Consider the following 59,564-nt stretch of genomic DNA (forward strand, 5'->3'; position numbering starts at 1 on the left):
CACGATATGGGGCTACTATTTAACTGTTCGATTGACAGGATCCTGAATTCCTAGCAGTTGATGGTGAGCTGGCTAAATTTCCTGTTTACCCATAAAGGCCAGTACAGGCTTGCATGAAAAGGATTTGAGTATGTTTAGCGCGGTGCCTCCAAAAATGTTATTGAGATAAACCTTATAATGAGAAAAGGTTCGGAACAACAAGGTAAACGGAATAACAAAAAAATTTAATAACAAATATAATTAGCAGATATAAACAAGTAAAGAATCCCAACTGAAGATTTTCCAAATAACAGTTTCAAGCTGAGAAATGATTAGAATATCACCAAGCACTTTGAATTTTAAACGTTGGGGCCCATCCGTTGGTGCACATCGGAAGGAAACCACATTCTGTTACCGTTCCTGTCTGATAGTACTCACTTAACCCCGAGACACACACAGTCCAGACGGGTCTATGAGAGGGAAGATGATGGAGCAAGCACACGAGGCAGAGGTGCCGCGAGCCATCTGTGTAGTAACACAGATCCCGTGCGCTGAAGGCTGTCCTCCTCGGCAGTCATGAAAAACCAAGCAGTTCTACCTGAGAAAGGTTCACTTCGAACTGAGTTTTTACTGCCTCCGAAAAGCTTCTCTCCAAAAACTTCTGCACACTCCCTCCTCAGCTCTGCAGCTGCTTCACTTCCTGGCGCCTTTTTTTCCTCCCGCCCCCAGAGCAATCCCATTGGCCCAGCCCACATCACTCAACCAACAGCATCCTGTTCACAGCACCCGCCCGGCAAACAGGACACTGAAACCCACAAGGGACAAAGAACACTGGTAAATGTCTTCCCCACAAATTGTCCTCAGTCCCTTACATTATTGTCATATGTATTAGTATACAGTGAAAAGTATTGTTTCTTGCACACTGTACAGACAAAGCATACTGTTCATAGAGAAGGAAATGAGAGAGTGCAGGATGTAGTGTTACAGTCATAGCTTGGGTGTAGAGAAAGATCAATTTAGTGCAAGGTAGGCCCATTCACGAGTCTGGCTAGTTCTCCATGGATCCCATGTGGTCTAACCTTAACTGGCCAGTCTACCATAGGTACCTTGTCGAAGGCCTTGCTGAAGTCCATGTAGACAACATCTACTGCACCGTCCTCATCTATTTTTTTTTGGTCACCCTTTCAAAAAGCTCTGTTAAATTTTTAAGACACAATTTCCCACGCACAAAGCGATGCTGACAATCCGTAATCAGCCTTTGCCTTTCCAAATACATGTAGATCCTGTCTCTCAGACTACAGTCCAACAACTTACCCACCCTGACATTAGGATCACCAGTCTGTAGTTCCCTGGCTTTTCCCTGCTGCCTTTCTCAAATAACAGTGTAACATTTGCCTCTCTCCAGTCTTCTGGCACCTCACCCGTGGTTGTTGATGATACAAATATATACGCTAGGGGGCACCACAATTGTTTCCCTCGCTTCCCATAATGTCCTGGGATGCACTTGATCAGGTCCTTGAGATTTATCTACCTTTATGTGTTTTAAAACATCCAGCACCTTGTCTTCTGTAATGTGGGCGCCATTGAAGACATCACTATTTACATCCTGAATTCCCCAGCTTTCATGTCTTTCTCCAGGTAAATACTGATGAGAAATATTCCATTAGGATCTCACCCATCTCCTGTGGCTTCACACATAAATGACCTTGTTGATCTTTAAGGGGCCTATTCTCTCCCTAATTACTCTTTTGCCCTTAATATACTTGTAGAATCTCTTTGGATTTTCTTTGACCTTATCTGCCAAAGCTATCTCCTGTTCCCTTTTTGCCCTCCTGATTTCCATTTTAAGTGTACTTCTGCACTCCCTATACTCCTCAAGGGATTCACTTGACCCCAGCTGCCTGAACCTGACATATGCTTCCTTCTTTTTATTGACCAGAATCTCGGTATCTCTCGTCATCGAGTGTTTCCTTCTCCTGGCGGCTTTGTCCTTTACAGTAACAGGAAGGTGCTGGCCCTGAGCTCTCGCTATCTCGTTTCTGAAAGCATCCCACATTCCAGATGTTCCTTGACCTGTGAACAGCCTTCCCCAATCAGCTTGTGAAAGTTCCTGTACAATACCATCAAAATTGGCCAAGCCCCAATTTAGAACTTTAACTTGTGGACCAGACCTATCCTTTTCCATAACTATGTTAAAACTAATCGAATTATGGTCATTGATCCCAAAGTGCTCCCCAGTAACACTTCAGTCACATGCTGCTTTACATCCTGGTTACTTGTTTGTATGTATATTTCCTCAACTTCATATCACAACAAGGACATCAATTTGTCTCTTATCTTGGGGAAATCAACAATAAATAAACTTTGAAACTTTAAACTTTTACCCAACACACATTGTCAAAATGCTGTTAGACTTAACACTATAAGAAAATATTAAACTCCAGTGCAGTCACAGGAATTATTAACATCATGAAAAGAATGAGCCCTGTCAGAATGAACATAGTCCAATCCCGGATGTGATTAACAGGAGCAATAATAGCAGATTCCAACCCTGCAATCACTCGTGAACTCGCTGGTGTCTCAGTAGGTGATAGGACTGAGTAAATCCCTTCCCACACTGGGAGCAGATGAATGGCCTCTCTCCAGTGTGAATTCGCTGGTGTCTCAGCAGTTGGAATGACTGAATGAATCCTATCCCACACTCAGAGCAGATGAAAGGCTTCTCTGTAGAGTGAACACGCTGGTGTCTCAGGAGGAGAGCTGACTGAGTGAATCCCTTACCACAGATGAAACAGATGAATGGGTTCTCCGCAGAGTGAATTTGTTGATGTCTCTGCAAGCTCCACGACCGACTGAATCGCTTTCCACATTTAGTGCAAGAGAACGGCCTCGCCCCAGTGTGAACTCGCTGGTGTCGCAGGAGACTGAATGACCGAGTGAATCCCTTACCGCACACAGAACAGGAGAATGGGCTCTGACTAGAGTGAATGTATTGGTGTCTCTGTAGATTCCTTGTACTTTTGAAGCTCTTACCACAGTCCGAACATTTAAAAAGTCTCTCATCAGTGTGAACAAGCTGATGAGAAGTGAGATTAGTTAAACTGCTGAATCCCTTCCCACACACAGAGCAGCTAAATGGTCTCTCCCCAGTGTGAACTTGCTGATGTACAGTGAGGTGAGATGACTGAGTGAATCCCATGCCACATTGGGAGCAGATGAACGGCCTCACCCCAGTGTGAACTCGCTGGTGTCTCAGCAGGGTGGATGTCTGAGCAAATCCTTTCCCACACTTGAAGCAGGTGAATGGTCTCTCCCCAGTGTGACTGCGTCGATGAGTTTCCAGATCTGATGGGGATCTGATCACTTTACCACAGTCCCCATATTTCAGTGGCCTGTGTGTGATGTTGGCTCCCGTGTGAGTGCATCGATGATATTCCAGCCGGGATGGATAATTAAATCCCTTCCCACAGTCCCCACATTTCCACGGTTTCTCCATGGTGCTGGTGTCCTTGTGTCTCTCCAGGTTGCACGATCAGCTGAAGCTTCATCCACACACAGAACACATGTACAGTTTCTCCTCGCTGTGGATGGTGTGATGTTTTATCAGGCTGTGTAACTGGTTGAAGCTCTTTCCACAGTCAGTTCACTGGAACACTCTCATTCGGGTGTGTGTGTCTCGGTGCTTTTCCAGTCACAGTGATGTTTGAAATCTTTTCCCACAGACAGAACAGACATTCTCCTCCTTCCACAGTGAAAGGTTGATGATATTCAAATCCTGACGAATCGGGTGATTCTGTTAAATATTGATGTGATGTTTGCTTTTGTACTTTTTATCTGCAAATTCTCCCCTTCTAACACCCTGCAAAAGAAATTTAGGAAAATTATAACTAAGTCTGGATTAGAAGTTCTGAAAAGATAATTCTAGTTTTTCTGGAACATTTTTTCCTCTTTTGTTCCCCCAAATCTGTAAATCCCCGTCCCACACACTCTCCCTCCTCCCTGGGCTGAAATCCAAACCCATCTCACCATCTCCACCATTTCTTTCCTCCACTCCCAGTTTTCTCCCTCCCTCTCCTCTGTCTGGGTGCAGATATCCACTCCATCTGACAAAGGAGCAGCGCTCCAAAAGCTAATCGCATTTGCTGCCAAATAAACCTGTTGGACTTTAACCTGGTGTTGTTAAAACTCTTACTGTGTTTACCCCAGTCCAATGCTGGCATCTCCACATCATGGGTTCAGTTCTCCAGCTCCTGTCTGCAGACTGACAATAAAACCAATGGGTCTTATTGGGGGTGTTGGGGCCTCCAGCGGGTGTTTGTGAATCCTCCCCGCCCACCTCCCAGGGTTTCCTTCCTTCCCAGAGATCAGAGTCCTCATTGATCTGAGGCCAAAGTGTAACCTCTTATTTATTGTCCCCCTCCCCCATCCTCTGATGTGAACCATCCTCCAGTGGCTGAGCCAGGATGGGGCCGTTAACCTGGGCCTGTTCCCGGGAGGGAGGGAGGGAGAAGCCCCGCAGCTGCAAACAAGGGAGCTGACAATGATTCTGAAGGGTTTGCGGATCCACAAAGTGTTTCCAAATCCTCCCAGCCACCGCCTAACGCTGACTCCGCTTCTCCGGGACAAACAAGCGCCAAGGACAGCAATGACACTGCGCATGCTCCACATCACAATGCTCGGGGGTTGATTGACGGCAACTCCGGACCAATAGGAAGAGGGGGCGGGGCTGGGGGACCGAGCGGGAGCGGCTGGTCCTCCAACCAATCAGAATGAATGAGGGGCGGGACCTGAAGCATGCGCAGTGCGGGTAATGGCGATGGACGGACGGTTTTAAGTCGGAACCAAGATCAATACCAGGTAGAGGGCGGCGCGCGGGGAGCGATGAACATGGCGGGTGGGTGAAGAGCTTCCTAAACATGTTCAAAGGCAAACCCCGGAAATGAACTTCCCGGTTCCCCCCGTTTGTGGCAAATGGAGCCGCAACTTGTCGTGTTGGGCCTGGGCTGACTGCCGCCATTGAGGCTGAGTGTGGAAGACCGGCAGGGAGTGAAGTCCTGACGTCACAATAGAATTCATGACAGTAACGCGTCACAATGGAGAGTGAGTGTGACGTCACAATGGAGAGTGAGTGTGACGTCACAATAGAATGGATGAGGGTTCCAGATGAGCTGAGACTGGGGTGGAGTCGGGCGATGGCACTGAGGTGGAAGTAGACGGTCTTGATGATGATGTGGATATTGTGGCTGGAACCTCATCTTGGGGTGAAATATTTCACCAGGATTGTGAACAGCCTGGTTCAGCCTCAGACAGTTCCCAGGAAGAGGGATAGAGTTGCTGGTGAGGGAGTGGAGTTTGTAGTGGGGACTGAAGACAATGGGTTCAGAATTCCCAGTATTGATTTGGAAAAAAATTCTCTTAGTCCTTGACGTCAGACAAGTCAGGATGGTGTGTGAGTTGGAGGGGAACTTGGAGGTGATGGTGTTCACGTCTACCTGCTATCTTAGTCCTTCTTAATGATGGAGGTTGAGGGTTTGGGAGATTCTGTCAAAGTTCTCATTGAGTTGTTGATGTATAAAATCCCTCTCCTTCACCCCTGGCCTCTCCTACTTCTCTCTGTCTCCTCCCACAGTGCCCAGAGTCTTGTGTAGACCCAGCCTGGATGACAAGTTTCTTTTCGTGAAGGACATTAGTGAATCAGTTGGAACAAAAACAGAAAATGCTGGAGAAATTCAGCAGGTCTGACAGTGTCTGTGGAGAGAGAATAGAGCCAATGTTTTGAGTCTGGATGACACTTGTCGACAATGGGTCTTCCAGACTCAGAACGTTGGCCCCATTCTCTCTCTACAGATGCTGTCAGACCTGCTGAGTTTCTCCAGCATTTTCTGTTTTTGTTTCAGATTCCAGCATCCACAGTATTTTGCTTTGATCTTAGTGAATCAGTTGGCAATCCAAAAGCTTTCATAGTCACTTTTTCCTAGTGCTGGCCCCAGATTCATTCAGCTCAATTTCACAACCATTGTTTTTTTGTGGGTTCCCTTACTCTCTTCTTTCTGTTTTAATCAATTTCACAGGGTTTTAGAAGATGAGGATTCAAACAATGTATCAGAACCTGATGGAATCGTCCGATTTATTGTAACCTGAATATCATTGTATTTTGAACATGGAAGAAAATAGCACCGTTCACAGTGAAGAGAAACTGTACATATGTTCTCTGTGTGGACAAGACTTCAACCAATCATCTGGCCTTTCGGAGCACAATTGCAGTCACAACAGGGAGGTGGCATGGAAATGTAGAGACTGTGGGAAGGAATTCGATTACCCATCCCTGCTGGAAACTCATCGGCGCAGTCACACTGGGGAGAGGCCATTCACCTGCTCCCAGTGTGGAAAGGGTTTTGCTCACCCATCCACCCTAGTAAAACACCAGCGAATTCACACTGGGGAGAGACCATTCACCTGCTCCCAGTGTGGGAAGCGATTTGCTCACTCATCCAATCTGCTGAAACATCAGCGAATGCACACTGGAGAGAGACCGTTCACCTGCTCTGTTTGTGGGAAGGGATTCACTCAGTCATCCAACCTTGCATTACACAAGCAAATTCACACTGAGGAGAAGCCGTTCACCTGCTCCCAATGTGGGAAGGGATTCAGTCGGTCATCAAATTTGCTGACACACCAGACTGTTCACACTGGGGAGAGGCCGTTCACCTGCTCCCAGTGTGGGAAGGGATTTGCTCACTCACACACACTGCGGACGCACCAGCGAATTCACACTGGGGAAAGACCATACACCTGCTCTGTATGTGGGAAGGGATTCAATCAGTCATCCAACCTAGCAATACACAAGGAAGGGCACACCGGGGAGAGACCGTTCACCTGCTCCCAATTTGGGAAGGGATTTGCTCATTCAGCCAACCTGCTGAAACACCAGAGAGTTCACACTGGGGAGAGGCCATTCATTTGCTCCGTTTGTGGGAAAGGTTTTGCTCGCTCATCCAACCTGCGGTTACACCAGCGAGTTCACACTGGGGAGAGACCTTTCATCTGCTCCACATGTGGGAAGGGATTCACTCAGTCATCCACTCTGCAGACACACCAGCGAGTTCACAAGTAACTATTGTGATGGGATTTTTCTGTTAATCATATTCGTTGAATGATTCAACCTCTGCTGAGACATCGCAGCAGTCACTCCGATTAGATTTATTATCTGCTCCGACTCTTGGGGATAACCAAATCATTTGAGATTAAGTACATACAAATTGAGGGCATTGATTGGATGATTATGAATGCAAATAAAGAGACATGTACTGACATAGTGTGAAGTTCAGAGAGAAATACCTGTGAAGTTTCACTCTAAATAAATCTGTACCAAATAAAGATTGGCTCCAACTTCTTCCTTCACCATAAGCTGTCAGGATTGTAACATGGTCAGAGGGAATATTTTCTAATGGTGGAGATTGGAAGCTAAAGGGAAATATTTTTCAGACAGAAGTTTTGCAATCCCAACAGCTTTTGTGAGAACTGGCTGAAAGTGAGTGGGAATTGTCAGGGTCTGATTACCCGCTGCTGCTCTCAGAGTCTGAACCATATGAAAGTGGAAATGTGGATACTGGTTACATCCCTACCAAGGGGGAAACAAGGTCTGGCCTTGGCATTGTCACTTCCCAGCAAAAGGAAAATCAGAAGCAAAGTATTTTGTGAGCTGGATGTCCATCAGTTGGACACTGATAAAGGTTTGGATCTACTGTTTGGGTTCAATGATGAGATTGACAAGATAGATGATCGACTGGATGGTTATGAAACATGGTTAGACTTTGACAGGTTTTGTAGGGGGTGAAAGCAGCCATAGCAGATCTGGATATCACAACAAAAGACAGATTGGAACAGCATTAATAAACAAATGAACCCCAGGAATGACTGGGGAACAATTAACAAGTGCTTCAGGTCTGACTCAAAATATCATCATGTGATGAACTTCCCAAAGTGGAAAATTAGGGATTTTGCAGTGAGACACAACACAGAGAATTCTGAGAAATTAGAGATAGCATTAGATCCAAGATAGAGATATACAATTTGGCCAAGGAAAACAACAGACTTGATGATTGGGAGCAGTTTAGAATTCAGCAACAGAGGACCAAGGGATTGATAAAAAGAGGAAAATGGAATATGAGAGTAAGCTTGCAGGGAACATAAAAACTGACTGTAAAAGTTTCTATCGGTATGTCACAAGAAAAAGATTGATGAAGACAAATTACCTTACAGTCAGAAACAGGGGAATTTATAATGGAGAACAAAGAAATGGCTGACCAACTGACCACATACTTTGGTTCTGTCTTCACAAAGGAGGACTCAAAAATGTTGGGGAACATAGGGTTTAGTGAGAGGGAGGAACTGATGGAGATCAGTATTAGTAGAGAAATAGTGTTGGGGAAACTGATGGGATTGAAGGCCTCTAAATCCCCAGGACCTGATAATGTGTACGCCAGATTCCTCAAGGAAGGAGCCTGAGAAATAGTGGATGCATTGGTGGTCATCTTCCAAGATTCTATAAATGCTGGAACAGTTTCTACAGGTTGGAGTGTAGCTAATGTAACCCCACTATTTAAAAAAGGAGGTAGAGAGAAAACAAGGAGTTATAGACCAGTAAGCCTGACACCGTCAGCGGGGATTATTCAAGAATCCATTTTCAAAGATTCTGTTGCAAAACACTTGAAAAACAGTGGCAGGATCGGACAGAGTCAGCATGGATTTAAGAAAGGGAAATGGTGCTTGACAAAAACTATTGGAATTCTTTGAGGATATAACTAGTAGAATTGATGAGGGGGAGCCAGTTGATGTGGTTTATTTCAGTTTTCAGAAGGATTTCGACAAAGTCCCACATAAAAGATTAACGTGTAAAATTAAAGCACATGGGATTGAGGTACTGTGTTGAGATGGATAGAAACTAGTTGGCAGACAGGAAACAAAGAGTAGGAATAAACGGGTCTTTTTCCAAATGGTGGCACGGTAGCACAGTGCTTAGCACTGCTGCTTCACAGCGCCAGGGACGCAGGTTCGATTCCTGGCTTGGGTCACTGTCTGTGTGGAGTTTGCGTGTTCCCCCCGTATCTGCGTGGGTTTCCTCCCACATTCTGAAAGATGTGCTGGTTAGGTACATTGACCCAAACAGGCGCTGGACTATGGCAACTTGGGGAATTTCACAGTAACTTCATTGTAGTGTTAATGTAAGCCTTACTTGTGACTAATAAATAAACTTTAAAAAAACTTTTTAAAAATGGCAGGATGTGACTAATGGGGTAATGCAGGGGTCAGAGCTGGGACCTCAGCTCGTTACTACATATAAATGACTTAGACGAGGGAACTAAATGCAATATCTCCAAATTTGCTAATGACACAAAGCAAGGTGGGAGGGTGAGCTGTGAGGAGGATGCAGCAATCCTTCAGTGTAATTTGACAAGTTGAGTGAGTGGGCAAATGATTGGCAGATGCAGTATAATTTGGATAAATGTGAGGTTATCCACTTTGGGAGCAAAAACGTGAAGACAGATTACTATCTGAATAGCCATAAAGTAGGAGGAGGAAATATGCAACACAACCTGGGTGTTCTTGCAGAAATGTCACTGAAGGTAAGCATGCAGGTGTAAAAGGCAGTAAAAAAGGCAAATGGTATGTTGGAACAAAATTCAGCAGTTTAGGCAGCATCTGTGCAGAGAGAGAAACACAGTTAACATTTCAGGTCTGTGACCTTCAGAACTGGGAAAAGTTAGAACTGTAACAGGTTTGGAGAAAGGGGCGGGTGAGACAGGGACTAAAGGAAGGTCTGATAGGGTGGAAGCCAGGAGAGATTAAATGAGAGAAAAGTGAATTCCTCAGAGCCAAAGGGAATGAAGCGAGAAAAGAAACAAAGGAACAAAAGCTGTGCCTGGAGCAGGGGGCTGCCGACTGAAAGAAAGAAAAATGAAACAATCAAAGAAAAATAAACAAAATAGGCTCAGAGTTGTAGAGTCATAGAGGTTTACAGCACGGAAACAGGCCCTTCAGCCCAACTTGTCCATGCCACCTTTTTTTTTAAACCCCTAAACTAATCCCAATTGTCCGCATTTGGCCCATATCCTATGGCGGCACGGTAGCACAGTGGTTAGCACTGCTGCTTCACAGCTCCAGGGACCTAGGTTCGATTCCTGGCTTGGGTCACTGTCTGTGTGGAGTTTGCACATTCTCCTCGTGTCTGCGTGGGTTTCCTCCGGGTGCTCCGGTTTCCTCCCACAGTCCAAAGATATGCGGGTTAGGTTGATTGGCCATGCTAAAATTGCCCTTAGTGTCCTGGGATGCGTAGATTAGAGGGATTAGCAGGTAAAATATGTAAGGACATGGGGGTAGGGCCTGGGTGGGATTGTGGTCGGTGCAGACTCGATGGGCCAAATTGCCTCTTTCTGTACTGTAGGGTTTCTATGAATCTATCCCTCTATACCCATCGTATCCATGGAACTGTTAAATGCTTTTTAAAAGACAAAATTGTATCCGCCTCTACTACTACCTCTGGCAGCTTGTTCCAGACACTCACCACCCTCTGTGTGAAAAAATTGCCCCTCTGGACACTTTTGTATCTCTCCCCTCTCAACTTAAACCTATGCCCTCTAGTTTTAGCTTCCCCTACCTTTGGGAAAAGATATGGACTATCCAGCTGATCTGTGCCCCTCATTATTTTATAGACCTCTATAAGATCATCCCTCAGCCTTCTATGCTTTAGAGAAAAAAGTCCCAGTCTGTCCAGCCTCTCCTTATAACTCAATCCATCAAGTCCCGGTAGCATCCTAGTAAATCTCTTCTGCACTCTTTCTAGTTTAATAATATCCTTTCTACAATAGGATGACCAGAACTGTACATACTATCCCAAATGTGGTCTTACCAATGTCTTGTACAACTTCAGTAAGACATCCCAACTCGTGTATTCAATGTTCTGACCAATGAAACTAAGCATGCTGAATGCCTTCTTCACCACTCTGTCCACCTGTGACTTCACTTTCAAGGAGCTATGAACCTGTACCCCTCGATCTCTTGGTTCTGTAACTCTCCCCAACGCCCGTCCATTAACTGAGTAAGTCCTGCCCTGGTTCAATCTACCAAAATGCATCACCTCGCATTTGTCTAAATTAAACTCCATCTGCCATTCGTCAGCCCACTGGTCCAATTGAGAGTTTACTCTCAGAGTAAAGAGAGTTTACTCTCCGAAACTGTTGAACTAAATGATGAGTCCGAAAGGCTGTAAAATGTGGGTGTGGGTGGGTGAATGGGAGGATCTTCTGGATCTGCTCGAGACCTTGGTTAAACAGTAATCTGTAGATCCAGGATGGGTGGGGCTGAATGGGGAGGCGGGGGTCACTCTGGCTGCCGACTTATCTTCTGTGGTCTTGTCTGTGCCCAGGTGGCCCTGGAGAGGGAGATTCTATTGGGACTTTGTTGCTGATTTTGGTCTTTTAGTTTGATTGAACCACATGTTTGGGTGAAGGATTGGAATTGTCTGTTCTGAATTTGTATCCTGCACTGATAGTGACACTGACATAACTATCTTACTCACCATTTCTACCCCTCTTCAACTAAAGAACAGGCATTCGGACTCGAATGTTAACTCTGTTTCTCTCTCCACCAATGCTGCCAGACCTGCTGAGTTTTTCCAACATTTTCTGAGGTTTTTTTCAGATTATTGGCACCCACGGAATTTTGCTTTCATCTCAATAGCCTGATTTAAGATTCTAGGAATAAGTCCATCGGGACCCGGTCTCTCCCCAGTGTGAACTCACTGGGGTACAGTGAGTTGAGATGATCCCCTGAACCCAGGCTCACAGTAAAAGCATCTGAATGGTCTCTCATCAGTGTGAATACGCTGATGAGACATCAGTTCTCCACAACTTTTATAGCAGTTCCTGCAGTCTGGGCATTTGTAAGGTCTCTCCCCAGTGTGAAACCAGAGTGTTTGCAGTGTGGATGATTGAGTGAATCCTTTCTGTTCGGGTCCTGGACCAGAACCTCTAAATTACATTAGGAAATCAGAGTAGACCCCAACAATTCTTCTATTTTGGCATAAATGTGAGGATAGGATGCTTCACTCCGGGGGTAATTCCACTGACAAATTAGAGATCTTTTATGGTACAACAAACTTTATTTAATGAAAGTTTAAATATAATTCCAACAAATGAAGCAGCTTGACTATTAACATAGAATCATAGAATCCCTCCTGTGCAGAAGGAGGCCATTCAGCCCATCGAGTCTGCACCGACCACAATCCCACCCAGGCCCTATTCTCTCAACCCCTCATATTTACCCTGCTAATCCCCCGACACTAGGGTTAATTTAGCATAGCCAATCAACCTAACCTGCACATCTTTGGACTGTGGGAGAAAACCGGAGCATCCGGGGAAACCCATGCAGACACGGGGAGAATGTGCAAACTCCACACAGATAGTGACCTGAGACCGGAATTGAACCCAGGTCCCTGGCGCTGTGAGGTAGCAGTGCTAACAGTTGAATAATATTTAAAAGTGAATGGAAAGAACTTTAATTTAATTTCTAACTTATTTCAGTTCCAAATAAGCAACATTCCTCTGACCAATGTAAATGCCACTTTAAATAGTTAGCAACCATAAATATACTTGCTATAATGAGTATAGACTGCCTTGAAACTTCCAGAGAGAAGACAAGCCTCAGAGCAGCTTGTGGAAACCCTCTATCAACAAAAAGTCCTCGATGAGCTTCCAGCTCTGACAGGTAACTGAAACTCTCCTCACAGTCTCCACATTTTCACAGTTTCTCCCTAATTTTAAATCCAATCACAATAGTTACTTGTGAATTTCCTGGTGTGTCAGAAGATTCAATGAGGTAACATATCCCTTCCCACACTGCAAGCAGGTGAACGGCCCCTCCCCAGTGTGAACTCAATGATGTATTGGTAGTTTAGATGACTAATTGAATCCCTTCCCACACACAGAGCAGGTGAATGGCCTCTCCCTAATGTGAATTTGCTGGTGTGTGAACAAGGTGGCTGACTGAGCAAATCCCTTTCCACACTGGGAACAGGTGAATGGCCTCTCCCCAGTGTGAACTCGCTGGTGTTTCAACAAAGTAGATAAGTCAGCAAATCCCTTCCCACACTGGGAGCAAGTGAATGGCCTTTCCTGAGGCGCAGCACAGTGGTTAGCACTGCTGCCTCCCAGTTCCAGGGACCTGGGTTCGATTCCCGGCTTGGGTCACTGTCTGTGTGGAGTTTGCACATTCTCCCCGTGTCTGCGTGCGTTTCCTCCGGGTGCTCCGGTTTCCTCCCACAGTCCAAAGATGTGCGGGTTAGGGCATTGGCCATGCTAAATTGACCCTTAGTGCCCTGGGATGTGTAGGTTAGAGGTATTAGTGGGGTAAATGTGTGGGGTTGTGGGGATACTGCCTGGTGGGATTATTGCCGGTGCAGACTCTATGGGCCGAATGGCCGCCTTCTGTACTGTAGGGTTTCTATGATTCTATGAGTATGAGTTCGCTGGTGTATCAGCAGAGTGGATGAGTGAGCGAATCCCTTCCCACATTCAGAGCAGGTGAACGGTTTCTCCCCAGTGTGAACTCGCTGGTGTATTGCGAGGTTGGATGACTGATTGAATCCCTTCCCACACTGGGAGCAGGTGAACGGCCTCTCCTCAGCATGAGTCCTTTGATGTATATTTAAGCTGGATAACTGAGTGAATTCCTTCCCACATTGAGAGCAGGTAAACGGCCTCTCCCCAGTGTGGCTGCGTCGATGAGTTTCCAGCAGGGATGGGTAATTGAATTCCTTCCCACAATCCTCACACTTCCATGCCATCTCCCTGTTGTGACTGCAATTATGTTCCTAAAGGCTGGATGATTGGTTGAAGTCTTGTCCACAAACAGAACACGTGTACAGTTTCTCTCCACTGTGAATGGTGCTTTTTTCTTCCATGTACAAAATACAATGATATTCAGGTTACAATAAATTGGCCGATTCCATCAGATTCTGATGTCATGTTTTGTTTCAGTTTCTCAACTGCAAATCCCCCTCTTGTAAACCCTGTGAAATTGAAAAAAGTGAGTGAAAAAGAACCCACAAAAACACAAAGGCGGATTGTGAAATTGAGCTGAATGAATCTGGTCATTTGTGGGGCCGGCATGAGCGATTGGATTGTCATAAAATGTTTGCTGATGTCCTTGAGGGAAAGAAACCTGCCACCTGGTCTGGGTCTACACAAGACTCTGGGCACTGTGGGAGGAGTTAGAGAGAAATAGGAGAGGCCGAGGGTGAAGGCGAGGTTTAAAGATTATTTATACATCTACAACTTGACGATAACTTTGACAGAATCTCCCAAACCCTCAACCTCCACCACCGAGAAGGATCAGGATAGCAGATAGATGTGAACAGCATCACCTCCAAGTTCCTCCAACTCACACATCATCCTGACTTATCTCACTTCTAGTATTGAAAGAACAGACATTTATTTCATATCAATACTGGGAAGACTGAACCTATTGTCTTCAATCCCCACTACAAATTCCATTCCCTCGCCAGCAACTCTATCCCTCTTCTTGCCAAGTGTCTGAGACTGAACCAGGCTGTTCACAATCCTGGTGAAATATTTCACCCCGAGTTGAGCTTCCAGCCACATATCCAGATCATCATCAAGACCCGCCCATTTCCACCCCAACAACATCACCCGACTCCACCCCAGTCTTAGCTCATCTGGAACCCTCATCCATTCTATTAACAACCTGAAATTCAGGGTGTAAGAAGAATTTTCTCAGGTGTCCCCCTGGGGTGCTCTGCATTTTGCTGAACCTCTCTCAACCAATACACAGACTGCAAAAGACAGCATATAGTTAAAGAATGAAAAGGAATTTATTTGCAAATGCATGCATCAGGAGAGAGACACAGTCAATGTCCTCGCTGAGCTAATATTGCAAGGTTAAATTATTATATTATTCTCAACATTTCAAAATCCTACCCAGTCTTGTCAATCAGACTGGAGGCCCAATCACAATATTACCCATTATTATCTGAGCCAATTACGTTCCACCTGTCAACAGGAATAAGCGATTATTCGCTTATTGTCCATGTAGGTTCCTTCCCCTTTACCGAGGAAACCGAACCCATGTCATTCCAGTAACCAAGGCCATAACTAACACCTGCCAATTTTAATTGGTGAAAGGAGTCACTCTTTCACTGGAACCAGGGCCTCCTTTATCAGCTTGAGAGACTGCTCCAGCCTCACTGCCCATGAACGGATTTACTCCCTTAAATACCAAGCCATTAAACTTGCCTTTCGCATATCCAGAAGCTGTCTTTCTGTGCTCCATTGTATTAAAAGAATTCAGCCTGTCCACCACTATTTCCCATCATGCTGCATTCGGAACGAAGTTGGCCAAGGCACAATACATATATATTGAAAATACAGTTTAAGCTTATAATACTTGGTTAATTTGTGGTTATTCAGTTTATAATAGAACATAGAACAGTACAGCACAGAACAGGCCCTTCGGCCCACGATGTTGTGCCGAGCTTTATCTGAAACCAAGATCAAGCTATCCCACTCCCTATCATCCTGGTGCGCTCCATGTGCCTATCCAATAACCGCTTAAATGTTCCTAAAGTGTCTGACTCCACTATCACTGCAGGCAGTCCATTCCACACCACAACCACTCTCTGCATAAAGAACCTACCTCTGATATCCTTCCTATATCTCCCACCATGAACCCTATAGTTATGCCCCCTTGTAATAGCTCCATCCACCTGAGGAAATAGTCTTTGAACGTTCACTCTATCTATCCCCTTCATCATTTTATAAACCTCTATTAAGTCTCCCCTCAGCCTCCTCCGCTCCAGAGAGAACAGCCCTAGCTCCCTCAACCTTTCCTCATAAGACCTACCCTCCAAACCAGGCAGCATCCTGGTAAATCTCCTCTGCACTCTTTCCAGCGCTTCCACATCCTTCTTAAAGTGAGGTGACCAGAACTGCACACAATATTCCAAATGTGGTCTCACCAAGGTTCTGTACAGTTGCTGCATAACCCCACGGCTCTTAAACTCCAACCACTTGTTAATAAAAGCTAACACACTCTAGGCCTTCTTCACAGCTCTATCCACTTGAGTGGCAACCTTTAGAGATCTGTGGATATGGACCCCAAGATCTCTCTGTTCCTCCACAGTCTTCAGAACCCTACCTTTGACTCTGTAATCCACATGTAAATTAGTCCTACCAAAATGAATCACCTCACATTTATCAGGGTTAAACTCCATTTGCCATTTTTCAGCCCAGCTTTGCATCCTATCTATGTCTCTTTGCAGCCTACAACAGCCCTCCACCTCATCCACTACTCCACCAATCTTGGTGTCATCAGCAAATTTACTGATCCACCCTTCAGCCCCCTCCTCTAAGTCATTAATAAAAATCACAAAGAGCAGAGGACCAAGCACTGGTCCCTGTGGCACTCCGCTAGCAACCTGCCTCCAATCCAAAAATTTTCCATCCACCACCACCCTCTGTCTTCGATCAGACAGCCAGTTACTTATCCAATCGGCCAACTTTCCCTCTATCCCACACCTCCTCACTTTCATCATAAGCCGACCATGGGAGACTTTATCAAATGCCTTAGTAAAATCCATGTATATGACATCAACTGCCCTACCTTCATCAACACACTTAGTTACCTCTTCAAAAGATTCTATCAAATTTGTGAGGCACGACTTGCCCTTCACCAATCCGTGCTGACTATCCCGGATTAATCCGCATCTTTCTAAATGGTCGTAAATCCCATCCCTAAGGACCTCTTTCATCAATTTACCAACCACCGAAGTAAGACTAACCGGTCTATAATTACCAGGGTCATTTCTATTCCGTTTCTTAAACAGAGGAACAACATTCCCAACTCTCCAATTCTCTGGCACCATCCCCGTGGACAGTGAGGACCCAAAGATCAAAGCCAAAGTCTCTGCAATCTCATCCCTTGCCTCCCAAAGAATCCTAGGATATATTTCATCAGGCCCATGGGACTTATCGACCTTCAGTTTATTCAAAACTGCCAGGAAATCCTCCCTCCGAACATCTATTTCCTCCAGCCTATTAGCCTGTAACACCTTATCTTCCTCAAAAACATGGCCCCTCTCCTTGGTGAACACTGAAGAAAAGTATTCATCACCTCGCCTATCTCTACTGACTCCATACACAAGTTCCCACGACTGTCCTTGACTGGCCCTAACCTCACCCTGGTCATTCTTTTATTCCTCACATAAGAGTAAAAAGCCTTGGGGTTTTCCTTGATCCGACCCGCCAAGGACTTCTCATGTCCCCTCCTAGCTCTCCTAAGCCCCCTTTTCAGCTTGTTCCTTGCTAACTTGTAACCCTCAATCGAGCCCATAAAAGGCTGCTGAAGAAGATTAGGGCGCACGGAGTTGGGGGTAGTGTGTTAAAGTGGATTGGGGACTGGCTATCCGACAGGAAGCAAAGAGTCGGAATAAATGGGTGTTTTTCCGGTTGGAGGAAGGTAACTAGTGGCGTGCCGCAGGGATCGGTACTCGGGCCGCAACTATTTACCATTTATATAGATGATCTGGAGGAGGGGACGGAGTGTAGGGTAACGAAGTTTGCAGACGACACAAAGATAAGTGGAAAAGTGAATCGTGTGGAGGACGGAGAAGATCTGCAGAGAGATTTGGACAGGCTGAGTGAGTGGGCAAGGATATGGCAAATGGAGTATAACGTTGATAAATGCGAGGTTATACACTTTGGAGGAAATAATAACAAATGGGATTACTATCTCAATGGAAACAAATTAAAACATGCTACCGTGCAAAGGGACCTGGGGGTCCTTGTGCATGAGACGCAAAAGCCCAGTCTGCAGGTACAACAGGTGATCAAGGCGGCAAATGGGATGTTGGCCTATATTGCGAGGGGGATAGAATATAAAAGCAGGGATGACTTGATGCACCTGTACAGGGCATTGGTGAGGCCGCAGCTGTAATACTGTGTGCAGTATTGGTCCCCTTATATGAGGAAGGACATATTGGCATTGGAGGGAGTGCAGAGAAGGTTCACCAGGTTGATACCGGAGATGAGGGGTTTGGATTATGAGGAGAGGCTGAGGAGATTGGGTTTGTACTCGTTGGAGTTTAGAAGGATGAGGGGGGATCTTATGGAGACTTATAAGATAATGCGGGGGCTGGATAGGGTGGAGGCGGAGAGATTCTTTCCACTTAGTAAGGAAGTTAAAACGAGAGGACACAACCTCAAAATAAAGGGGGGTCGGTTTAAGACAGAGTTGAGGAGGAACTTCTTCTCCCAGAGGGTGGTGAATCTCTGGAATTCTCTGCCCACTGAGGTGGTGGAGGCTACCTCGCTGAATATGTTTAAAGCGCGGATGGATGGATTCCTGATCGGTAAGGGAATTAAGGGTTATGGGGATCAGGCGGGTAAGTGGTACTGATCCACGTCAGATCAGCCATGATCTTATTGAATGGCGGGGCAGGCTCGAGGGGCTAGATGGCCTACTCCTGCTCCTATTTCTTATGTTCTTATGAGCCATCTGAACCTTGTTTCCTCATCCCTACATAAGCTTCCCTCTTCCTTTTCATATTTTCATATTTCTTTTCACATTTCATACCTTTGCATATATTCCACGCACATTGTGAATTCTCAGTACATATACAGTAAGGCACTTTATAATTACCTTAACTTAGTCAATTTATTTTAGAAAAAATGAAATGAAGGGTCTCATACTAGGAATTCTATATCACCCCCCATCAGTCCGTGATTGCAGAAACTGAGCAGTCACAGGAATGTGGTCAAGATAGTCCAGTCCCACAATGCCTCACATTCAATCTGCAGTCCTTCAATTATAACAGAATATGTGGCTGTATGTAGCTGCCTCGGCCGTAGTCAACCCCAACACTGCCTTCTTGAACTGTTGCAATGCCTGAGGTGTAAGTACATCCACAGTGCTGTTAGGGAGGGATTTCCAGCTACACATCCCAGATTTTCATTGAACTGTAGGTGGATACCAGATTGATATATTCCATTCAACCACACCCAAGATGAATTGTTCAAATTCCTTTATTGTCCAGGACAATATATTCACAATCATAGAAATCATGGAAATCCTACAGTACAGAAAGAGGCCATTCAGCCCATCGAGTTTGCATCGACCACAATCCCACCCAGGCCCTACCCCCATATCCCTACATATTGTACCCACTAATCCCTCTAATCTACGCATCCCAGGACACTAAGGGGCAATTTTAGCATGGCCAATCAACCTAACCCGCACATCTTTGGACTGTGGGAGGAAACCGGAGCACCCGGAGGAAACCCACGCAGACACGGGGAGAATGTGCAAACTCCGCACAGACAGTGACCCAAGCCGGGAATTGAACCCAGGTCCCTGGAGCTGTGAAGCAGCAGTGCTAACCACTGTGCTACCGTGCCGCCAATCTCTTTCAAACAGAAATTAAACATTCCCATTTGATTTCAGGTATTAACATATTCTGTTCGTTTGTTCTTTATTGTCGATGTCAGGCTGGGGTTGTTCCTCTTGGAGCAAAGGAGGTTGAGGGGAGATTTGATAGAGGTGGACAAGATTCTGACAGGTTGAGATAAGGTGGACAAAGAAAAGCTGTTCTCATTAGCTGATGAGACAAGGACGAGGGGGACATAGGTTTAAGGTTTTGGGTCAGAGATGGGGGTGGGGGGGGGGGGATGTGAGGAAGAATATTTTGATGCAGCGAATGGTAATGATCTGGAACTCGCTGCCTACGAGAGTGGAGGAAGTGGAGACAATAAACAATTACAAAGGAAATTGGATGGGCATTGGGAGGTTTCAAACAAAAATGCTGACTAAATATCTCTGAACTTCCTCACACCCTGTCACTCTGTGATCCGTGTGAAATCTGAAACCAGGTATTTGCAACAAGACTCAAAGAGCATCAGCCCACTGGAGACAAAGTCATGAGACCGGCCAGTCCAGCAGAAAGAAACCCTCCGACCCTCCCCATTGACCAACTGTGAGAATGAACAAAATGCAGTCCTGGATGTAACTGAGAGCAGAAACAATAACAGCAGAATCCTACCCCTGGAATCACTCGTGAACTTGTTGGTGTCTCAGCAGGGCAGATGAAGCTCTGAAACCCTTACCACACTGAGAGCAGGTGAATGGCTTCTCCCCAGTGTGAACTCGCAGGTGGGATGACCGAGTGAATCCCTCCCCACATTGAGAGCAGGTGAACAGTTTCTCCCCAGTGTGAACTCGCTGGTGTGTCTGCAGGTTGGATAACTGACTGAATCCCTCCCCACACTGAGAGCAGGTGAATGGTCTCTCCCCAGTGTGAACTCGCTGGTGTATCTGCAGGCTGGATAACTGAGTAAACCCTTTCCCACAATCAGAGCAGGTGAATGGTCTCCCCCCAGTGTGGCTGCGCCGATGAGTTTCTAGCAGAGATGGGTAATTGAATCCCTTCCCACAGTCCCCACATTTCCACGGTTTCTCCATGGTGCGGGTGTCCTTGTGACTCTCCAGGTTAAACAATCAGTTCAATCTCACACAGAACACGGGTACAGTCTCTCCCCGCTGTGAATGCTGCGATGTATTTTCAGGCTGTGTAACTGGTTAAAGCTCTTTCCACAGTCAGTGCACGGGGACACTCTCACTTGGGGTATATGTGTGTCACGGCATTTTTCCAGTCACATTTATGCAAAAAAAAAGTCTGAAGCAGACAGAACAGAAAAGTATTTCTCCTTTTAGATTGAAAGGCCGATGGTATTCAGGTCCAGATGAACTAAATGACTGTCAGAATTTGACATGACATTTGTTCGAGATTTCTGTCTGTCAATCCTCACCTTCTCATATTCTGTGAAAGGAGGTTACAAAAGTCATCACTGTCAGCACAGATTAGAAATTCAGAACAGACAATTCTAGTTTCTATGGAACATTGTTTCCTCTCTCATTCCCCAAAAGCTGTGAATCTCCATCCCACACACTCTCCCTCCATTCTCACTCTGCTGAATCTAATATTCACCCTCCCAATTCAAATGTGTTTAATGGATAGAATTGTTTCAGTTGGCTAAGATACAGGGGGCTATAATTGATCATGATCTTGAACTACTTGTGAGGGTGTTCAAGCAGAGATGATCAATAACTTGGAAATGAAATTGGAGGTGCTGCAGAATGGGATCCACTCGACACTGACAGAAAGTCGGCATGGTCCCAAGTGGTCCAATGGACTCCTTCTGTGCTGTAATGACTCTATTACTGGAAATATATCACGTAGCTACAAGTTAGGGCTCAGGTTAGAAACTCCAAAATGTTTTATGGAGCCCGCCTGAATCATAAGTTTTACATCTTGAATTTGGCATGAAATGTTTCACTTCAGGTATGATTCAAATGACCCACCTTTTCACAAAGTTTACTTAAGAATATAGTTAACATGTTTAGTAAGAAAATTAGCAAGAACTTTTAGCAATTACAAACAAAACAAAACAACCAAGATAATGCATAACCCATCAACAGCAGAATATTTTCTTCAGGAAGGCAAGACCTTGCTTTCAGATAACCAACAGAATTTCCAAATAAAACAGGGGAGAGAAAGCGAGAGAGACGTCTCTTTTCAGCGTGATGCCCCTTCTAAAACTAAACTGCATCTCAGAACTGAAAATGAAAGAACTTCTGTCACCTGACCTGCAACCAGTTTTTTATCCACAAATCCCAAGTAAAACCAAACAACCTCTATATAAGCCACTTAAGGAGCAAATAAAGGACTCTTTGTAGACAAGCCGGTGCCATAATGTAAAAGAAACTGAAAGGTTTATTTACAACAGCAGGATCATGATTTTGAGATTTAAAAATTCGTAAAGAAACACTAATGTCACACGACCGTACGATATTACAGATTAGAAATAATAATAAATGTACATTACTGCAGAACCATACATGTCTAATCTTGCCATATGACAATACTGAACATATCTCTAATCTATATTAATTTACAGTCCCCTTAAATGTCAGATATTTCCTGGGGAAACCAGCCCTTTAATTGTGAACATTAGGAAAGGGACCTTTGAGCCAGACAAATCAATGTGTCAAGCTGAGGGAGCAAAGGATGTCAATGTTTTTAACAGAGAGAGACCTGGGCCAACCTTTCCACAATCTGCACCCTCCCTGGATTCACTTCCTTTCCCTTCAGTTGCTACAAGTCCCCAATTTCCCCCAGAATGAGAAAAGAAATGGAAAGGGGGAGAAAACAAAGTGTTTTACTCACAGATGTTGGAACAGGAGGAAGTTTCAGTCTGTCTGATGCCCTATCTTCATTCACGCAAAAAAGCCACGCTCTGATTGGCTGGGAAACCTGAGGCCTTCCGGTCCTCCAACTCTTCTCATTGGCCAGAGCTGGAGAGACAGTGAATCAAAAATGCGCATGTGCGAGTTTTTAGGGTAAATGCGCATGTGCGGGTGTGGGGCGGGGCCCGGACAAAGCCGGCGCACTGACCATTGTCTGTCCGGGTCTTCCAGCCTTTCCCCTTGGACAACAGCTCAGCGCGGCTGGAGGGCAAAGTCCCGCCCACCCCCACGTGGGGCTCCGCCCCTCATTGTCTGTCTGCGGGGGATTGACCAATGGGAACTCTGGAGGACCGGACGGACTCTGCTCCGGTCCTGCCTCTCACAGGCTCTGGCCAATGGGCATCCTGGAGGACCGGAAGGACTCCAGCCTCCAGCCAATCAACGCTCCTCCATTGTCTGAATGCGGAAGTGGACAATGAGTTTGTTCAGCTGCTCATTCCTGCCCAGCAAAACTAACTGCTGCTCTCTCTCTGAATGAAGATTGAGCTTCAGACAGACTCAAACTTCCTCCTGTCTCTCCAACATCTGTGAGTAAAACACTTTCTTTACTCCCCCCTTCCATTCCTTTTTTCATTCTGGGGGGAAACTGTTGACTTGCAGCAACTGATCACGAGAAATAGAAGCAGGAGTGGCCACCAGGCCCTTCATGGCTGATCTGTGCCGGCTTCAACTCCTTTTGTGTGCCTTTTCCCATAGCCCTCTCCTCAATCTATCAACTATTTATCCACCTCCACTTTAAATACTTATCGTGGTCTAGCCTCCACCTGTGGGGGAGAGAATTCCAGAGATTCACCACCCTCTGGGGGAAGAAATTTCTGTGCACCTCAGTTTTAAATGACCGACCATTTAGCTTGTTCGAGACTTTAGCACTTGTAAAATTATCTCACCATCTATCCTGTCAAGCCCCCTCAGGATCTTATGTTTCAATAAAGTCACCTCTTTGTCTTCAAAGCTTCAAGAATACAGACCTAGACAATTTATTCTCTCTTGATAGGACAACCCTCTCACCCAGGAATTTGCCTGGTGAATCTCCTTTGGACTACATCCAATGTTATGAAATCCTTGTTTAAGTAAGATCAAAACTACGCAGTATTCCAGGTGAGGCCTCACCAACACAACCCCCCCCCCCCTGTTTTTAAATTCCAACCCCTTTGCAATAAAGGTCAAAATTCCATTTTACTTCTTACCTATTGTGGGACCTGCCTGCTAGCTTTTTGTGATTCATGTGCAAGAACATCTAGATCCCTCTGTACTTCACTCACCTGCAGTGCTGCTCCATGTAGGTAATCTCCCTTTTGATTTCTCCTACTGAAATACATGACCTCCCACTTCCCCACATTAAACTTCATTTGCCAGGTTTTCGTCACTCAATCTATTTATATCCCACTGCAGAATCAAAATATCCTCATCACAACATGTCCTTCCACCTACCTTCATATCATTTGGAGACCTTACATTCTGTTCCTGCCTCCAGGTCATTAATTGAATAATGAACAATTGCGTGCCAAGAACTGATCTCTGTGGTACTCCACTAGTTACATCTTTCCACTCTGAAAATGACCCATTTATTCCAACTCTTTGTTTTCTATGTGACGGCCAGTTTTCAATCCATGCTAACACACTTCCATCAATTCCATGGACCTTTACTTTATGCACCAGCCTCTTATGTGGCACCTTGACAAATGCCTTTTGGAAATCATAGAACCCCTAGATTGCAGAAGGGGGTCATTTGGCCCATCGAGCCTGCACCAACTTTCCAACAGAGCATCTTTCCGAGGCCCTATCTCCATAACCCCAAATTCTTACCCCACTAATCCCCCGAATCTACACATTTTAGAACACAAAGGGTCAATTTAGCATAGCCAATCCACCTAACCTGCACATCTTTGGAATGTAGGAGGAAACAAGAGCACGCGAAGGAAACCTACTCAGACACGGGGAGAATGTGCAAATTCCACACAGACTGTCACCCAAGGCCGAAATTGAAGCTGCATCCCTCGCGCTGTGAAGCAACAGTGCTAACCACTGTGCCGCCGTACCACCCTATCTAAATACACTACATCTACAGATTGAACTCGATCTACTCTTCCTCTTGCATTCTCAAAGAAATCGAGCAAATTTGTTGAACATGATTTATCTTTCCGAGAACCATGTTGCCTTAGTTTGATTATATTCAGCTTTCCTAAATGATTAGTTATTTCCTCTTTGATTATTGACTCCAGCTTCTTGCCAATAATAGATGTTAAATTAACTGGCCTATAGTTCCCTGCCTTCTGCCTTTTTGACCAAGGGAATCACATTGGCTGATTTCCAATCTTCTGATACTCTCCCGGAATCTAGCAAGTTAAGAAAATTTTCAACAAAATTCTCCATTATCTCTCCAGCAACCACCATTAAAAGCCTAGCGTGCAGTTCATTGGATCCTGGCAACTGAAGGGAAAGGAAGTGAATCCAGTCTGTATGTTCCACACATTGTTAGTCCAGTCAGATAGACATATATCTGTCTGGCCGCCTGCATGGAGATTTCCAGCTCTCTGTGTCCAGGACAGGAAGCAGTGAGCATGGATCTGTCAATCCGCCTCAATCAGCACCTTCAGGAGAATTGGGAGGGTGAATATTAGATACAGCAGAGTGAGAATGGAGGGAGAGTGTGTGGGACGGAGATTCACAGCTTTTGGGGAATGAGAGAGGAAAGAATGTTCACGAGAATCAGAGAATTCCTCCATCTTATCAGCCATCCCTGAGCCATCATAATGAATCCCTCTTCTCAGTATACCCTTATCTCGGACTTGTCTGTACTGCTGGCAGTCTCACAAAGCAGCTGCCTGTGTGCTGATACGAGAAGCCCTGCTCGGCAAGTTTAATGCTCCATGACTGTGTCTTTAAAGAATGTTCCATAGAAACTAGAATTGACTGATTTGAATTTTGATCATGTACTGAATTGTGATGTTTTTCTTAAATTGAATTACAGGATATTAGATGAGGAGAAATCACAGACAGAAATCTAAAATGTCAGATCTGGATCTGACAGAGTGACTCGATTCCTTGGGACCTGAATATCATCAGGCTCTGAATCTAGAAGGAGAAATGTTTGCCCAGTCTATCAGCTTCAGAAGATTTTAAACATCAGTGTGACTGGAAATGCACTGAGACACACACACCCGAGTGAGAGTGTTCCAGTGCAATGAGTGTGGAAAGAACTTTAACCAGTTACACAGCCTGAAAGTACATCGCAGCATTCACAGCGGGAGAGACTGTACCCATGTTCTGTGTGAGATTTACCTGATTGTTTAACCTGGAGAGTCACAAGGACACCCGCACCATGGAGAAACCGTGGAAATGTGGGGACTGTGGGAGGAGATACAGATTCCCATCATATCTCGAAGCTCATCGGCGCATTCACACTGGAGAGAGGCCATTCACTTGCCCTTGGTGTGGGATGGGATTCAGTATTGTATCCACCCTGCAGAGACACCAACGAATTCACACTGGGGAGAGGCCGTTCACTTGCCCTTGGTGTGGGATGGGATTCAGTATTGTATCCACCCTGCAGACACACCAGCGAGTTCACACTGGGGAGAGACCGTTCACCTGCTCTCAGTGTGGGAAGGGGTTTGGTCATGCAGCCACCCTGCAGGCACACCAGCGAGTTCACACTGGGGAGAGGCCGTTCACCTGCTCTGTATGTGAGAAGGAGTTCACTCGGCTATCTAGCCTGCAGGTGCATCAGCGAGTTCACACCGGGGTGAGACCATTCACCTGCTCTCAGTGTGGGAAGGGATTCAATGATTTATATGCCCTGCAAACACATCAGCGAGTTCACACTGGAGAGAAGCCATTCACCTGCTCTCAGTGTGGGAAGGGATTCACTCAGTTATGCAACCTGCGGACACACCAGCGAGTTCACACTGGGGAGAGACCATTCTGCTGCACTCAATGTGGGAAGGTATACAGAGATTCATCCACCCTGCGGACACACCAGCGAGTTCACACCGGGGAGAGGCCATTCACCTGCTCTGTGTGTGAGAAGGGATTCAGAGTTTCATCCAGCCTGCTGAGACACCAGCGAGTTCACAAGTGATTCCAGGGGTTGGATTCTGCTGTTACAATTCAGCTCTCAAATACGTCCAGGACTGCGTTTTGTTCATTCTCACAGATGGTCAACCGGTCGCACGATTTTGCCTCCAGTGGGCTGATGCTCTTTGATTCTTGCTGCTAAAAGCCTATTTTCAGATTTCACTAGGATCACAGAGTGACAGGGTGTTGAGAAGTTCAGAGATGTTTAGTCAGCATTTCTGTTTGAAACCCCCCCAATGCCCATCCAATTTCCTTTGTAATTGTTTATTGTCTCCACTCCCTCCACCCTCGTAGGCAACGAGTTTCAGCTCATTACCATTCGCTGCATCAAAATATTCTTCCTCACGTCCCTGTCCCCCCTGCATCTCTGACCCAAAACCTTAAATCTGTGTCCCCCTCGTCCTTGTCCCATCAGCGAATGGGAACAGCTTTTCTTTGTCCACTTTATCTAAACCTGTCAGAATCTTGTCCACCTCTATCAAATGTCCCCACATCCAAGGGGAACAACCCCAGCCTGACATCGACAATAAAGAACAAACTAACAGAACATGTTAACACCTGAAATCAAATGGGAATGTTTATTTTCTGTGTTAAAGATTTGGACTGTAAGAGTGAATTAATGGATTTGGTAAACGGGGGGATAGATTTAACACCCCCCCCTCCCCCTCCTTCATTAGAGTAAAATCACAGGCTGGTCAATTGCTAATACCTCAAGGTGCTGACATCAGGAGGCTTGCCAGCAAGGTTGTTTACTTTCTAGAAAAACAGACCATTTTCTCACAAACTTTTGAGTGAAGGTTTAAGAACTAACCTACGTTGGCAAGATTGGAATTTTAAATGTTCTGTGTATTGAATAACTGTGTCAGCTGTCTGTATCTGTGACTTGGAGCTGCGAGTTGTATTAGAGTGCTATCTCTGTGATTACTCTGTTCGAGAGCTGTGTCAGAGCTGTGACTTTGAGCTGTGAGAGCTGTATCACAGGAGGGTGCTCCTCCAGAGCTTTCTCTGGGGTAGTTCCCTCTAGGCTTGAAGCATGAATACACTATTGTAACATGTCCCTGGGTCTCCTGTGGTTAGTTGTAAGAAATACATCACAACAGGACAATAAGGGAATTGGAATAACTCACCTTGGATGTGGTTGAATGGAATATATCAATCTGGTTTCCACCTACATTCTAGTGAAAGTCTGGAATGTGTCGATGGGATGAATAAGTTGATCACTTTCTCTTGGTGATATTTACATCTTTGTTCATGAACTTTGTTTTAAGGAAATCCACATTTGAAAGCCCGGCCACTACATGAAACATCCATCACAGGGGGAGATAAGAAAGACAGACACTCACTTTGGTCATTTCATGAGCACATCTGAGAGTTAAGAATGTGTGACATGATTTTGGGATACCGGAGTGAGTGTACAGATGTGATTTGTTACATGTGAAAAATAACAAGCCTAAATTCATGGTGAGATGGAGTGAAGAGCGGGTCCCAAACACACACAGCTACTTGAGACACAGCAGGAGATGACATGGTTCATGTGGCCAGGGGATTGAGACAACATTGTGACATCATCAAGGCACTGACACACACTCCAGAGAGAAACTGAGTTCAAAACAATCAGGATCCAATTAAACACAATGCACATGGACACAAAGTGAGTGAAATTACAGTAAAATGCGTAATATAATAGATTGGGACAATTAAGGGATTGGGAGAAATAATACAGAGTAAGAACTGTCCACAATTTGGACAGGGGTAAAGAGAGAGCTGGAGAATCTTTTACATCCATGCTTGATCTGTTGCTTGAAGCATCTGTCCTTATGTACGAGTAACCTAGAACTCATGGTGCTCCTTCAGGAGAAGAAAAGATCGAGTAGATGTTACCCCAGGCGGGACCAGAACAGAACTGGAAAATAACAGAGTGAAATTGAGTGAGGGGTCAGAGAGAGAGTTCTCCCCCCTCAAGGTGTGGACTATAAGAATCCTGGGGGACCCCCAACTTTGGGTTTTCTTGCTAATTAGTGAACATTAAATTCTATGACTGGCTGTGCATTGATTTTGAATTTGATTGTTACACTTCTCCTGTTTTTATTCCTGTTGTGATTACGCTCTGGGTAAGGATGGTTGACAGGTGACAGGATGGGAAATTGTGGTTTGGGTTTTTGACCAAATGTTTTATTGATCCGAAAGGTGTAAAAGGGGCAAAACATCAGCAGAAATCCAGCAGAGCTGAGAACAGATGACTTGCTCTGTGGGAACAGGGAGATAAACAGCTCCCGGAGGACAGAGAAAACAAGAGTGCCTTGAATCCTGGATGACACCTGTGTGTCAAGGCCACCATGTTTTCACTGCTTGGCATGGGAATGCTGACTCCCTGTACCAGGGACGGAGCGTGGGAAGACAATTGTTTGAGAGTTTGACATGGCATGGGCGGATACAGATGGTTCAATGACAGGTTTTGTAATTGGTCCGTTCAAATGTTAGCTGGGCAATGATTGGGTTAAATCAGTCTCCATAGTCTTTGTGATGTAACAAAGTATAAGAGGGGATTCCCCGAGCACAGAGATTAGTCGAGGTTTTACATATTGCATTGACTGGTGCCATGGCATCTGGGGCAGAGCAGGGAGCATTTCCGTGGAGATGCTGCTTCTACCCAGAGTGTAATGGTAATGCTGCTGCACTTTGATACGACTGCTCAGACATTAGACTGTGTCAGCTCTTATTGATACTGAATAAAATCTAACCACTGTCACCAATGAGGGTTATCATTGGGAATCATTTCAGAGTTTGGGAAAAGGGGAGAAAGGGTTAATTGACTCCCTGAACCCCATTTTCTAACATCGCTGAGTCAAAAATAAAATCTAATCTCCACCTCTGTCTCCTTTGACAATTACCTTCGAGAGACTCACTTTCTGTTAAAGAGCCTGCCAACCCCTCTCACCCACTTTCCCTAAAGTGCATCAATCTCATCAGGAAAAGTCCAGAAAGTCAAATATTTTTACTGATAGAAGTTTATTGATGAAACAGAACATGGTTAAAACAAACAGAAAATGACTTGAGGATCAAAGACAACCAGAGTAAAGGATGTTCACAATGTTCTGGACACAAATGGTTTCTCTTTGATTCATCGATAGCCTGTTCCCTGCCCTCTTTGTGGAACACCTCCGCTCAGTCCACAAGCATGACCCTGACCTTCCGCTTGCTTGCCATTAGAAATCATAGAAACCCTACAGTGCAGAAAGAGGCCATTTGGCCCATCGAGTCTGCACCAGCCACAATCCCACCCAGGCTCTACCCCCACATATTTACCTGCTAATCCCTCTAACCTTCACATCTCAGGACACTAAGGGGCAATTTCTTTTTTAGCATGGCCAATCAACCTAACCCAAGCATCTTTGGACTGTGGGAGGAAACCGGAGCACCCGGAGGAAACCCATGCAGACACGAGGAGAATGTGCAAACTCCACACAAACAGTGACCCAAGCCGGGAATCGAACCCAGGTCCCTGGAGCTGTGAAGAGCAGTGCTAACCACTGTGCTACCGTGCCGCCCTTCACCATCTTGCTCTCACGCTCACATTTCTGTCCTCGGCCTGCTGCAATGTTCCGGAGAAGCCCAACACAAGTTGGACGAACAGCCCCTCATCTTCCGATGAGGCACTTTACAACCTTCTGGACTCAACATTGAGTTCAACAACTTCACCCCCTGAACTCTCTCCTCCATTTTGGTTTGTTTTTTTGCCAAGTGCCAGTCTGTATCTTGTTTTCATGTTTTTTTGCTTCCAGACAGAGCTGTTCTTTATTCTGCCATTAACACTAAACTCTGGACCAATGCTTTGTTTCTTTACAACAACCATTACCTCTCCCTTTGCCTTTTGTTCCAGGACATTTTTGTCATTTAATCTCACCCGCCCTCTAACCAATCCCTGACTTTCCCTTTTGTTCTACCTGACCCTCCCCCCATCTCACCAGCATCAAACCCATCACATTTCTCCCTCGCTTTAGTTCTGAAGTAGAGTTACATTGGATGTGAAACATTAACTCTGTTTCTCTCTCCACAGATGCTGCCAGATCTGCTGAGTTTTTCCAGTTCTTTCTGTATTTATTTTTGATCTACCTGTAGTGGAGGGAATAGACTATTTACTATCCCAGAAAAATAAATGTCCTTCATCAGCTTTTGTGGATCATTTCAGTGGAAATGTGCTCTCCCAGACTCAAAGAGCATCAGCCCACTGGAAGCAAAGTCATGAGAGCGGCCAATCCAGCAGAAAGAAACCCTCTAACCCTCCCCAGTGACCAACTTTGAGGATGAATAAATTGCAGCCCGAGATATAATTGAGAGCGGAAACAATAACAGCAGAATCCAACTCCTGTAATCACTTGTGAACTCGCTGGTGTCTCTGCAGGGAGGATGAAACAGTGAATCTCTTTCCACAGACAGAGCAGATGAATGGTCTCTCCCCAGTGTGAACTCGCTGATGTCTTTGCAGGTTGGATGCTGTTCTAAATCTCTTTGTGCAGTGAGAGCAGCTGAACGGTCGCTCCTCAGTGTGAATGCGTTGGTGGATCATCAATTCCTGAGAGCTTTTGAAGTCGCTCCCACAGTCAGAGCATTTAAAGGGTCTCTCCTGGGTGTGAGTGACTGTGTGCGTCGACAGGGCAGATGACTGAGTGAATCCCTTCCCGCACACAGAGCAGGTAAATGGTTTCTTCCCAGTGTGAACTCGCTGGTGAACCTGCAAGTGTGATGACGTTCTAAACCTCTTTGTGCAGTGAGAGCAGCTGAACGGTCTCTCCCCGGTGTGAATGCGCTGGTGGACCCTCAGATCTGAAGCATGTTTGAAGGCACTCCCACACTCAGAGCATTTAAAGTGTCTCTCATTTGTGTGAGTGACTTTGTGACTTAGCAAGTGTGATAACTGAGTGAACACCATCCCACACACACAGCAGGTAAATGGCTTCTCTCCGGTGTGAACTCGCTGGTGGGTCCGCAGGTTGGATGACGTTCTAAATCTCTTTGTGCAGTGAGAGCAGCTGAACGGTCTCTCCTCAGTGTGAATGCGCTGGTGGGACACCAGTTCACCAGAGCTTTTGAAGCCACTCCCACAGTCAGAGCATTTAAAGGGTCTCTCATTGGTGTGAGTGAAATTGTGACTCAGCAGGTGGGATAACTGAGTGAATCCTTTCCCACAGTCAGAACAGATGAACAGTCTCTCCCCAGTGTGAACTCGCTGGTGTCTCTGCAGATTAGGTAAGTCAGTGAATCCTTTCCCACACACAAAGCAGGTGAACGGTCTCTCTCCAGTGTGACTGCGTTGATGAACTTCCAGCCGAGATGGGACCGTGAATCCCTTCCCACAGTCCCCACATTTCCACGGTTTCTCCATGGTGCGGGTGTCCTTGTGACTCTCCAGGTTAAACAATCAGTTAAATCTCACACAGAACACGGGTACAGTCTCCCCCCGCTGTGAATGCTGCGATGTATTTTCAGGCTGTGTAACTGGTTCAAGCTCTTTCCACACTCAGTGCACTGGAACACTCTCACTCTGGTGTGTGTGTGTCTTGGTGCTTTTTCAGTTGCACTGATGCTTAAAATCTCTTGAAACAGACAGCTGAGAGAAACATTTCTCCCTCTGGATTTAAAGGCCGATGATATTCAGGTCCCGATGAATTGAGTGACTCTGTCAGACGTTGATGGGACGTTTGGTTTGCGATTTCTGTCTGTAAATCCTCACCATCTGATATCCTGTAAAAAGTCATCAGTCAGTACAGGATAGAAATTCAGAACAGACAGTTCTAGTTTCTATGAAACATTCTTTCTCTCTCATTCCCCAAAAGCTGTGAATCTCCATCCCACACACTCTCCCTCCATTCTCACTCTGCTGTATCTAATATTCACCCTCCCAATTCTCCTGAAGGTGCTGATTGAGGCTGATTGACAGATCCATGCTCACTGCTTCCTGCCCTGGACACAGAGAGCTGGAAATCTCCATGCAGGCGGCCAGACAGATATATGTCTATCTGACTGGACTAACAATGTGTGGAATGTACAGACTGGACTCACTTCCTCCCCTTCAGCGGCTAAGGGCGGACAAGTCGCCAGGACCCAATGAACTGCACACTAGGCTGAAGAGATAGTGGACACTTTGGTTAAAATATTTTGTAACTCACTAAATTCCAGGAGGATATTAGAAGATTGGAAAACAGCCAATGTGACTCCTTTGTTCAAAAAGGGAGAAAGGCAGAAGGCAGTGAACTATAGACCTGTTTATAGAATCATAGAATCTACAGAACAGAAGGAGGCCATTTGGCCCATCGAGCCTGCACCGACAACAATCCCAGCCAGGTCCTATCCCCGTAACCCCATGTATTTACCCTCCTAATCTGCCGACACTAAGGGGGAATTCATCATGGCCAATCAACCTAACCCTCACTTCTTTGGAATGAGGTAGGAAATCGGAGCACGCAGAGGAAACCCACGCAAGCACGGGGAGAACGTGTAAACTCCACAAGTCCTTGGCACTATGGGGCAGCAGTGCCAACCACTGTGCCACCAAGCCGCCCCGTGCTGCCCCAGTGAATTTAACACCTAGTCAACGTGGTTTTATGAAAGATAAATCATGCTTGACAAATTTGTTCAAATTCTTTGAGGACGCAAGGGGTCGTATAGATCGAGAGTAATCTGTAGATGTAGTGTATTTAGATAGGGTGGCACAGTGGTTAGCACTGCTGCTGCATAGCGCCAGGGACAAGGGTTCAATTCCAGCCTTGGGTGACCGTCTGTGTGGAGTCTGCACATTCTCCCCATGTCTGTGTGGGTTTCCTCCGAGTGCTCCAGTTTCTTCCCATCGTCCAAAGATGTGCAGGTTAGGTTGATTGGCCATGCTGAATTATCCCGTTGTGTCCCAATAGATTTAGATTAGGGGGACTAGTGGGGAAAAAATGTGGGCTTATGGGATGGGGCCTGGGAAAGATGTTCCAGCTGCTCGATGGGCCAAATGACCCCCTTCTGCACTCTAGGGATTCTATGATTTCCAAAAAGCATTTGTCAAGGTGCCACATAAGAGGCTGGTGCATAAAGTAAAGGTCCATGGAATTGATGGAAGTGTGTTAGCATGGATTGAAAACTGGCCGTCACACAGAAAACAGAGAGTTGGAATAAATGGGTCATTTTCAGAGTGGAAAGATGTAACTAGTGGAGTACCACAGGGATCAGTTCTTGGCCCGCAATTCATGATTCAATTAATGACCTGGAGAAGGAACAGAATGTAAGGTTTCCAAATGATATGAATATAGGTGGAAGGACATGTTGTGATGAGGATATTTTGATTCTGCAGTGGGATATAGATAGATTGGGTGACGAAAACCTGGCAAATGGAGTTTAATGTGGGGAAATGTGAGGTCATGTATTTCAGTCGGAGAAATCAAAAGGGAGATTATCTAAATGGAGAGGCACTGCAGGTGAGTGAAGTACAGAGGGATCGAGGTGTTTTGCACATGAATCACAAAAAGCTAGCAGACAGGTCCCACAATAGGCAAGAAGGAAAATGGAATTTTGACCTTTATCGCAAAGGGGTTGGAGTTTAAAAACAGGGAGGTTTTGTGGCAACTGCACAGGGTGTTGGTGAGGTCTCACCTGGAATAATGAACACAGTTTTGATCCCCTTATTTAAACAAGGATATAGTAAGATTGGAGGTTCACCAGGTTAATTCCTGGGATGAGAGGGTTGTCCGATCAAGAGAGAATAAATTGTCTAGGTCTGTATTCCTTGAAGCTTGAAAGATAAACATAGAACATAGAACAGTACAGCACAGTACAGGCCCTTCAGCCCTCGATGTGCCGAGCTTTGTCCGAAACCAAGATCAAGCTCGCCCACTCCCTATCATCCTGGTGTGCTCCATGTGCCTATCCAATAACCGCTTGAAAGTTCCTAAAGTCTCCGACTCCACTATCACAGCAGGCAGTCCATTCCACACCCCAACCACTCTCTGAGTAAAGAACCTACCTCGGACATCCCTCCTATATCTCCCATCATGAACCTTATAGTTATGCCCCCTCGTAACAGCTACATCCACCCGAGGAAATAGTCTCTGAATGTCCACTCTATCTATCCCCCTCATCATCTTATAAACCTCTATTAAGTCGCCTCTCATCCCCCTCCGCTCTAAAGAGAAAAGCCCCAGCTCCCTCAAGCTTTCCTCATAAGACCTACCCTCCAAACCAGGCAGCATCCTGGTAAATCTCCTTTGCACTCTTTCCAATGCTTCCACATCCTTCTTATAGTGAGGTGACCAGAACTGCACACAATATTCCAAACGAGTCTCACCAAGGTCCTGTACAGTTGCAGTATAAGCCCACAGCTCTTAAACTCAAACCCCCTGTTAATAAACGCTAACACACTAAAGGCCTTCTTCACAGCTCTATCCACTTGAGTGGCAACCTTCAGAGGTCTGTGGATATGAACCCCAAGATCTCTCTGTTCCTCCACATTCCCCAGAACCCTGCCGTTGACACTGCAATCCGCATTCAAATTTGTCCGACCAAAATGAATCACCTCGCACTTATCAGGGTTAAACTCCATTTGCCATTTTTCAGCCCAGCTTTGCATCCTATCTATGTCTCTTTGCAGCCTACAACAGCCCTCCACCTCATCCACTACTCCACCAACCTTGGTGTCATCAGCAAATTTACTGATCCACCCTTCAGCCCCCTCCTCCAAGTCATTGATAAAAATCACAAATAGCAGAGGACCCAGCACTGATCCCTGTGGTACACCACTGGTAACTGGTCTCCAGTCTGAAAAATTTCCATCCACCACCACCCTCTGTCTTCTATGAGATAGTAAGAAGTTTAACAACACCAGGTTAAAGTCCAACAGGTTTCTTTGGTAGCAAAAGCCACACAAGCTTTCGGAGCCTTAAGCCCCTTCTTCAGGTGAGTGGGAATTCTGTTCACAAACAGGGCATATAAAGACACAAACGCAATTTACAGAATAATGGTTGGAATGCGAATACTTACAGCTAATCAAGTCTTTAAGATACAAACAATGTGAGTGGAGAGAGCATCAAGACAGGCTAAAGAGATGTGTATTGTCTCCAGACAGGACAGCCAGTGAAACTCTGCAGGTCCAGACAAGCTGTGGGGATTACAGATAGTGTGACATGAACCCAATATCCCGGTTGAGGCCGTCCTCATGTGTGCGGAACTTGGCTATCAGTTTCTGCTCAGCGACTCTGCGCCGTCGTGTGTCGTGAAGGCCGCCTTGGAGAACGCTTACCCGAATATCAGAGGCCGAATGCCCGTGACCGCTGAAGTGGCTGTCCTGACTGGAGACAATACACATCTCTTTAGCCTGTTTTGATGCTCTCTCCACTCACATTGTTTGTATCTTAAAGACTTGATTAGTTGTAAGTATTCGCATTCCAACCATTATTCTGTAAATTGAGTCTATGTCTTTATATGCCCTGTTTGTGAACAGAATTCCCACTCACCAGAAGAAGGGGCTTGGGGCTCCGAAAGCTTGTGTGGCTTTTGCTACCAAATAAACCTGTTGGACTTTAACTTGGTGCTGTTAAACTTCTTACTGTGTTTTCCCCAGTCCAACGCCGGCATCTCCACTTCTATGAGATAGCTAGTTACTTATCTATCAGTTATCTACATTATCTATCAGGGAAATAAAGCTGCAAAGATATGAGGATAGAGCAGAGGAATGGGACTGACTGGATTGCTGTAGACACCTTGCATGGATTCAATGGGCTGAATGGCCCTGCACCAGAATGACACTTTCTTGTAATCTCATCTTCTAATTTAACCCTGGGAGTTCAGATATCACTCAGGTCCATCTGTTCTACACTCTCTCCAGGGCTATTATATCCTGTTGCCCGGAACTGAGCACAGTTCTCCAGATGTGGTCTAACCAGGGTTTGTGAATCTCGGGGCCTTTCCAGTCACACTGAAACCCGAAATCTTCTCTCACAGACACAATCGACAAAACTGTTACCTTCCACATTCAGAGGCTGCTAATATTCAGGTTCTGATGTATTGCGTGGCTCCATCAGATCACAATGTGATGTTTGATTTGAGTTTCCCATATGTCAATTCTCCACTTCCAGCACTCTGTAAATTTACAGAAACCATCACAGTCAGTCCAGGATAGAAATTCACAACATTCTCTCCACCGAGTTGCCAAATGTGATTAAATGTTTCCTGGAAGTTTTACCACGTCTTTTCTATTGTGCCCATCCTCCAACCATTAATCAGTCCACACATCCTTCCCCACTGCCTTCCTGGGCCAATTGGAAAGCAAAAAAGACTCCTTACCTTGCAGCATAATGATTGACAGTGAGGCAAACAACTTTTATCCATTTTTAATATTTTTATATCGGTGCAGAGAAATGTTCAAAGGAAAATGACAACAAAAGATATATTTTTAAATGTCCTGAATGTTTTAGAGACTGAGGTTTGAATCCCACTACAGCAGATGGTCAAATTTGAATTCAATAAATATCTGGAATTGAAAGTCTAATGATGACCATGAAACCATTGTCGATTGTCGTAAAAAGCCAACTGATTCACTAATGTCCTTGAGCCAAGGAAATCTGCTGCCTGACCTGGTCAGGTCTATATGTGATTCCAGATCTCCAGCAATGTGGTTGGTTGACTCTTAAAATGCCCTCTGAAGTGCACTCAGTTCAAGGGAAAATAAAGATGGGCAATAAATGCTGGTCCAGCCAGTGGCAGCCACATTCCCTGGATGAATTGGGAAACAAATCTCCCATCCTTATCTGATCTGGCCTAAATATGACTCCAAACCACTGAGATGCATAGGTTAGAGGGATTAGCGGGTAAATATGTAGGGATATGGGGGTAGGGCCTGGGTGGGATTGTGGTCGGTGCAGACTCGATGGGCCAAATGGCCTCTTTCTGCACTGTAGGGTTTCTATGATTTTATGTGGTTGACACTTAAAATTCCCTGTGAGATGGTCTAGCAAGCCACTCAGTTGAAGGACAATTAGGGATGGGCAATATATACTGGTCCAACCAGCGACTCCCACATTCCCTGAATGAATAAAAAAATTCCTGGAGACTCCAGTCCAACCCGGGAGAGTTGGTAACTGGGTCAGGCTCACAGCGCATGCGCCCTTCTGTACATTGTTCCTGTCACGATGGCGGCCGCTAACCCGGGCCTGGAGCCGCTCAGCTCCGACTCTATTCTGTACCAACTGAAGCGGGACCAGGAACATTTTATTCTGGATTGAAGCCTCTAGGGGATATTTATGAAGCCTCCCAGCCCACTCCGCTGCTTCTATCCCTCCCCGGTCACCCAGCGGCTCCATTACTGAACCTCACTCCATTGTTTCTTTCCGGCTCCTCGCAGCTCCAGTCACAGTCCGGACTGCGCATGCTCCAGTCAGAGCCAGGTACCGCGTTTGCGCGGTGGATAGGGCACATTCTCACCCGCAGAGAATGTTGGGTAATCACCCCGCCATTCACACTGGTTTTGTTAAATAGAAAATATGCTTTGCGATCTGAATATGATTGACAAATGTATTAAATCTATTCATGTGGAACTAAGGAGTAATATAGTAACTAAGGACTGGGATGGCACTGTTGCAAGCACAGCTGTCTCACAGCGCCAGGGAACCAAGTTCAATTCCGGCCTCGGGTCACTGTCTCTGTGGACTTTGCATGTTCTCCCCGTGTCTGTGTGGGTTTCCTCCCACAGTCCAAAGATGTGCAGGTTAGGTTAATTGGCTATGCTAAAGTGCCCCTTAGTGTCAGGGGGATTAGCAGGGTGAATAGTTGGAGTTATGGGGATAGTGCATGGGTAGGATTGATGTCAGCAGAGACTTAATGGGCTGAATGGCCTCCTGTAGGAATTCTCTGAATCTATGAACATAGGGTCTCCACCACAGTTCGGTCCTGGGTCTGATTGACAACAGAACAAACATCTACAGTTAGAAGTGAATGCATTGGAGTCTCAGCACGTTTTCCCCATAGACACAACAGTTAAACTGCCCCTTGTCAATAAGAATGCTGGCATTGGAGCAAATGCTTTGAGCTCTTAAAACCAGAGTGTTAGCCACTGAGGAAAACTAAGGAAATCCCTTTGTACATGTGAAGTGTCTGAGTGTTGGCCCCCTAGTCTAACTGTGCTGTTCTATCAGTAAATGAGATGACTGAGTGAATCCATGTGAAGGACAGTGTGTGTCAGAGTGCAGCAGTCCCTCAATGTCAGACTGGAGTGTCAGCCGAGATAATGTGCTCAGCTTGATGAGTATTTCCTGTTGTTATTGATGTGGATCATTCAGAAACAATGGACTTATACTTTAAAAATGTCGAAAGACCATCTGAGCCAATTCCCATAAATCTTCAATTATAAACTAAAATAGACACGAGTTTCCGGGCGATTTAAAAACAAATGAACTGTCTGCTGAAAGGGTTAACTTTTCTACAGAACCTAAAGGGGTGGGGAGTGAGCAGCAAACACTTGGCACACAATTACATCACTTTACACAAGTTTAAAACAAAACAAATGGTTTTAAACTTCATCTATTATTGTTTTTGTTATATTCCTCAATCTATTTAATTTGATCAGTTTTTGTTAGGGATGGGTAACTTCTGTTCTTTATAAACTGCTTCACTCATTTTGTTTATTCTACATGGGCTCAGAGAATCAGAACCCAGACTTTATCATCCTTATGCTTTTTCCCCTTTTGCCACCACTCCCACTGTTTTGCGGGAGGGTCGTGGGGTTTCCAATCAGAACTAATCATTTTATCATAAAAGTTAAATACCGCGGATGCTGGAATCTGAAACAACAACAGAAAATGCTGGAAAAGCTCAGCAGGTCTGGCAGCATCTGTGGGGACAGAGTGGAGCCAATGTTTCAGGTATGGATGACCCTTCATAAGAGCTGTTATGAAGTGCCTTCCAGACTTGAAACCTTGGCTGTATCCTCTAATAATTTTATCGATAGGTTTCTTGTTCTTAGTTTCCAAATAGCAGGTAAGAGACTTGTCCAGTACCCACTCAAGCTCTGATTTTTCACTGGCTATGCTTGGGTCGGATTATAACCATTAGAATCTACTCTGAGGTCTGCTTTTCAGTCCAGTGCTATTTGGAGTATACCGTTACTGCACCGACTAACGGGTCACATGTCCCTCACAGTTCTTATCACAAATTTGGGATAAAATAATTTAAACAATGCCTGAGAACGCTTTTTAACTTCTTAACCAACTATCTGCCACTGTTTGTTGATTGGTCAGACCTCCTGTTCACAGATTCGGGTATCTCAGCCGCTGAACACCAGCCGGTCCTGGAATAAGTTTAATTCTAACTCATTCTGAGTAAATATTCTCACCAGGTCCTCTGTCAGGACCCTGCTAAGCAGCTTCAATGGTCCGTGATTGCAGAATCTGAGCAGTCACAGGAATGTGGTCAAGATAGCCCAGTCCCATAATGCCTCACATTCAATCCGCAGTCCTTCAGTTATAACAGGATATGTGGCTGTATGTAGCTGCCTCGGCCACGATCAGCGCCAACACTGCCTTCCTGAACTGCTACAATGCCTGAGGTGTAAGTACACCCACAGTGCTGTTAGGGAGGGATTTCCAGCTACACATTCCAGACTTTCACTGGACTGTAGGTGGATATCAGATTGATATATTCCATTCAACCACACCCAAGGTGAGTTATTCCAATTCCTTTATTGTCCAGGACAAAATATTCACAATATCTTTAAAACAGAAATTAAACATTCCCATTTGATTTCAGGTATTAACACATTCTGTTAGTTTGTTCTTTATTGTCAATGTCAGGCTGGGGTTGTTCCCCTTGGAGCAAAGGAGGTTGAGGGGAGATTTGATAGAGGTGGACAAGATTCTGACAGGTTTAGATAAGGTGGACAAAGAAAAGCTGTTCCCATTCGCTGATGAGACAAGGACGAGGGGGGTCACAGATTTATGGTTTTGGGTCAGAGATGCGGGGCGGGGGGAATGGGAGGAAGAATATTTTGATGCAGCGAATAGTAATGACCTGGAACACGCTGCCTACGAGGGTGGAGGAAGTGGAGACAATAAACAATTACAAAGGAAATTGGATGGGCTTCTGGGGGAGTTTCAAACAGAAATGCTGACTAAATAACTCTGAACTTCCTCACACCCTGTCACTCTGTGATCCTTGTGAAATTTAAAACCAGGTATTCGCAACAAGACTCAAAGAGCATCAGCCCATTGGAGGCAAAGTTGTGAGACCGGCCAGTCCAGCAGAAAGAAACCCTCCGACCCTCCCCATTGACCAACTGTGAGAATGAACAAAATACAGTCCTGGATGTAATTGAGAGCAGAAACAATAACAGCAGAATCCAACCCCTGTGAACTTGTTGGTGCCTCAGCAGCTGTGATGAAATTCTGAACCCTTTTTATACACTGAGCAGGTTGACGGTTTCTCCCCAGTGTAAACTCACTGATGTCTCAACAGGTGGGATAACTGAGTGAATTCCTTCCCACACTGAGAGCAGGTGAATGGCCTCTCCCCATGTGAACTCGCTGGTGTCTCTGCAGGTTGGATGAACGAGCGAAACCCTTCCCACACTGAGAGCAGGTGAACGGCCTCTCCCCGCTGTGAATGCGCTGATGTGTCCGCAGGACGGATGACCGAGTGAATCCCTTCCCACACTGAGAGCAGGTGAACGGCCTCTCCCCGCTGTGAATGCGCTGATGTGTCCGCAGGTCGGATGACCGAGCGAATCTCTTCCCACACTGAGAGCAGGTGAATGGCCTCTCCCCAGTGTGAACTCGCTGGTGTCTCTGCAAAGTGGATGACAAGGTGAATCCCTTTCCACACTGAGAGCAGGTGTACGGCCTCTCCCCAGTATGAACGCGTTGATGTGTCTGCAGGTCGGATAACCGAGTGAATCCCTTTCCACACTGAGAGCAGGTGAATGGCCTCACCCCAGTGTGAATTCGCTGGTGTGTCCATAGATTGGATAACTGGTTGAATCCCTTCCCACACTGAGGGCAGGTGAACGGCCTCTCCCCAGTGTGAATTCGCTGGTGTCTCTGCAAAGTGGATGACACAGTGAATCACTTTCCACACTGAGAACAGGTGAACGGTCTCTCTCCAGTGTGAACTCGCTTGTGTGTCTGCAGGTGGGGGAACCGAATGAATCCCTCCCCACACTCAGAGCAGATGAATGGCCTCTCCCCAGTGTGGTTGCGCCGATGAGCATCCAGCAGAGAGGGGTATCTGTATCTCTTCCCACAGTCTGCACATTTCCATGGTTTCTCCATGGTGCAGGTGTCCTTGCCTCTCCCTAGGGTGGCCAATCAGTTGAAGCCTTGTCCACACACAGAACACGGGTACAGTCTCTCCCCGCTGTGAATGGTGTGATATTTATTCAGGCTGTGTAACTGGTTAAAGCTCTTCAGTCAGTGCACTGGAACACTCTCACTTGAATGTGGAAGTGTGTTGGTACTTTTCCAGTCACATTAATGTTTGAAATCTTTTCAAATCTTCCAGATTCAATGGCCGATGATATTCAGGTCCCAAGGAATATGACTCTGCCAGATCTAGACGTGACGTTTGAGATTTTAGCCTGTGATTCCTCTTTCAATATCCTGCAAAACAAGTTGACACAAGTCATCACTGTCAGTACAGGATCGAAATTCAGAACAGACAATTCCAGTTTCTATGGAACATTCTTTCCTCTCTCATTCCCCAAAAGCTGTAAATCTCCATCCCACACACTCTCCCTCCATTCTCACTCTGCTGTATCGAATATTCACCCTCCCAATTCTCCTGAAGGTGCTGATTGACGCTGATTGACAGATCCATGCTCACTGCTTCCTGTCCTGGACACAGAGAGCTGGAAATCTCCATGCAGGCTGCCAGACAGATATATGCCCATATGACTGGACTAAAAAATGTGTGGAATATACAGACTGGATTCACTTTCTTACCCTTCAGTTGCTGCAAGTCCCCAATTTCCCCCAGAATGAGAAAAGAAATGGAAAGGGGGAAACATTGATTTCCTCCCAGATGTTGCCCAGAGGAGGAAGTTTCAATCATTGGCCAACTTCCGCATTGTGACGGCACAATGGAACATCGCCTGAATTAGCCAATAGGAATAAGTCTGTTCCCATGTGACGTCCTGTGGTTCCAGTGCGCAGGCCCGGGCGAACGTCCACGGGAGCCCCGCCCCCACCCATTGTTCCCCTCCCCCTGCACCAGATCCAGCCAAGGTTTCCAGGCAACCGGCTGACGGCTCCGGCCAGAGCGAGAAGCCGCTCGGTGATCTCCCCCCCACCCCCCCCCCCCTCTCTCTACGGCGGCTGCTGCTCCAAAAAGAGATCGAGAGCGACCGCTGGCGGCAGCCGCACTGCGCCTGCTCCGGACAGCTCGGCTCAGCAGCGCTCTCTGCGCCTGCGTGCTGGGCTGCCAGCTGAGGGAGTGGGGGAGGGGACTTTGCAAAATCTCTTCCCATCATTTTCTTCCAAGTCCCGCAGTTTGATTTGAAACAGAACAGCTTCTGTTTGTAGCTTCATCACAGACTCAAACTTCACCACAGACTCCAACTTCACCACAGACTCAAACTTCACCACAGACTCAAACTTCACACACAGATTCCAACTTCACCACAGACTCAAACTTCACCACAGACTCAAACTTCACCACAGACTCAAACTTCACCACAGACTCAAACTTCACACACAGACTCCAACTTCACACACAGACTCCAACTTCACCACAGACTCAAACTTCACACACAGACTCAAACTTCACACACAGACTCCAACTTCACCACAGACTCAAACTTCACACACAGACTCAAACTTCACACACAGACTCAAACTTCACCACAGACTCAAACTTCACCACAGACTCAAACTTCACACACAGACTCAAACTTCACACACAGACTCAAACTTCACCACAGACTCAAACTTCACCACAGACTCAAACTTCACACACAGACTCAAACTTCACACACAGACTCAAACTTCACACACAGACTCAAACTTCACCACAGACTCAAACTTCACCACAGACTCAACCTTCACCACAGACTCAAACTTCACCACAGACGCAAACTTCACACACAGACTCAAACTTCACCACAGACTCAAACTTCACACACAGACTCAAACTTCACACACAGACTCAAACTTCACACACAGACTCAAACTTCACACACAGACTCAAACTTCACACACAGACTCAAACTTCACACACAGACTCAAACTTCACACACAGACTCAAACTTCACCACAGACTCAAACTTCACAGACTCAAACTTCACACACAGACTCAAATTTCACACACAGACTCAAACTTCACACAGACTCAAACTTCACACACAGACTCAAACTTCACACACAGACTCAAACTTCACACACAGACTCAAACTTCACCACAGACTCAAACTTCACACACAGACTCAAACTTCACCACAGACTCAAACTTCACCACAGACTCAAACTTCACCACAGACTCAAACTTCACCACAGACCCAAACTTCACACACAGACTCAAACTTCACCACAGACTCAAACTTCACACACAGACTCAAACTTCACACACAGACTCAAACTTCACCACAGACTCAAACTTCACACACAGACTCAAACTTCACACACAGACTCAAACTTCACACACAGACTCAAATTTCACACACAGACTCAAACTTCACACACAGACTCAAACTTCACACACAGACTCAAACTTCACCACAGACTCAAACTTCACCACAGACTCAAACTTCACACACAGACTCAAACTTCACACACAGACTCAAACTTCACACACAGACTCAAACTTCACACACAGACTCAAACTTCACACACAGACTCAAACTTCATCCTCTGGACAACATCTGTGAGGAAAACACTTTCTTTCTCCCCCTGGGAAACACAGAGACAGAGAAATTCTCTGGAACTAGAATTAGAGCCAAATATACTGAGGGGGAAATGTTTGTGATTTTGTGAAACCTGTTTTTGTTGTCTGAGCTGACTGGAATTAGAGCCAGAGCAGGAGTAATCCAGGAGAATGATTTGGAGATAAAGCAAAATCCTGCAGATGCTGGAGTTCTGAAAAGAACCGACCTGCTGAGTTTATCCAGCATTTTCTCTATTTATTATAATGATTTTGTTACCTGGGTTTGAATCCCACCACGGTTCAATAAAAATATTGATGAGCATGAATTAATTGTTGTAAAAACACATCTGCTTCTCTAATGCCCTTTAAGGAAGGAAATCTGCCGCCCTGATCCAGTCTAACCGACATGTGACTGGATTCACAGACAATTCAAGGGCTGACTGGGTAAACAGGGAATGTCACCATCAGAAAAACAGAGAATGTCACCATCAGAAAAACAGAGCCCCCTGGAGGGCAGAAGGGTTAGGACAGGTTATGGAGAAGGTTAAAACTGTCATCATTGAGAACAACACAGACTTTAACAGAACAACTGGTCCCAAAAACAATCTCTTGTAGTTGGTGTGGCAGGGTGTGGTGAATCAGGTTTAAAAAGAGTCAAATTATATATGTTTTCTAGTTTGGACAATCACATTTAAATCTGTAACTCAGATGAGGATATGAATTGGTGTTTGGTGGTAAGATCTAAACCTGTGTATTATGCCTGGAAGCCTTAAACCCAGAGTGAGAATATTTCAAACCAGGGTTCAAAATAAACGGCTGTGGAGGGTGAATTCACTCTCAAAAGAAAACAAAGAAAATTACAGCACAGGAACATCCCTTCGACCCTCCAAGCCTGCACCAACCACGCTGCCCGACAGAACTGAAACCCCCTACCCTTCTGGGGATCATGTCCCTCCGTTCCCATCCTATTCATGTACTTGTCAAGACGCCCCTTAAAAGTCACTATTGTATCTGCTTCCACTATCTCCCCCGGCAGCGAGTTCCAGGCACCCACCACCCTCTGGGTAAAAAAACTATCAGGTCTCCCCTCAACCTGCGTCGTTCCAGTGAGAACAAACCAAGTTTCTCCAACCTCTCCTCATAGCTAATGCCCTCCATGCCAGGCAACATCCTGGTAGATCTTTTCTGTACCCTCTCCACCCTCTCTAAAGCCTCCACATCTTTCTGGTAGTGTGGCGACCAGAATTGAACACTGTATTCCAAGTGCGGCCTAACTGAGGTTCTATAAAGCTGCAACATGACTTGCCAAAAGGCCCGCAGAAATTATGTCTTGGGAGGAACTACTGGAAGAAAATAAATCATCCTGTACATGGGAGAGACAGAAACTGTGAGGACCATCTCCTCCAATCACAGATTCTGTCTCTCCCGGTGTTGCTACATCTGCAGAGACAGAGTCTCAAACTGGAGGAACAGCTTTGCCACCTATTTTGAGAAAAGAAGTTCACTGACTCAGCAGCCTATCGGTGATGTGTGGAGGAGTTGTGTCTTCCTGCTACAGAACTAGTTTCATAGCAGTGTGAGCCTCAAAAGGAATGATCCAACCATCGGCAGACCTTTCCTCATTCTGCTGAACAAGTTTCGATTATTTTTATATATCTCAGGAGGTGGGGTGTACAGCTCAGGAATTTGAGTAAACAGATATTGTGAACGTACTTACAATCACTTGGGTCGTCACATTAGAAATTGAGATCCATTCATCCAGGTTCATATTCTAAACTGCTTTTATTTGCAGTTTAACGTTCACAGACAACATACAGAATCCCCGGTCAGAGCTGATCTCAGCTGGTGTAGTGAGGTTATTGATGGGTTATCAATGTAAATCCACACACAATGAAGATCAGAATCGGGAGAGATTTTTCCTGCTCCACCGTCTGAACCAGTAAACATCTGATTCAGTTACCTTGTGTCAAATAGTTAGAATTCTCATTTTGGAAAGAGAGTATGGGAGTATTTTTAAAATAAGTTAACAAAAAATATCATTCATAGATTCCAATTTAAAAGATTTAATATATACACAGTCTTCAGTATTTGTGCTATCTTATTCAAAGAAGTAAACTAACAGAAACACAAAAGGTAATGTTACTACGTGACTACATCACTAATAAAGGAGTTACTGAGAATGGAAAACGATCCCCTGGAAACCAAAAAATAGCCCTTAAAAATCAAAGAGCAGCTTTCCAGAAAATCACAATACAAGCATTGAAAATAAATACTTTGTGCCCTGCAGATGGATCTTTCAGAGAATGAATTGTAGATTTTGCCCAAAGATCAAATTAGAATTGAAGCACAAGTTCTTAACTTTATTCTAAACAGGTTCCTGTTGAGAGTTCTTCAATTAAGGGGGAAGATCACTGGTGGTGCTTTTAAAAAGTGGCATTGCAGCCCTGAAAATCAGTGACACTTCCAGAATATTAAATTCCAGCTAGTTATAGGGTTTGTTAACATCAGCAGAAATAAAATATTGTCAGACTGTCAATACTGAACAGCAGCAAAAACAGCAAAATCCAACCCCTGCAGTCACTTGTGAACTTGTTGATGTCTCAGGAGCCATTGTGACTGAGTGAATCCCTTCCCACACACAGAGCAGTTGAATGGCCTCTTAGTGTGAGTGCGTTGGTGAGCCAGCAGGTTGAAAGACTTTGCGAATCCCTTCCCACACACGGAGCAAGTGAATGGCCTCTCCCCTGTGTGAACTCGCTGGTGAGCAGAGAGGTTGGATGACCGATTGAATACCTTCCCACATACGGAGCAGATGAATGGTCTCTCCCCAGTATGAACTCGCTGGTGTGACAGCAGGTGGAATGACTGAGTGAATCCCTTCCCACACACGGAGCAGATGAATGGTCTCTCCCCGGTGTGAGTGTGTTGGTGCACAGTGAGTGCTGAAGAATGCCTGAACCTCTTCCCACAGGAGGTGCAGGTGAATGGCTTTTCCTCAGTGTGAATTCTCTGGTGAGACCAAAGGCCAGATGACTGAATGAATCCCTCCCCACAGACAGAACAGGTGAACGGTTTCTCACCAGTGTGACTGCGCCGATGATTTTCCAGCAGGGAAGGGTAACTGAATCCTTTCCCACAGTCCCCACATTTCCACGGTTTCTCCATGATACTGGTGTCCTTATGTTTCTCCAGGTTAAACGATCAGTTGAAGCCTCATCCACACACAGAACATGTGTACAGTTTCTCCTTGCTGTGAATGGTGTGATGTTTTTTAAGGCTGTGTAACTGGATAAAGCTCTTTCCACAGTCAACTCACTGAAACAGTCTCACTCGGGTGTGCGTGTATCTTGGTGCTTTTTCAGTCACACTGATGTTTGAAATCTTCTCCTCCAGACAGAAGACAAACATTTCTCCTTCCACGTTCAAAGTCTGAGGATATTTAAGTCCAAGTGAATCGAGACTCTGTCTGATTTTGATGTGATGTTTCTTCACCTCACCTGTAAAAGGAGTTTACAAAATTAATCACTGTCAGTCCAGGATAGAAATTTTGAACAGGCAATTCTAATTCTCTGGAAAATTTCTTCCTCTCTTGTTCCCCAAATCAATAAATTCCTGTCCCACAAACTCTCCCTCCTCCCTGGGCTGAAATCCAAACCCATCTCACCATTTCTTTTCTCCACTCCCAGTTTGCTCCCTCCCTCTCCTCTGTCTGGGTTCAGTTCTGATGTGGAGATGCCGGCGTTGGACTGGGGTGAACACAGTAAGAGTTTTAACAACACCAGGTTAAAGTCCAACAGGTTTATTTGGTAGCAAACACCTAATGGTAGCTAATGGCATTTGCTACCAAATAAACCTGTTGGACTTTAACCTGGTGTTGTTAAAACTCTTATTGGGTTCAGTTCTCCAGCTGCTGTCTGCAGACTGACAATAAAACCAATGGGTCTGATTGGGGGTGTTGGGGCCTCCAGCGGGTGTTTGTGAATCCTCCCCGCCCACCTCCCAGGGTTTCCTTCCTTCCCAGAGATCAGAGTCCTCATTGATTTGAGGCCAAAGTGTAACCTCTTATTTATTGTCCCCCTCCCCCATCCTCTGATGTGAACCATCCTCCAGTGGCTGAGCCAGGATGGGGCCGTTAACCTGGGCCTGTTCCCGGGAGGGAGGGAGGGAGAAGCCCCGCAGCTGCAAACCAGGGAGCTGACAATGATTCTGAAGGGTTTGCGGATCCACAAAGTGTTTCCAAATCCTCCCAGCCACCGCCTAACGCTGACTCCGCTTCTCCGGGACAAACAAGCGCCAAGGACAGCAATGACACTGCGCATGCTTCACATCACATGCCCGGGCACTGATTGACGGCAGCGCCGGACCAATAGGAAGAGGGGGCGGGGCTGGAGGACCGAGCTGGAGCAGCTGGTCCTCCAACCAATCGGTGTGAATGAGGGGCGGGACCTGAAGCATGCGCAGTGCGGGTGAACCAGATAAACCTGTTGGACTTTAACCTGGTGTTGTTTGACTTGTTGCTGTGTTTACCCCAGTCCAAAGCCGGCATCTCCACATCAGTGCGGGTAATGGCGATGGACGGCCGGTTTTAGTTTGGAAGCGAGAGCAATACGAGGTAGAGGGCGGCGTGCGGGGAATGATAAATGTGGCGGGTGGGTGGAGAGGCTTTGTAAACATGTTGTTCAAACCCAAACCCCGGACAAGAACTTCCCGGTCCCCCGCTTTGTACCAAATGGAGCGGCAGCTTGTAGTGTTAGACCCGGGCTGACTGCCGCCATTGAGGCTGCATGTGGGAGGCCGGCAGGGATTGTGATCGGAGAGTGAAGCCCTGACGTCACAATGGAATGGGTGAGGGTGTGACGTCACAATGGAATGGGTGAGGGTGTGACGTCACAATGGAATGGGTGAGGGTGTGAGGTCACAATGGAATGGGTGAGGGTGTGATGTCACAATGGAATGGGTGAGGGTTCCAGATGAGCTGAGACTGGGCTGGAGTCGGGCGATGACACTGACATGTGGCCCGGTGGCACAGTGGTTAGTGCAGCTGCCTAACAGCGCCAGGGACCCGGGTTCAATTCCAGCCTCGGGTCACTGTCTGTGCAGAGTTTCTACATTCTCCCCGTGTCTGTGTGGGTTTCTTCCGGATGTTCCGGTTTTCCTTCCACAGTCCAAAGATGTGCCGGCGTTGGACTGGGGTAAGCACAGTAAGTAATCTCACAACACCAGGTTAAAATCCAACAGGTTTATTTGGTAGCACAAGCCACAAGCTTTCAGAGCGCTGCCCCTTCATCAGGTGAGTGGGAGTTCTGTTCACAAACAGGGCATATAAAGACACAAACTCAATTTACAAGATAATGGTTGGAATACGAGTCTTCAAACATAATCAAGTCTTAAAGGTACAGACAATGAGAGTGGAGAGAGGGTTAAGCACAGGTTCAAGAGATGTGTATTGTCTCCAGCCAGGACAGTTAGTGAGATTTTGCAAAGCCAGGCAAGTCGTGGGGGTTACAGATAGTGTGACATGAACCCAAGATCCCGTTTGAGGCCATCCTCATGTGTGATTGACAGATCCATGCTCACTGCTTCTTGCCCTGGATGCAGAGAGCTGAAAATTTCCATGCAGGCTGCCAGACAGATAAATGTCTACATTACTGGAGTAAAAATGTGTGGAATATACAGACCGAATTCACTTCATTTCCTTCAGTTGCTGCAAGTCCCCAACTTCCCCCAGAATGAGGAAAGAAATGGAAAGGGGGAAACATTGATTTCCTCCCAGATGTTGAACAGAGGAGGAAGTTTCACTCTGAAGCTCATTGGACAACTTCCGTATTGTGACGTCACAATAGAGCCCTGCCTGAATCAGCCAATAGAAATCACTCTGCTCCGGGGTGACGTCTCCGGGTTCCAGTGCGCAGGCCCGGGCGCGCGGACCCAGGAGCCCCGCCCCCACCCATTGTTCCCCTTCCCCTGCACCTCCTTGAACCAAGGTTTCCAGGCAACCGGCTGACGGCTCCGGCAAGAGCGAGAAGCCGCTCAGTGAGCTCTCCCGCCCCCCGGCCCAGGACTACACATGTGCGAGGGAGAGGGGAAGCTGCGCATGTGCGGGGGAGAACCCACCCTCTGATCTTCATGCTGAGGTGTTGACCAATGGGAAGAGTTGGAGGACCGGAAGGACTCTGGTCTTCCAGCCAATCAGAGCGTGGGCTTTGTGTGAATGATGATTGATTTTCAGACAGACTCAAACTTCCTCCTGTCTCAAACATCTGTGAGTAAAACACTTTCTCTTCAACCCCCTTTCCATTTCTTTTCTCATTCTGGGGGAAATTGGGGACTTGCAGCAACTGAAGAGAAAGGAAGTGAATCCAGGGAGGGTGCAGACTCTGGAAAGGTTGGTCCAGGTTTCTCGCTCTCTCGAACCAGAAAATGATCCATTTCTGCCCACTGTTTGCTGTTAGCCAATCTTCTATCCACGCCAATATGTTATCCCCGCAGCATGAACTTTTATTTGCTGCAATAACCTTTCATGTGGCACCTCATCAAATGTCTTCTGGAAATCTGAGTACAGCACATCCACCGGTTTCCCTTTATCCAATTCCCGATGGGGAATTTTAGAAAATTGAACAACACATCAACTATCTCACTCTGTTAAGACCCGAGAATGAAGCCCAGCAGGACCCGAGGACTCATCAGCCCACAGCTCCAACAGTTTGCTGAGGACCACTTCCCTGGGAATTGTGCTTTTTCAGAGTTCATCCCACACTTCTGTTTTCTGATTTCCAGCTGTTTCTGAGTTTTAACTGTATCCTCTATTGTGAACACCGAGGCAAAATACTTGTTCAATTCATCTCCCAGCTCCTTATTTTTCATTATCAATTCCTGGACTCACTTTCTATTAGACAGTTAAGAAATGAGGTCGAGCAAGTGACTGAAGTGTCAGTCAAGGAGCACTATTGGGAGCACCAATAGTTTCAAAATAGTTCAGGAAAAAGATAGGACAGGTCCACAGGTCAAGGCCCTAAACTGGAGCAGGGCCACTTTTGTGGGCATTAGGCAGGATCTAGCAGATGTCGATTAGGTGAGTTTGTTTGAAGGGAAAGGAATGACTGGCAAATGGGAGGTTTTCAAAGTGTGATATCAAGAGTCCAGGGGCAGTATATTCCTGTTAAGATGCAGGGAAAGAATGGTAAATTTAAGGATCTCTGGCAGACAAGGGACATTGAGGCTCTGGTCAGGTAAAAGAAGGAAGCATACATTGGGTTTAGGCAATCGGGGACAAGTGAATCACTCTGACTATAAAAAGTGTAAGAAAATACTGAAGAGGGAAATCAGGAGGACAAAAAGAGGGTCTGATATGGATCTGGCAGGTAAGATTAAAGAAAATTCCAAGAGGTTCTATAGCTATATTAAGAGTAAGACGGTGGCTAGAGAGAGAATAGATCCCCTTAAAAATCAGTATGGCCATCTGTGTGTGGAGCCACAGGAGATGGGTGAGATTTTTAATGAATACTTCTCCTCTGTGTTTACTGCGGAGAGCACCATGGGTGCTAAAGAAATAAGGGAAACAAGTGGTGATGTCTTGGGCACACGCATGTTACTTGGGAGGAGGTATCTGCAGCCTTATAAAAGCAAATTACTGCGGATGCTGGAATCTGAAACCACGAGAGAAAATGCTGGAAAATCTCAGCAGTTCTAGCAGCATCTGTAAGGAGAGAAAAGAGCTGATGTTTCTTGTCTAGATGGCCCTTTGTCAAAGCTCTGAAACATCAGTTCTTTTCTCTCCATACAGATGCTGCCAGACCTGCTGAGAATGGGGAGAGAGTATGTGGGATGGAGATTTACAGCTTTTGGGGAATGAGAGAGGAAAGAATGTTCCATAGAAATTGTCTGTTCTGAATTTCTATCCTGTACTGACACTGATGACTTTTGTAAACTCATTTTACAGGATCTTGAAAGAGGAATCACAGGCCGAAATCTCAAACGTCACGTCTAGACGCGACAGAATCATATTCCTTGGGACCTCAATATCATCGGAATTTGAATCCAGAAGGAGAAATGATTGTCCAGTCTGTCGATTTGAAAAGATTTGAAATGTCAGTGTGAGTGAAAAAGCATCGACACACTGCCACACTTGAGTGAGAGTGTTCCAATGCACTGACTAAAGAGCTTTAACCAGTTACACAGTCTGAATAAATATCACACCATTCACAGCGGGTAGAGACTGTAATCTTGTTCTGTGTGTGGACGAAGTTTCAACTAATTGTCCACCCAAGGGAGAGGTAAGGACACCTGCACCATGGAGAAACCATGGAAATGTGTGGACTGTGGGAAAAGATACAGAGCCCCATGTCTGCTGGCAGCTCATTGGCGCAGCCACACTGGGGAGAGACCATTCATCTGCTCTCAGTGTGAGAAGGGATTCATTCAGTTATCCAGCCTGCAGACACACGAGCGAGTTCACACTGGGGAGAGGCCATTCACCTGCTCTCAATGTGGGAAGGGATTCACTCAGTCATCCCACCTGCAGACACACCAGCGAGTTCACACTGAGGAGAGGCCATTCACCTGCTCTCAGTGTGGGAAGGGATTCATTCAGTTATCCAGCCTGCAGAGACACCAGCGAGTTCACATTGGAGAGAGGCCGTTCACCTGCTCTCAGTGTGGGAAGGGATTCACTTGTTCATCTAACCTGCAGACACACCAGCGAGTTCACACTGGGGAGAGACCGTTCACCTGCTCTCAGTGTGGGAAGGGATTCACTCAGTTATCCACCCTGCAGACACACCAGCGAGTTCACACTGGGGAGAGACCATTCACCTGCTCTCAGTGTGGGAACGGATTCACTCAGTTATCCAGCCTGCAGACACACCAGCGAATTCACACTGGGGAGAGGCCGTTCACCTGCTCCCAGTGTGGGAAGGGATTCAGAGTTTCATCCACCCTGCTGAGACACCAGCAAGTTCACGAGTGATTCCAGGGGTTGGATTCTGCTGTTATTGTTTCTGCTCTCAATTACATCCAGGACTGCATTTTGTTCATTCTCACAGTTGGTCAATGGGAAGGGTCAGAGGGTTTCTTTCTGCTGGACTGGCCGATCTCAGCCTCCAGTGGGCTGATGCTCTTTGAGTCTTGTTGCGAATACCTAGTTTCAAATTTCACAAGGATCACAGAGTGACAGGGTGTTAGGAAGTTAAGGGATAGTCACTATTTCTGTTTGAAACTCCCCCAGATGCCCATCCAATTTCCTTTGTAATTGTTTGTTGTCTCCACTTCCTCCACCCTCATAGGCAGCGAGTTCCAGGTCATTACCATTCACTGCTTCAAAATATTCTTCCTCACATCCGCCCCCCCCCTCCTCTCCGCGCCTCTGATCCAGAACCTTAAATCTGTGTCCCCCCTCGTCCTTGTCTCATCAACTAATGGGAACAGCTTTTCTTTGTCCACCTTATCTAAACCTGTCAGAAGCTTGTCCACCTCTATCAAATCTCCCCTCAACCTCCTTTGCTCCAAGGAGAACAACCCCAGCCTGACATTGACAATAAAGCACAAACTAACAGAATATGTTAATCCCTGAAATCAAATGGGATTGTTTAATTTCTGTTTTAAAGATATTGTGAATATATTGTCCTGGACAATAAAGGAATTGGAATAACTCACCTTGGGAGTGGTTGAATGGAATATATCAATCTGGTATCCACCTACAGTCTAGTGAAAGTCTGGAATGGGATGGGATAGATGGGATGAATAAGTTGATCACTTTCTCTGGGAGATATTTACAACTTTGTCCATGAACTTTGTTTGAAAGCCCGGCCCCTCCATGAAATATCAGCACCATAACAGGGGGAGAAAGAAAGACAGACACTCACTTTGATCTTTTCATCAACACATCTGAGAGTTAAGAATGTGTGACATGATTTTGGGACACCGGAGTGAGTGTGCAGATGTGATTCGTTACATGTGAAAAATAACAAGTCTAAATTCATGGTGAGATGGAGTGAAGAGCGGGTCCCAAACACACACAGCTACTTGAGACACTGCAGGAGATGAAATGGTTCATGTGGCCAGGGGATTGAGACAACATTGTGACATCATCAAGGCACTGACACACACTCCAGAGAGAAACTGAGTTCAAAACAATCAGGATCCAATTAAACACACTGCACATGGACACAAAGTGAGTGAAATTAAAATAAAATGGATAATATTATAGATTGGGACAATTAAGGGCTTGAGGGAAATAACACAGAGTAAGAACTGTCCACAACTTAGATAGGGGTAAAGAGAGAGCTGGAGAATCTTTTACATCCATGCTTGATCTGTTGCTTGAAGCATCTGTCCTTATGTACAAGTAACCTAGAACTCACGGTGCTCCTTCAGGAGTAGGAAAGATCAAGTAGATGTTACCCCAGGCGGGGCCAGAACAGAACTGGACAATAACGGATTGAAATTGAGTGAGGGGTCAGAGAGAGAGTTCTCCCCCCTCAAGGTGTGGACTGTAAGAATCCTGGGGGACCCCCTACTTTGGGTTTTCTTGCTAATTAGTGAATATTATATTAGATTCTATGACTGGCTGTGCATTGATTTTGAATTTGATTGTTACACTTCTCCTGTTTTTATTCCTGTTGTGATTACACTCTGGGTAAGGATGGTTGGCAGGTGACAGGATGGGAAATTGTGGTTTGGATCTTCATTAACCAAATGTTTTATTGATCCGAAAGGTGTAAAAGGGGTCAAACATCAGCAGAAATCCAGCAGAGCTGAGAACAGACGACTTGCTGTGTGGGAACAGGGAGATAAACAGCTCCCAGAGGACAGAGAATACAGGAGTGCCTTGAATCCTGGATGACACCTGGGTGTCACGAACACCATGTTTTCACTGCTTGGCATGGGAATGCTGACTCCCTGTACCAGGGACGGAGTGTGGGAAGACAATTGTTTGAGAGTTTGACATGGCTTGGTCAGGTACAGATTGTTCAATGACAGGTTTTGTAATTGATCCGTTCACGTGTTAGCTGAGCAATGATTGGGTTAAATCAGTCTGCATAGACTTTGTGATGTAACAAAGTATAAGAAGGGATTCCCGAGCACAGAGATTTGTCGAGGTTTTACATATTGCATTGACTGGTGCCATGGCATCTGGTGCAGAGCAGGGAGCATTTCCGTGGAGATGCTGCTTCTACCCAGAGTGTAATGGTAATGCTGCTGCACTTTGATACGACTGCTCAGACATTAGCCTGTGTCGGCTCTTATTGATACTGAATAAAATCTAACCACTGTCACCAATAAGGGTTATCACTGGCAATCATTTCAGAGTTTGGGAAAAGGGGAGAAAGGGTTAATTGACTCCCTGAACTCCATTTTCTAACATCGCTGAGTCAAAAATAAAATCCCATCTCCCCCTCTGGTTCCTTTGCCAATTACCTTAGAGGGACTCACTTTCTGTTAAAGAGCCTGCCAACCCCTCCCACCCACTTTCCCTAAAGTGCATCAATCTCATCAGGAAATGTCCAGAAAAATCAAATATTTTTACTGATAAAAGTTTATTAATGAAACAGAACATGGTTAAAACAAACAGAAAATGACTTGAGGATCAAAGACAACCAGAGTAAAGGATGTTCACAATGTTCTGGACACAAATGGTTTCTCTTCAGCTCCTCTGTACCCTGTTCCCGCGACTCCCCGCTTTGGATACAGGGACACTGAACCCCGGGGGTCACATCACCATCAGCCCCGGTCACCTCCTCCGGTGCCCTGATTGGTTGGAGGCCCATTTCCCAGTCAGTCCTCCAGCAGCTTCCTGTCTCTCTATAAGTGCAATGCCCAGGGCAGTTTCCCAACTGGGGCGCAGGCCCTGTTAATCTCAGCTAAATTCAGCCCTCAGCTCCGTCGCCTGGCTGTCATTGACATGAGCAATAGAGAGACAGAAAGGTGTCCCAGGCTCAAATGGGAAGTCAAAACTTGTGTCTCTGAATCAACACTTCAACATTTGCCAGTCAAATCCATGTTATTTACACTGGGGGTTTTTATGATGAGATTAATTGATGTGTTCGGCTCTTCAGCAAGCTCGAGAAGCACTGATTCCAGATTGTTCAATACTTCTGTCTTGAATCACAAAAGCTTCTCACTTTATCCCCTTCCTGAACTGAATTCCATCATCCTGAGCAGCTGTGGATGTCACCTCTCTGTGTAAACTCCTGCCCCTTTTTATAAGGCTCTCTCATTCCTTATTGTGGGTCAATTCTTTAATGGTTGAGGATCGCTCTGTGATGTAGTGAGTGTTTATCCGGTCAATCAATGTTTCTGATGTCAGTCACAACGTCCATCGTTACTTTTCACCTGTTTCTTACTCTGTGTTTTATAAAAATAAAGTTTATAAACTTTTACAGAATGGTCAGCTGTAAGGTTTCTGTAGTTGGTGATGAGGTCATCCAAAGGTCAAAGCCTTTCTCTTTTCTCCTTCCTGTTTAACGAAGGGGTTGTGGAATATTCCATTCAGGGGGAGGTGGTGGGAATGTCTCTGGCCGAGTAATGCAGAGACGCAGCAAAGGATCTGGGGACAGGCAGCCGGTGGGATTTGAATTCAGTGAATCAATCTGGAATTATACAAAGGTAGTCTCAGTAACATTGACCATGAAACTATCATCGATTGTTGTAAAAACCCATCCAGTTCACCCTATTAATGCTCCCTATTAGGGAGGGAAATCTGCCATCCTTACCCGGTCTGGCCTACGTGTGAATCCAGACCCACACAGCGATGTGGGTGACTCTTAACTGCCCCTCTGAAATGGCTGAGCAAGTCACTCTGTTCAAGGGCAATTAGGAGCTGAGCAACGTGTGCTGGGGCTTTGCCAGCAGTGTCCACATCCCAGGAAAGAATAAAGAATATTCCACGGAAAGTGATGGGTGATTTGAAATGAATTGAAAGGAGGTCAGGAGGTGCTCGTATCATCCAGAGCTGCTTTTCAATGGATCCTCCTGTTTAAAATAAAAACACATCAGTGTGCCCCTTTCCCAGACACACTGACCTTGGAATATCACAATGCTGTTTTTAAACATTCCTTTGTTAAAGAATCAGTCATTTAGAATTGTGAAACAGACAGAAATTAAATGTTTCGTTTTTCCTGGGATCCTCCTGTGCCTGGCACCGGTGTCCTGAACAAGGTTATTAACATTCTCTGTGTTAAAGAGTTCCTCCTGGTTCTTGCTGTCTGTTGTGTCCTTTGTCACAGTCGGTACCAGGACATTTCTATTGAAAGGTTGTTAAGAAATTCCAGTGAATTCCAGTCCCTTGTGTAACGTTCCATTTGGTGTGCGTCAGATTCAGAGATGTCCACGTGTGTGTGAAAAGGGTTCTGGGTAAGGGTTTTAACCCTTCTTTCCCCGTTAGTAACAATGAGCCCTGTATTCAATTCTAAAGTATAAAGTCCTCATTAGATATCAATTCTACCTGTTATCTACATTTCACCAACCAGTCTATATTTTCATCACAGGACTGCAGTGGGAGCACCGTCAACATCTTACTAACTTGATTGATTTTATCGAGGAGATGACGAAGGTGATCGATGAGGGTAGAGCAGTGGATGTTGTGAACATGGATTTTAGTAAGGCTTTCGACAAGGTCCCTCATGGTCGGCTCATCCAGAAGATTAAGATGCATGGGATTCACGGTGACTTGGCCGCTTGGATTCAGAATTGACTTGCCCATAGAAGTCAGAGAGTAGTGGTGGAGGGTGTTTTTCTGGCTGGAAGTCAGTGACTAGTGGTGTTCCACAGGGATCCGTACTGGGACCTCTGCTGTTTGTGATAAATATAAATGACTTGGATGAAAATGTGGATGTGTGGGTTAGTAAGTTTGCAGACAACACAAAGCTAGATAGAGTTGTAAATAATGTAGAAGGTTGTCAAACGATACAGTGGGATATAAATCAGCTGGAGATATGGTTGGAGAAATGGCAGATAGAGTTTAATCTGGGCAAGTGTGAGATACTGCACTTTGGGAGATCAAATATTAAGGATAAGTATACAGTTAATGGCAGGTCCCTGAACAACATTGATGCACAGAGGGATCTTGGGGTTCCAATCCACAGTTCCCTGAAATTGGCCACAAAAATAAATAAGTGGTAAAGAAGGCATATGGCATGCTTGCCTTTATTGAGTACAAGAGTAAGGATGTCATGTTGCAGCTTTATAAAACTTTGGTTAGGCCGCACTCAGAATATTGTATTTAATTCTGGTTGCCACGTTACAGGAAGATGTAGAGGATTTGGAGAGGGTGCAGAAGAGGTTTCCCAGGATGCTGCCTGGATTAGAGGGTACGAGCTATAAGGAGAGGCTGGACAAACTAGGGTTGCTTTCTCTGAAGCAGCGGAGGCTGAGGGGAGACCTGATAGAAGTCTATGAAATGATAAGAGACATAAGAACATAAGAACATAAGAAATAGGAGCAGGAGTAGGCCATCTAGCCCCTCGAGCCTGCCCCGCCATTCAATAAGATCATGGCTGATCTGACGTGGATCAGTACCACTTACCCGCCTGATCCCCATAACCCTTAATTCCCTTACCGATCAGGAATCCATTCATCCGCGCTTTAAACATATTCAGCGAGGTAGCCTCCACCACCTCAGTGGGCAGAGAATTCCAGAGATTCACCACCCTCTGGGAGAAGAAGTTCCTCCTCAACTCTGTCTTAAACCGACCCCCCTTTATTTTGAGGCTGTGTCCTCTAGTTTTAACTTCCTTACTAAGTGGAAAGAATCTCTCCGCCTCCACCCTATCCAGCCCCCGCATTATCTTATAAGTCTCCATAAGATCCCCCCTCATCCTTCTAAACTCCAACGAGTACAAACCCAATCTCCTCAGCCTCTCCTCATAATCCAAACCCCTCATCTCCGGTATCAACCTGGTGAACCTTCTCTGCACTCCCTCCAATGCCAATATATCCTTCCTCATATAAGGGGACCAATACTGCACACATAGATAGGGTTGACAGTCAGAATCTTTTTCCCAGAGTTGAAATGTCTATTACTAGGGGGCATGCACTTCAGGAGAGACGGGGAAAGTTCAAAGGAGATGTGAGGGGCAACTTTTATAACACAGAGAGTGGTAGGTGGCTGGAACGCGCTGCCAGGGGTGGATGAGGCCCATTATCTTTAATGGGCTTTTAGATAAGCACATGAATATGCAAGGAATAGAGGGATATGGACCAAGGGCAGGCAGAAAGGAATAGTTTAATTTGGCTTCATGTTCGACACAACATGGTGGGCTGAA

The 59,564-nt window shown here is 45.7% G+C and overlaps 4 protein-coding genes across 4 annotated transcripts; 2 read left to right on the forward strand and 2 right to left on the reverse strand.

Moving 5' to 3' along the window:
• Positions 1-2,679: 2,679 nt before the first annotated feature.
• On the reverse strand, positions 2,680-5,055 carry LOC144489547 (uncharacterized; the record flags this gene model as incomplete). The annotated part of the gene is made up of 2 exons (XM_078207416.1): positions 4,912-5,055; positions 2,680-3,439 (listed from the first exon to the last, which is right to left on the reverse strand). Coding segments are annotated over exons 1-2 (904 nt in total), but the record flags the coding sequence as incomplete, so codon positions are not given.
• On the forward strand, positions 4,729-26,574 carry LOC144489546 (uncharacterized). The gene is made up of 5 exons (XM_078207415.1): positions 4,729-4,836; positions 6,051-7,089; positions 7,489-7,785; positions 9,542-9,605; positions 25,664-26,574. Exons 2-5 carry the CDS (start codon positions 6,140-6,142, stop codon positions 26,432-26,434), a joined length of 2,082 nt encoding a protein of 693 aa, XP_078063541.1. The 5' UTR covers positions 4,729-4,836; positions 6,051-6,139; the 3' UTR covers positions 26,435-26,574.
• A 2,853-nt stretch (positions 26,575-29,427) lies between these two features.
• LOC144489548 (uncharacterized) lies at positions 29,428-37,821 on the reverse strand. Its single transcript, XM_078207417.1, has 3 exons — positions 37,777-37,821; positions 36,428-36,543; positions 29,428-32,172 (listed from the first exon to the last, which is right to left on the reverse strand). Exon 3 carries the CDS (start codon positions 31,811-31,813, stop codon positions 30,803-30,805), a length of 1,011 nt encoding a protein of 336 aa, XP_078063543.1. The 5' UTR covers positions 31,814-32,172; positions 36,428-36,543; positions 37,777-37,821; the 3' UTR covers positions 29,428-30,802.
• Positions 37,822-48,740: 10,919 nt separating this feature from the next.
• LOC144489545 (uncharacterized) lies at positions 48,741-55,579 on the forward strand. Its single transcript, XM_078207414.1, has 3 exons — positions 48,741-49,594; positions 52,244-53,025; positions 53,191-55,579. Exons 2-3 carry the CDS (start codon positions 52,595-52,597, stop codon positions 53,267-53,269), a joined length of 510 nt encoding a protein of 169 aa, XP_078063540.1. The 5' UTR covers positions 48,741-49,594; positions 52,244-52,594; the 3' UTR covers positions 53,270-55,579.
• The last annotated feature ends 3,985 nt before the right edge of the window (positions 55,580-59,564 follow it).

This window comes from Mustelus asterias, unplaced genomic scaffold, assembly GCF_964213995.1.
Source record: "Mustelus asterias unplaced genomic scaffold, sMusAst1.hap1.1 HAP1_SCAFFOLD_2301, whole genome shotgun sequence".
In the NCBI taxonomy this organism is placed as follows: Eukaryota; Metazoa; Chordata; class Chondrichthyes; order Carcharhiniformes; family Triakidae; genus Mustelus; species Mustelus asterias.

Bases quoted from the DNA above. Each gene is read 5' to 3' on its own strand.
- LOC144489548 (XM_078207417.1), bottom strand. From the start codon at position 31,813: ATGGAGAAACCGTGGAAATGTGGGGACTGTGGGAAGGGATTCACGGTC.
- LOC144489546 (XM_078207415.1), top strand. From the start codon at position 6,140: ATGGAAGAAAATAGCACCGTTCACAGTGAAGAGAAACTGTACATATGT. The intron at 7,786-9,541 runs GTTAGACTTTGA...CTATCTGAATAG, and splicing joins CTGGATGGTTATGAAACATG to CCATAAAGTAGGAGGAGGAA. The intron at 9,606-25,663 runs GTAAGCATGCAG...GAGAGTCACAAG, and splicing joins TTGCAGAAATGTCACTGAAG to GACACCCGCACCATGGAGAA.
- LOC144489545 (XM_078207414.1), top strand. From the start codon at position 52,595: ATGGAGAAACCATGGAAATGTGTGGACTGTGGGAAAAGATACAGAGCC. The intron at 53,026-53,190 runs GTTCACCTGCTC...CACTGGGGAGAG, and splicing joins GTTCACACTGGGGAGAGACC to GCCGTTCACCTGCTCCCAGT.